Genomic DNA, 61,362 nt, shown 5'->3' with positions numbered 1-61,362 from the left:
CATTATTTTTATTTTTTTATTTTTTTAAAGGAAGTTGAGGATTTTTTTAAAATTTTTATTTATTTATTTATTTGAGAGAGAGAGAATGAGAGAGAGAGAGAGAGAGAGAGAGAGCACATGAGAGGGGGAAGGGTCAGAGGGAGAAGCAGACTCCCCGCTGAGCAGGGAGCCCGATGCGGGACTCCATCCTGAGACTCCAGGATCATGACCTGAGCCGAAAGCAGTCGCTTAACCAACTGAGCCACCCAGGCGCCCACTTACATTATTTTTAAATTGGGAATAATAAGAACCTACATTGAATGGCTATGGTGATTGGGCGCCTAGGTGGCTCAGTCAGTTAAGCATGCGAGTCTTGATTTTGGTTCAGGTCCTGACCTCAGAGTCGTGAGATCGAGCCCTGCATCCGCTCTGCTCCTCGTTGAGCATGGAGCCTGCTTAAGATTCTCTCTCTGCCCCTCCCCTGCTATCCCTCTCAAAACAAAACAAACAAAAAAGAAAGAAAGAAAGAAAAGAAAGGCAGTGGTGACAACTGAATGAGTTGACCTATGTCTATGGCAGTGGCGCCTAGTGCCTAGTAAGCCCTCAATCAGTGTTAGCTACCTTCAGCAGCATCTTCATCCTCATTTCAACTTTTCTCATCCCCAGTTCTCAGGAGAAAGTCTGATAAGGCCAGGCCAGAAGGTGCTGAGGACTAATGGTGGGTTCCTCCTAAGAGTGTTTGTGGTTTAAACCAGAGCTGAAGCTTCAAGGCACGGAAAAGCCAGAGGAGAGGTCTTCCTCTTGGGAAGGGCAGGGGAGAGGGCACTGCCCTGACCAGCTAACAGCTAACCGGCGACTGGCCCGATTACCTGCCAATGACCTGGAGCCCACTTGTGGGAATCCCATAAGTTCCCACCTTCCCCAGCCACTCGGAACTAACCACAGTCCCAGGATCTGGGAATTGCGGCCAAAGCAAGCCCCACCCCCCCTTGATGAAAATCTTGTGCTGACCTCCCCTTGGGGAGCCCCATATGGGCCACAGGAGTGACTTGCCCGGCTCCATGGCTCCAAGTCAGCCAGGCTGCCCTTCCGGTTGACCTTACTGCTCCCCAGCCTGCCAGCCCTTCCCCACCTGGCTCCCCGCTCTTCCAGTTGCCTGTTGGGTGAGCCCCAGCCAGGTGGGGCTGGCCGACTGAGATCACTGCCCCTGACGACAGCCACGCCGTCTCTGCCAATGGCTCAGTCCCTGACTTGGCAGGAATTCCCCTTCTCGAGTTGCCCATGGATGCCCAGGCTGCGCTGCACCATCCAGTGTGCACTCTCAGCCTCTCTCCTTCCAACCTGTCCTCCTCCACCCCCACTCCCCAACTCCAATTCAGTCCTCTCAAGCCTCAGAACCTGGGTCCTTCCCATATTCCGTGCAGGGCCGGCTCACTCGCCACCCCTGTGTTCAACCTGCTTTTCCACCTTGGCAGATTTCTCAGCCTGTCTTTGTCCCCTCTTTCAAGCAGTGCCTACATTCCTCTGCAAATCACCCCAGGTTCTTCAGAGACAAGGTGGCTGGTTGCTTCCCCCTCCCCTTAATCCCTTGGCCTCAACAAATTCTATTTGAACCTGTGGCTAAAACAAAATACTGCAGTGCCACAGTTTCTGTGGCCATGGCCCTTACTTTCCACCACAGACACAAGCTAGAAAAGTCACCCATTAATCAGACTTTCAGAATGAAAAGCATATTCAAAAGCCAGGAGAGAAGTTATAGTTTAAAAGAAATCCTCCCACTTGTAAAGCTGAGAAGCCCCCTAATAATCCTTTCTGTGCAAACAGCAACTGTTCCTCTGTTGATATGTTCTATAACTCCGGATTTGCCTCTATTGGGCTTACACGACAAGGCCCTAGAAAGCTCCAAATGGCAGACAGAAATCTCTATGTCCCAGGTTGTGACTGAGCATCATAAAAAGTGTTTCTTCTAAAAAGATTATTGGGTAGCTGGGGGCCTGAGTGGCTCAGGCAGTTAAGCATCTGCCTTTGGCTCAGGCCATGATCCCAGGTTACTGGGATGGAGTCCCACATCGGGCTCCTTGCTCAGCGGGAAGTCTGTTTCTCCCCCTGCTGCTCCCCCTGCTTGGGCTCACTCTCTCTGACAAATAAAATCTTTTAAAAAAAGATTGTTGGGTAGCTGCAAAAGATAAGAATTCCTTTTTTTTTTTAAGATTTTATTTATTTATTTGACAGAGAGATAGAGAGAGAACACAAGTAGGAAGAGTGGCAGGCAGAGGGAGAGGGAGAAGCAGGCTCTCCGCCGAGCAGGGAGCCACACGTGGGGCTCAATCCCAGGACCCCAGGATCATGACCTGAGCCGAAGGCAGCCGTTTAACCAACTGAGCCACCCAGGTGTCCCAAGATAAGAATTCCTTGAGATAGGTTATACCCAAGTGGTTCCTTCCCCAGATGGCCGTCTCTTGCCCAGGTCCATCTTGGGGGCTGACGGGGGGTGGGAGCAGGTGTGCCCAGGCCAAAGCACAGGCATGCAGATGGGAGGTGTAGTTGGGAGCGACTTCCCAGGTCATGACTTTCATCTGGCCCGCCACCTTCTTTGGCTGAGGCTCTTGGAAAGTCACTTGGCCCCCCACCCCACACTGCTCTCATTAAAATGGAGAGTTATACAGTTCCCCTGCAGGCCTTGGCTGGGACAGGCTCCAACACCAAAGATCCCCTACAAAACTTCAGAGGACCACCAGGTTTCACTTCTCGAAGGGCTGGACAGCAGTTCAGGGGTCTGCCTGGAGTGAGATGACAACGTGACCTAGCAGGTGCTGCAGGCCTTGAGTCAGTGCTCCCTATGTCCATCCTGGCTTTGGTGGCTGCTGGGAGGCGCTGTCCCCACCGCATGCACTGCTCGGAGTGGGCCTAGTGTTTGGGAAATAGATTCAGTGCCCTTCAGGCCAGCCCCCTTGGGTTGGTGGGAGATTTTTGAGGTGGGGGGAGGAGGAGGGACCCAATCATTTGATTCATTTGCCAAAAATAAGGAAGAAGTGGCTTCGAGCAGAGTTCAGCAAATGAGGGCAAGTCCCCTGAAGTCTAATCCTACTGGCCTCTAGCCCCTATCTTGGAGCCAGGGATCAGCTTGGAAAAGTCCCTGGGATCAGGGCCAAGGGCAGGCACTTACCCTGGGGCACCTATCAGAGGCAGCCGGGCATCCAGAGTTTTGGGGCACTGTCCAGGGGAGCCAGAGTTAACTCCTTAGCCTCTGCCATCTGCTAGGCCAATACCCATCTTGTGTGGCTGGCAGCCTCCCTGTGCTCCATAGCCCTTGTGGAGATCCCAAATGGCCCTCCAAAGGCGCCTCCCTTCATGGCCTGCAAGAAAAAACGAGTGGGCCTAAGGGGACCTTGGCCCAAGGGGCTGCTGCCAGGGGGCAGAGACTGAGATGGAGGCGCAGAGGGATGTCAACATGTAAAGGCTTTCCTGGAGGAGAGCACCAAGTGATTTCTGTGGTCCCTTGCGTGTGCTGGGGAGCAGGGAACAGGCAGCCATCAAGCTGGATGTTCCCTTCTCAGATGGAAGAGGAGGCTCAGGGGAATGGATGAGGCACCAGTCACATCGCATGGGGCGCTACCTATTATATATGTAGTGAATGGCGCCCCCTGGAGTTGTGCTCAGAGGTAGCAGTTTGGACAGACCCAGGAGAAGTGGGGATGGGATGCTTGGATGGAAGGAGAGATCAGGAAGGGCTCAGACTGGGACACCAGAGTGGTGTCTGGGGATCCTCGGGTCTGGGGATGAAGTAGAGGAGTAGGGAGAGGCTGTGAGGGGGCCCTGGAGAGCCCGGATTTCACCCACTTCGCATCCTGCCAAGGGGCGCTTCTGGGCTGAGGTTTGTATCAGGTAGAGGATTCTGCTCTTTGGGGATTGCCCCATTCCACAAGGAGGCGAGGACAAGCCAGAGACGATGTGCACCAGACAGAGACCCAATAGGAATGCAGCCTCCCCACCCTGCCATCGCAACGGGGGTCGAGGGTTTTGTTGTTGTTGTTTCATCCAGAAAAATACAACATTTAATGTCTATAAAGGTGCAGTATGAGTCATTTCACGGAATGTCTAGGCCCCTTCGTTGGCAGCAAACAAACTTTCCAGCCCTCTTTTGAGGAAGTCATCCAACTCGACTGCTGCTGCTGGTTTGTGTGTGAGAGTGTGTGTGTGGGGGGGGGGGGGTCCGTGTGTGGGATGGGTCTCTGTCGGGCCTTGCCTGCCTATGTGTGTGTCTGCGTGGGTCTCTCAGATGTAAGTGAGGGTGCACCCATGGCGGGGAGGGGGGTTGTGTGTGTGTGTGTGCGCGTGCATGCACATGCACACATGCATGTGTGTGAGCTTGACTCTTGGATGTGAGTGGCAAGTCCCCTCATGCGTGTTTGTGGAGGGCGTGCGCATGTGTGTGTTTGCAAGGCAGCATGGTATGTGAGCCTGTGCGTCTGAGGGTGTCTACGTGTACATTTTTTTCCTCATCACTGCCAAATTATCTTCCCATCTCTCCCCTCCGAAGTGAAGGACTGGCCGAGGGAAGCTAGCGATCCAAAAGGGGGGCAGCTGGGGAGGGGAGAGGGGCTGGAGGAAAACCAAAGCAATTCCACTCGTCGGTGGAAAGTGTCAGCCAAGGATGAAACTGAAACCGAGGCACCAGCACTCTGGGATCGTCCCGGGGCTTCGGTTCCTCCCACTCCCCCACCCCCTCCAGCGGGCTGTGGAGATTAGTCAGCCTGAAATTCCCATCCCCACAGCCTCCACTCGGGGTTGAGGCTGTGAGGCCGGCTAGAAATTGGCCTGTGGTTAGCACGTGACCCCATTAGCGCCCATTATCACATTAACACAAATTAGTATATCAGATCCTCTCGCAGTCACCTAGTGGGGCACAGGGCCAGGCTGGAGGGAGAGGCCACAGCTCAGGCCCTGCTCCCCAGAGGAGAAGGCAGCACGAGGGCATCAGGGGAGTGGGCAGGCTGAAGACCGCCGCTGGTCAGGCTAGGGACCGAAAGAGGGGATGGAGACATCAAGTTTGACAATATGATCCTTTTCCTAGGTCATGCTCTGGGAGGAGACACCTTGGGGAGGGGGTTAGTCAAAAGGAGGGGGTTTCCAGGAATAGCTGGGCACCGCCCTGTAGGAAGGAGGCCCGGGCTCTGAGGTCTGGGCGGGAGACAGACGGTATTTCTCCTGGCACACAGTGAAACACAGTGAAACGTTTAGGCTCCTTTGGTTTTTTTTTTTTTTTTTTTTTTTTTGCCCCTTTCCTCTTCTTTATGGAAAATCCTAAGGATAACTTTCTCAGATGGCTTTGGACGTCCTGAAAGCAGGGGAGCTGGGCTGACTGACAGAGGAGAAGAGGCACCCAGAATACTAGCACAGAGCATAGCTTTGATGTCTTGGCACAGAAATGGGAGGAGACACACTCTACCCATGTATTTCTGTGTGAAGTTGTTATCATGGGAATAGCCACTGGAGCCTCCGGAAAGGATGAGGCTGGAGCCCCCAATAACTCTTTTTTTTTTTTTTTCAGCTTAAAGGTGTCTGGCCACAGGTTATTTTTGTGCCTTGATACTCTCAATATGTTAACTAAAGAGCCACCACATAACCATGAACCAACATGGGAAGGTCAGCAGCATCATGACTTCTAGAGCTCAGGGCCTGCAAGGAGGTAGAAGACAAAGCTCTATCTACTGAGAACAAGGTTGCAAGTTTGAGCCCCAAATGGGCCTCTTAGCTTTTTTGCTTCTAAAGCTGCCAAAGACTGGATTGAGACGCGCGGAAACTACATCCTACATCCAGCCCAAAGCTGAACCCCTGCTCCTCACCTAGGCTGAGCCCTGGTTCCAGACTGCACCCCTGCTCCAGCCCCAGTCTATCCCTGTGCAGGAGATGCATTCTGGGTCTTAGGGGAGCCAAGCTAAAAAGTGGCTGTTCAGGGAAACCCACCCCCAACGCCCGAGACGCGACTCAAAGTTTCCATTCTACTGCCCGCGGGTCAAGAGCGCCATCCCCGGAGAGGAAAGACGGCCCCTAAACCACAATCCCTTTGCTGAAGGTGAGCCGCCCCAAGCTCTGCGGGGCCCGGGAGGTGGCCCAAGGGACTATTAAGAAGCACGCAGGAGCCAGCCCCACGCCGCGGCGCTAGCGCAGCAGGTCGGATCTCCGGACTCTCCCGCCTCTTGGGCTGGACCGCGGGGCCCGAGGGGCAGTGGAGGTTCTGGAGGCCCCTCCCGCCTTTCCCTCGCCTCCCCTCACCCCGCCCCGTCCTGGGCTCGCGCGCCTTCCAAGCCCGGGATCCCCGCTGGGGCTGAGCTCCACCCCCGACCCCCAGCAGTGCGCCCAGGGCGCCTCTGCAGCGCCACCTGCAGGCTGAACGCGCGCTGCGCGGCGTTTCGGGCCGAGGCGGGAACTGGCGACCAAGAGGGTGGAGGAGGAGGAGAGGAGAGGTCGGCGCCTCTGCCCGGAGCTTTCCTGGCCCGCGCGCGGCCTCCCCTCGCCACCCCAGCCCCGAGCGACCTGGCCAGCCCTGAGCTCTGTCCCGCGCCCTGGCCGGCGCAGGCGGCCGGGGGCTCCGACCTTCCACTCCTGCTGCTGCTGCACTCTGAGCGGCCTCCTGCCCCGGGCGCCTCTTCTCGGGAAGCAATGAAGTCACACTGAGCCCGCTTCGCTGACTCATGAGAATCCTCCCCCCTCCCCGGCACACCCCTTGAAACTTCCCCCTCAGTCCCTTCTTCCCTGCTCCCGCCCCCCCCCGTTCCTCCCGTCCCGACAGGCGAGCAGGGGCGGCTCCGGGAGGACTCCCGGGGAGGACTCGGTGGGGCAGCTGGGAGAGAAGTGGCGGGCGAGAGTCCCCACCGAGACCTCCGCGCTTCTGTCCCAGCCCGGCCACTGCGCGCTCTTCTGGGGCGCACAGGGAATGCCCTGAGGGAGCTGCATGGTTGCAACCTCTGGCAAAACTCCCACCAAGGTATTCTTTTGTGATTATGCACCTCACACAGTGCGGGCCTGCTGAGAGGGGGGCGGCCCGGGACCTCCTTCCCTCCTCTGGGCCTGGAGTTCACTTGGTAGCTGAGGTCTCTTTGGAACCTCCTGTTGGAATGAATGGACCCATAAGGGCTTGGCGCCACCAAAGGGACAAGTGTAGAGTGCTCTGAGCCTTGAGCTGCCCTCCACCCCTGCATTAAGTCAAGCTGATCACCTGAAAGGTCATTGTGGCCCTTCCTCCTAGGACCTGGTACTGGCCCCGTCCAGGTTGAGGTAGGAGCGACTTTGAGGCCAAGGATTCCCTGTTTGCAGCACTCCCCTCCTCCCCCCACCCCCACTGTGCCACTAGTTGGAGGACTCCCACTGGAGTGGACCAGAATCCCTCAACAGTTGCTTGGGGTATTAGTCTCAACAAGGTGGCTGAGGGCCTTGGGGCCTGGTCAGGGTAGGCTTCAAGCTGGAGGGGCTCTGCTGGCCTCCCTGAAACACCTAAAGCTCCCCTTTCCCTCTGGAGGGGCAGTGATCCTTAAGCATTCTTGTCCACCCAGCAAATCATGGTACTGGATTTTCTTTCCTTCCCTGTGTACAGTTTCCAGCCGTCTCTACGGTAAGAGCTGGGTGGTAAAGCTTGCAAGCTTCCTGGCTCTCTTGTCACCACTTCGGGGCAGCGTTCTGCCAAGGCCATAACCAGTGTGAAAATTGGCCATGGACCAAGAGCAAAGTGGGTGTACAGGCTGGTCTAGGGGCTCAGACCTTATGTGGCACGAGGGGCGGTGTTGTGAGCTCTTCTGTCAGCATCAAGTTGATGGCTGCCCTGGGTTATGGTGGCTACCCAGCCACCAGCTCTGCAGGGTGTGTTTTTTGGGGGGATTGGGAACCATTAAATTGTTGGGTAGGGGTGTATGTGCTAGGATCATGGCTAAGAACAGTCTTGCCACAAAGCTTTTCTGGGGAAATTCTGGGCTTGAAGTCAACATTTTTTAGGGGCTGAAGGATGCCACCTTTCCTGGATCCCAGTTTTCAGGCTGTCAACCTCTCCATGGAGAGCAAATAAGGCAAGGTGCAATTTCTAGGATTGTAGGGGTTCTGGTTGTAACTTGCCGGGTCAAAGAAGAATCACAAGCCATAAGCTAAAAAACAAAACCCAAAAAACCAAACCTGTAAATCTAGTTGAGCCCAAGGGACAGCAGAGGCTATGTGGGGAGACACTTGCCAAGAGCTTTGAGTCCCATTAGCGTCTGCTCTAGACCTTAGAGATGAAAGGCAACTGAGCCCATGGCAAGGTGAGTGCAGTCCCGTGCAAGCACCTGAGAGACTTTTCCCTACACAGGAGGTTAGAACTGAGGGTGGAGGGATAATCTAGTCTGTTCCCCTCAGTTTACAGATGAAGCTACGGAGACCTAGGTAAGTAGCTGCCCTGGGCCATCCAGGCTCAAACAGCAGGGCTGAGACTCACATCCAGGAGTGCTCTTTCCACTGCGCTCCACTGTTGGGAGAAAAAAAAAATGGGCAGAGAGCACTTACTGGAACCTGAGGAAGACACACAGGGAGGAGCAAAACAAGCGGGGGAGACTGCAGAGATTCTGAGAGGAAGGACGGAAAATGAAGGGGCCGAGGAAAAGTGACGAGAAGGAGGTGTATTCTCTTTGGGCAAGAACATCAGCTCCATCTTCTGTAATAAGCATCTTACACATGTTCACGTTCACTTAAGCATAGTAAACATATTCATGTTTTGTTCGTAGAGATGGACAGAGAGGATACAACCATAGGATGGAGTGCTTTGGTCAGTGAAAGAAAAGCCTCGACTAGAGAGAAGCAGAACATAAAGCACTGTGAGGAATCGCGAGGGTCCGATCTGAACTCACACAGCACACTCCCAGCGCTGGTGTTGCGCTGATGGTCCCCACTGCCCTGCCTCTGGCCGCCACTAGGTTATACGGCCATGAGGGCAGGGACTATACATTACTCATCCTCTTATCTCCAGGGCCTACTGTACCGTAGCACGCAGGAACTGTGCGGCGCATGTTTGCTAGCTGACCAATAACTCCATTTATGATTCTGAGTGTTTATAAATTCAACGCCCATGGTTGAGGCTCCTCCGGAAGCATCTCTGTGTTGCGTGGCAAGTGCCAAGGCATCGCAGTAGGTGGGAACCTGCCTGGGAAGTCGGGCACCTCTGTCCACAGACACCAGATGCGACTCCTGGGCTTTTCCCAAGGGACACAGAGACCTCCGAGGTGCCACCGGGGCGTCTTGGGGAAGGTACAAGATGAGGCAACATTCCTGAGGGCCTCTGCCTGGTAGTGGGCTTCTGGCAGATATTTTGGCTTTTTGTCTCCAAATTGCCAACGCCCACCAGCCAACGACCACCAGGACACTCCTGGGGTTGGACAAGTTAGGTTTGCTGCTCACTGCAGTGATGAGGAATGCGCATGGGGAACCACAGGGTGTGTCAGGAAGAGGGTACTAGAAAAGATTTATTAAAGGATTTGGGCCAGGCTGGGTGATTGGGGGAGAGCTGAAGGAAGCAGGGCTTTGCTTTGGATTGGATGCTATCAAGAAGCTCGAATAATCCAACCATTGGGCGCCTTATTCGGTAAGTTTTATCCTATAGGAGGGCAGAGGAGAGTGAGGCTCAAGCTGTAACTGGTAAGGCGGCAGCAATCTCTCCCATGAGACAGTATGGGGGTGGGTGGGTGTTGGTCATCTCTGTGGTTTGGGCAACGGTCATGTTTTTGTCTGTATTCACACATGATTACGAAGTGGTCTTGTTTCTGTCTGCCTCCGCCATGGTCAGAGCGGCCGTGTGCGATGCTAGCGTCTCGTGAATCTCTTTACATTCAACAGAATACCCGGGCCTGACCGTGAGCGCCAGGCCCTCTGTAGTGACACCACTGCCCCACTGACAGCCGCCCCCCCCCCCCCCCCCCGACCAGGCCAGCCTCCGGGTGTCAGGGGCTGCATTTCTCTTTCTTGAACTATCCGTTTTGAGATGAGCCCTGTTTTCCGACCAGGGCTTGGCAGTCCGGTATCTAAATATTTCGACCCTCCCTGTACTCTGACCCGGTCACACCCATCTGTAGAACCAGCCAGGCAAGGGAACGTCATCACTGGCTTGGGCTGTGTGTCTCTGTGTGTGGTTTTGTGTACATGTGTCTGTGCCCGCCAGAAATTCCCTGATAAGTTGGGAAAGAGGCCAGAGGCAGTTCTACTTCACCTCTGGGCCCAGCAGGACTTCCCCTCTGCCCAGAGAGCAAGGCACTGGGATCGGGTCCCAACAGTCTCCAGGGAAGCAAGAGTGCCCCGCGTTAGGTGGAGTCAGGGAAGGACCGAGGGGATATTGCAACAGCCAAACTTTAGAGGAGCGGGAAAGGGAAGGGGTAGTGGTGGAAGGGAGGGGAGAGTTCCTTTGTATAAATGGGTCTCTAGAGAAGCTGCTAATTTTCCTTCAAGGAAGCAGCCTGCAGTAGGTCACTCTGGATCCCCACCCCCATCCCTTTCTGCTGTAAGCTTCTTGTCTCCCAAATGGGCCCTGTTGATTAGAACAATGACAACAAATTCACATATGTTGACCTCATCCTCCACTAAGAGGTTCACTCTGACTCCTTTCCAGTCAAACGTGCTTCCTTCACTCAGGTCCATCTCTCCAGCTAAAGTGTGAGGCCATCTCCTGGGTGCCTCAGGGGTGGCCAGGCAAAGGCCAGTACCGCCATGATGTGGTGCTGAGGTGCCATGAGGTATCATTTGTAAAATGGCAAAGAAAAGTGAAATGAAGTCAAGTGGGTGGGCTCCAAACACCCAGTGTTTTGGCAGAGCCCCAACCCTTCTTTGCAGGGTGTGGCTGGCCCCGTATTGCACTGTGTGGTGGCCCAGCTGCTCCCAGGCTGGCTCTCAGGGGCCGGAACTCAGCTGGTACTGCTCCTCGTCTGTCTGGTTAGAAAAAGGTCCCTGCAATCCTTGGGGGCCTGGACAGATCAAATGCATCCTGGGTATCTGTGGCAAGTCTCGGCAGTGGGTGAAGTGATGGGGGTCTGATAACCTGGATTACAGAGAACAGAGGTTACAAGGCAGAGGGTCATTTTTGCAGTAAGCCCTGTTATCTAGCATCATCCAACCAAGCGACCAAGGACTTGTTCAGGACTCTGCCGGGGTTTGGGGGGATGGGGCACATTGTCCTCATTCTGAGAAAAAAAAAAAGTCTCTGTTCTGGGATAGTTTACTATCAATTCAGGGAGTGAATGTTAATAAAGCGGAGAATGACTTAATGAACAATCAAGTTCAAAGGTGGTAGGTGCAATTGGAGTTCAGAGATGAAATCATGCATGGGCACTAATCCAACTGGTACCGCGTTACCAAGGTGCAATTTCATTTGGGCCTTGAGAGGTGAGCAGGAGGGGGTAGGTAAAAGGGAACAGGGATGACATTCCAGATGTGGAGAGCACGAACAGAAGTTTAAAGGCATCAATAAACCAGATGTGTATGTGTACATGCGCACGTGTGTCTGTTGTGGGAAAGGAGGCTGGATGGGGGCAGAGTGGGCTGCGGTCAGGAGCTCCGGGGAATATTCGGACCTGGTATGGTTGATGACAAGGAGTCACTGTACATTCTTCAACGGGGGGGAGGGGGTGGAGCTGGGAGGACATGGACTGACGCTTTAGGAAGTGATCTAGCAGCAGTTGAGGACAGTTGCTCTGGCTGATCTCCATTCTTGGCATGTCCACAGTACTTTGTGTCTTTCTATGGACACATCTCACTAGGATACTCCTGTGTTCACGTGTCTGCTTTCCTCAAGTGGCCATGTCTCCTCCACCTGCCTATTCTGACATCTACCTGACTCACAGGAGACACTCAACGAACACTGACTAGATGAATAAATCATTTTACTTTTTTTCTTAAAGATTTTATTTATTTATTTGAGAGAGAGAATGGGAGAGAAAGCATGAGCAGGGGGAGAGGCAGAGAGAGAGGGAGAAGCAGGCTCCCCGCTGAGCAGGGAGCCCGATGCGGGACTCGATCCTGAGACTCCAGGATCATGACCTGAGCTGAAGGCAGTTGCTTAACCAACTGAGCCACCCAGGTGCCCCCACTTCATTTTACTTAACTGAATTACAATGACACTCTATACAAGGATAACAACTGTCAAAAAATTAGACTAAATTGCACATACCACTAAAAAAAGACAATTCACAATTTGATCTTTTAAAAGATGATTTGCGAACCGCTTCAGGATCTTAGAACTACCGCCATCTTTGTAAGTAGCAATGAGCACCGCAGAATCAGTCCTATTTCATACGACGTTAGGTGAGTTTTCTACATATGGATTGGGATATGCCATGCATCAGATCATATTTCACTAAACCTGTGTACATATAGTAAGAACCTGTCCTGGTGCAGCTAATTTTTTTTTTAAAGATTTTAAGTAATCTCTACACCCTACATGGGGCTTGAACTCATGACCTTGAGATCAAGAGTTGCATGCTCTTCTGACTGAGCCTGCTGGGCGCCCCAAGATTTGATTTATTTATTTAGTTAGTTTTTGTTAATTTTTTTTAAAGATTTTACTTATTTGACAAGAGACACAGCGAGAGAGGGAACACAAGCAGGGGGAGTGGGAGAGGGAGAAGCAGGCTTCCCGCCGAGCAGGGAGCCCGATGCGGGGCTCGATTCCGGGACCCTGGGATCATGACCTGAGCCAAAGGCAGACGCTTAATGACTGAGCCACCCAGGTGCCCCAAGATGATTTTTCAAAGTTAATTTGAAATATAAAAAATGAGTTGATTTATGAACCTCTGACTTCTGTTCTTGGGAAATCATCTGTAAAGTGAGGTGTGTCTATAAGCCTATTTTAGGTCAAAGGGGCGAGGGGAGAGATTTCTAGTTTGAGGGACAGTGCATGGAGGAGTTGAGATGGGAAGTGAGAGATCACGATCCCTCAGAGAGTCAGTCTCAGGTTTAGCCATGAAGCACCAGGTCTCTGAACCCTTGCTTCTTTTGCAGTAAGTGATCTTTCTGGCCCCTTGCAGGTCCAAGCCAGTTCTGAGCAGGACAACAGGAATTGTTCCGGGTAAAGCAGAATCTGTTCCGTGTGTTTCTGTGTTCACTCATTTAACAGTGGATGGGGCCAGAGAGACATTCAGAAACTGAAAGCAGTTGAGAGTGTGGAGCAGGGAATACAAGGCCGAAACAAATCACGCACTTGGTAGGAGCTCCAGTGTGCTTGCTTGCTGATATGCACAACTTTCCTCCCTTCGCCCACCCGTTCCCTTTCAAAGAGAACAGAAGTTAATTTAGAAGAATCAGGTTTTATTTAGTGATGTGAACATTAAGAATCTGCCTACATGATTGAAATATTCACAAAGGACTTTACCATTCACACTCATATGCAGAGGAAGTCTGCTGAATAAAAAATGCTCCTTTACTCATCCAAGCTGCTGTCAGGGACAGCAAAGGGCTTGCCTGTTCCACTGGGGGGCTTCAGTCCTCGTGAATGTTGAATAGTTTGGCTACTTCGTTGAGATCTTCGTGTTGCTCACCGTCTTTAATGATCTGAGGGAGAGAGGAACAATGGGTCACCGACTCGCTTCGTGTGCGCCAGGCCGGTCTGCACAATGGGGAGGCCTGGGCCAGTCCCCACGTCGCCCTGGGAGGGAGCTGTGGGAACAGCCTTCTGTTAACCCCAAATGAGTGTGTGCCAACTCCCCGGCCACCCAGCCAAGTCCTGAGTGAAAAAGAAACGCTCCCGAGCCAAGGCTACACCTTTGTTCTGCTCAGGCACAGGCTGACCCGGGTGGACAATGCACAGCAGGGCACCCGATGAAGTCCGGGGTGCGTTTTCCCATCTTCCTCGAGGAGCGCTGACAGGTACCCACCTTCCTTGCTATTGGCATTCGGTTGAAGATGTTCCACAGCACGATCCCCACCACTACTTTGTCCCTGAGGTAGAAGATGACACCTTTGCCGTAGTCCTCCCCTTGGGCAGGGGCCTGGGGGACTACAGGATTGCTGGGAGGAACAGCGATTTCTGAGGCCTCAGACTCTGTCTCACTCTCTGAGCGGATACCAGTCCCTGTGGCCAACCCCCAGAACAAACAAAATAAAAACAAAACAGAGTCAGTTATGAACTTAGGAAATTCTAGAAGGCAAGTATCTTCTGACACCTGCTTCAACCTGCTCCTAGAGGATTTGTTTTTGTGCCCTCTTAGTAAACACTGGCCGTCTCCAGCTCCTCTCCACTGGCAAAGCCGACCAAAGCTCTTCCTTGCCGTCTCCGGGGCACTGCGTCAGTCTGACCTGGAACTTCCTTCCCTTACCATTTCACTTTAAATGTATGCTATAGATTCTTTCCCAGTATCTGGATTTCTTCAAACTGCAGAAGACTAGCTCTTGTCCTCTGAGAAACATTCGAGAGCCGCACAGTCCAGTACAGTAGCCACTAGCCACAAACAGCAATTCTAGTTCCGTTATTAAAAGGTAATGAAAATTTTATCTATTTTAACCAAAATTAAATCAAATGTAAAATTCAGTTCCTCATTTGCACTAGCCACATTTCAAGTGCTAAACAGCCACACGCGGCTAGGGGCTATGTAGTGGACAGAGCAGGAACAGAACACTGCCCCTGGAGCAGAAAGGTCCACTGGACAGTGCTGCTAGAGAGGTCCTCTGGCCAAAGCAGGAGAGGGCACTTCCATACGGACAAACCGCAGTGCAGGGGGTTCCTCCTGGGGAGGGGGCATGCTGTCCTCTGAGAACAGTCAGGCTCCGAACAATACTGCCCAGGGTACAGAGTAGTGCTCTGGAGTTTCTTAGTCCCCGGGGCCCTCTCCTGGATCCACTTCTCCGGAGAGGGCCGGATGAAGGAGCGGGGGTATGTTACCCACTTGGATTACACAGGAAAAGGACCTACATGTCCATGTAATGTCTTGTTCTCTCCTTTAAAGAGCAACCTGTTCTTGAAACGCCTCTGACAAGAGGACACGGAGGTTAAATAACTTCAGCTAGGGTCATGGGAGGGAGAGAGAACAGGTCTAAGAGTTAATGAAAGAGTCGTGTGTGGGAGAGAAGTTCATTCCGTGAGAGGTGCCTCCCGTCCAAAGAAAACCTGGCAGTAAGATGTGACAAATGGAATTACAGGCAGCTCAAGAATTACTCGGTCCAGTTCTTCACGGCCCAGGGTCCGTGGAGGATTGCAGGTCCTACACTAAGGTTCTTGGGATTAGTAGGAGGCTAATAATAATAATGATAATAAAAAATAAAAATCTTAAAAGTTCAGGTTTTCTTCAGCACGCAGGGCTTCCTAGTCCCTAGCGGCAAACTAAACCAGAGTTGCTGAGCCAGCCGGGGCCCGGAGGAGAGGACGAACACCCACATCTGAGTCTACGCTCTGACCAGGTTACCTGATTTTGCCAGCTCTCAGCCCAAGAAAGAGTAAGGACTTCGGGTTGGGTTTATTTTAAAGCACAACATGAAGAAAGGCTTTCACTGACAGTTCCCTCTGGCCAATACAGAAACCCCTTGTTCAGGAGAATCTGGACCACTGCTTCTCAACACTCTTCTCAGAGAAGTAGTTGGGCTTCCTTACCTGACTGCTCTGTGGCAGATTTTGGGTTGTCTTGTGCAGTTGCTTTTGCAAACACACCGACTGTGGGCAAACTACTGTCCACAAGACCAATAGCTTCATAGCCAACATCGGGGCCCAAATCACTCCTAAGGAAGGAGAGACAAGAGGGTGTTCTGTCAAGGGGACTGCAAAGAATGACACGGTGGTATATTTTTTATTTTTTCTAAGACACCACACTTTGATTCATGCCAACCAAAGAACCTGGTATGTGCAACAAGGGAAAACGCCAAACTGATCGGTCTGCTTGCCAGGGCATCTGGGGACAATCGTGAGAAAGCACTGTTATCCCAAAGCAGCTTTTATTTTCCTTAAGAAGCCATTATACATATCACATATCCATACACTGATCTACACTTTCTGAAATTTATCCATGCTTTTATCCCTTGGGGAGTGATGGGTTCATCAACTTTACTATTCACTACCTTCCTTTAACTCAACCTAAAACTGCCCTGCTGGCGCTGTAAAGGGTGCTCCATATTTACAGAATTCAGAATCTGAGATCCCTTACAGCTTCATCAATGGATGGTATCTCCTCTGAGCCTTCATTTGTTCAAGGCTGGAATGCCTCCATCCACTTGATCATTTTATTTTAACTGTTCTTCTTGGGATGGTTTTGTAATCACGTGAGGCTACTACTCATGGTTTTGTTTCTGGTGCTCTACCTTTTTCCATCATTTAATTAAATAAGTGATTAAGTAAGTAAAATTTGAGGATAGTTGACACACCGTGTTACATTCATCTCAGGCATACAGCTCAGTGATTTGATGAGTTTACACACTGCTGTACTCACCACAAGCATAGCTACCATCTGTCCCCTTATGCTATTTGAGTGTCATGGACTAAATTCCTTATGCTCTGCTTTTTATTCCTGTGTTGTCATTTCTTGACCACAGAAGCTCACTGGACTGGTATATTCAGGGAATGGTCTACAGTGACTTCTCGGATACTGGTCCTGAGACCTAACTGATGATTATCTACCTATGGACTCTTTTGTTCCTAACCGCATTATCTTACAGGTGTTGACCCCGAAACCCATCTGTTATGTTTCTGCTGCCCGCTCACAAAACTGTGTGTGATTGTCTTGAAATGTATTCTCACCAGCTGAGAAGTTCCCCAATAGAAACTGCTTAGAGGCTTCTGAAACCTTGAAGTTTTTTATGCATCCCATCTTTCAAAGCAATAAGAGGAGAGTGTGCCAAATAAGGCCAATCCCAGTACTCAGGAATGTCCCTTGCTAACTTTTTGCTATTCAGAGAACTGTCTATAGATGCCTGACTTTGAACTGCTGATCTTAATTAAGGGTTACATATGAGTGGGCTGCTTTTTTTTTTTCCTCTTAAAGTAATCCCTGCACCCAACATGGGGCTCAAACTCATGACCCTGAGATCAAGGGCTGCATGTTTCACGGACTGAGCCAGCCGGGTGCCCCTGGGCTGCCTTTCTGTCGGTACGTTGGGCTCATTAGGGTTAGCACCGAAGAACAAATGAAAATATGCTGCCATCTCTAGCTAAGAGTACACGTTTGTACCGCCTCCTGCAGCTCAAACTCTGAGCTATTTTACCAGAAGTGCTGATGCCATCTCCACGCATTCACCTAGTCTGACTTATGCCAGGTGGGGCCTTTTACCAGAAGGCTGCTTGGGTGTAGAATGCATGGAAACAAGACAGATTTTTTCTCCCCTCTGTATGAAGCTAATTGGCCCACACGGAAACCAAACTGTAACTCTGGTCGCATTAATTCTGTGTTCTAACCAGTTGAGTCCGCAAGGTACAAAACTATTACCAGAACATTGACTGATGCCAGTATGGCTTAGCAGCTCCAGTCATATTTTCTCCGGCCAATCTTCCGCTCACAACAGCGTGATCATGGTGCTCTACCCTCCTCCTACCCAACTTTATATCGTAGAAGCATGCAGCATCTCCTGCCTTTGGAAACAAGTACATTATATGAGCACATGATAAAAAAAAAAAAAATGACAGAACATACATTTTGAGGGCTCAAAAAAAACCCTTGTGCCGTTAACTAATTAGTGTTTTCCATTTATGGGCCAGAATCGCACCTACACTTAACTAAAAAAAGTTGAGATTCCATTTTTAAAAAACTATTCTATGCTAACCCCCCAAAACAAAAAACTATTTCTATGCTTCCACAATGCGAACTGAAATCTTCTATACTGCAGCTCACACCTATTTCTTCTCTCATTCTGCTCTTAGCAGAGACCGAATATTTAATAACTGTGATTTGCAAAATATTCTTTCCTATGCATGGAAACCAGTTTTTAGGTATGAGACCGCCTCTCACCTAGAAATCTTTTCCAAGATAGGATTTTCTTTTTTTTAAAAGATTTTATTCACTTATTCATGAGAGACACAGAGAGAGGCAGAGGGAGAAGCAGACTCTCCCGCGAGGGAGCCCGAAGTGGGACTCGATCCCAGGACCCTGGGATCACGACCAGAGTGGAAGGCAGATGCTCAACTGACTGAGGCACTCAGGCACCCCAAGATAAGGTTTTCTTTTGGTCATTCAGTATCTATTCGTTCATTCACCAAATATTTATGGAAAACTTATTTCTGTACAAAGCATTATACTGTCTGGGTGGCTGTGACAAACCTGACCCCCACTTTGCCCACAAAGAGCATATAACCTACCTGAGGAAGATGCAGCATCATCCCTCACTAGAATGCAATGCAAACCAGCAGGGTGCCATGTGACAGGTACAGAGTAAGTGAGCTCAGTGTTTCAAGCAGAGAGAGAGCCTCCGGCTGGAGGTGAACAAGGCCAACATCACTAAGGACGTGGCACGTGAGTGCTCTAACCCTTTGTGGCTATTCAGACTCCCCCAAGGCAACCTAAAAATCTAACGTGAGCAATGGTGAAAAAAACTATGAAATCCACCTGGTGGACAATTATACAGTCTTTAGAATCTGAAGCAATGTGGAAAATACATTAGAATGGTAAGTAAAAAAAGAGAACACGAATGTTTATTGTAGTACACTCACCATGACCATCTACAACAAAGGGAAAAAAACCTATGCAGAAGAAAATGAAGGGAAGGAAATACACCAAAATATCGGTGGTTGCTGTAGGTGATTTCCCCCCTTTCTCTTTTTTTCCTTCCCCCTTTCTCATTCTTTTTTTTTTTTTAAAGATTTTATTTATTTATTTGACAGAGAGAGACACAGCGAGAGAGGGAACACAAGCAGGAGGAGTGGGAGAGGGAGAAGCAGGCTCCCTGCGGAGCAGGGAGCCCGATGCGGGGCTCGATCCCAGGACCCTGGGACCATGACCTGAGCCGAAGGCAGACGCTTAACGACTGAGCCACCCAGGCACGTCCCCCTTTCTCATTCTTATCTGTCTTCCATATTGAGTGCATATTGCTTTTTTAAAGATTTATTTATTTTAGAGAGGTGGGGAGGGGCAGAAGGAGAGGGAGAGTGAGAATCCCAAGCACACTCCCCACTGAGCATGGAGCCCCATATGGGGCTTGATCTCACAACCCCAAGATCATGACGTGAGCCAAAATCAAGAGTCGGATGCCCAGCTGACTGAGCCACCCAGGTGCCCCTACATATTGCGTTTATAACAAGTTTTAAAAAATCCAGTATACTCTAGGCGCACCTGGGTGGCTCAGTCAGTTAAGCGTCCAATGTGTGATTTCAGCTCAGGTCATGATCTCTGGGTCCTGGGATCGAGCCCTGAGTCGGGCTGTGCGCTCAGCAGCGGGGACTCTGCTTGGGACTCTCTCCCTCCCTCTGCCCCTCCCCCTGCTCATGCTCGCTCTAAAATAAATAAATAAATCTCTAAAAAAATGCAGTACACTTTATCTTTAAAAAAAAAAAGCTTTAAGGGAAAAACACCCTTCTTAGTTGCAGAGTCCATAATCAAACACAATACACTTGTAATGATCTAACAATGGGGAAATTACCTCATGGTTCCTACATACTATAGTCTTGTTTGTGTCATAACATTTTTTAAAACAGCTAAAAATAGTGCTCAAAGATAACGAAAACAGAGTAATTTTCCCTTCTAGGGAATGTTATAAAACTGCCTCATCCTCCATTCCCTGGGCTCACTTTCGGGCAAAGGGAACAGCGGATCCATCTGAAAGCTGGGCACATGCCCATCAGGGCAATGCCGATGGCAGCTGCCAACCATAGAACGGGAAGAACTCTATTTCGGTAGGCGCACACACTGTTCATTTCCTTTTCCACTAGCTTGTGGCATGCAGCCATACCTGATCTTGTAAATCAAGTAGTGGAGTTTCTGTTCTTCACCCTCGGCCTCCAAACATTCTGACTCTATCTAGGCAAGGTGCTGACGAGCTTTCGCACACTGCCAGGCAGACTTGCTCACAGGCTGGGGACAAGGAACCATGCCCACTTGTGCTGTTGCACACTTACCACCCAGATGTTGGAGCGGGCTTGGAGCTCTGCATTTACCCGGAAGCCACCAAAATCAGAGTCTATCTCTAGTCCACCCGTCTTGGCCAACTCAACATTGGGCTCCAGGCCCACAGCTGCCACTATGTGGTCAGTTTCTACCTGAGGAAAAAAAAAAGAAATAATTCAGCCAGAGGCAACTGGGTGGTTCAGTCGTTAAGCATCTGCCTTCGGCTCAGGTCATGATCTCAGGGTCCTGGGATCCAGCCATGCATCGGGCTCCCTGCTCAGCGGGAAGGCTGCTTCTCCCTCTCCCACTCCCCCTGCTTGTGTTCCCTCTCTCGCTGTGTCTTTCTCTGTCAAATAAGCAAAATCTTTTGAAAAAAAAAAAAAAGAGTAATTCAGCCGGTTACCACAGTTTCCATGTATGTCTACGGACATAGCAACTGTACTTTATTTTACTACGAAGTGGAGCTTTACAAAAAAAAAAAAAACAAAAATACAAAACAAAAAAACCCCCAACTCACTGATTAACTCACATAACTCTGGTAAACAGATTTAAAGGTCTACTTTATAAACTTCCTCCAACACAAATCTACCCCACATTGTCGGAACAGAAATCTGCCACCCTTGTAAGGTCTCAAAAATCTGTGATACAGACGGGAGGGGGGAAGTGGTTCACAGGTGTCTACTCTGGCTCTCATCATTCTTATTTTAATGGAGAGAATAGTTCATTCAGAAAATTATGACAGTGTTAATGGTGGCTGCCACGAAAACTATCCACTGTTATCAAACGAAGGAGTAAGAATGAGGAAAGGGGAGGGGAGAGCTGGAAGGTCTTGGCAGCCCATCTTCCCCTCCTTACCTTCCGGCCATCTTTCAACTTGATGAGTAACTTGCCACCACTGACTCCAACTGATTGCACAATCGCATTGGGAAGCACCTTAACCCCCTCTGTGAAGGCAAACAAGACCTGAGGCTGAGCGTGCGAGCGTCCCACCTTCATGACGAGTAGGGAAGATGACTAAAGGCACCCCCCATCATAAAACCAGTAATCATCAGCACGTAGGCAGCCTTGGGGAACTGCAAGAACCCACACCCACAGTTCATTTTTGGTACTTCCGGGAATTTGGTGCGTCAGATTCAGATCGCCTATAGGAACTTGGCTGAGTGGAGAATGGTAGAACTATTTCATCTGCCAGGTGATATGGCTTATGTCAAGGGGGTTCCCAAAGAAGCCAACTTTGCGTTAGGCCTCATTCAAAGGAAAGAGCGGCAGCATATGGAAAGTCTCTCTACCTCGTCTGACTTTTTCCATGGTCCAGTTGCTGAGGTATTCAGGGAGGATCTTTCCCATATTTCCTTTCTCAGGGAAGAGCTGAATCACTTCTGTACCCAAAGCTCGAGCTGGGAAGAAGAAACACAGTAGGTAGAGCAGGAGGCAAAAGCCAATCCTGGGAAGACAGGAAGAGAAGTGAAGGAGCAGCAGGTTGCCATTCGTGACACACAGGGCAATGCTGCGACCTAGGCCAGAGCTCCTATTTGTGGGGCACTGACAAGGCAAATATAACAGGTGCCAGAACTGCTGTCCCTGGATTCAACTACACACCACACTAAGTGCATTACACCCAGGAATCCGCTCAGGCTCACGCCTGTGCCTTGTGGCCTCTGAAGAGGAAGCACCCTCGTGAGAAGATGCCCCGATTTCACACAGCCGAAAACTGACATTAAGGAAAATGGCTGTCACGAAACATTCAAACTGGAACACACAGAGCTGTCGAACTGGGAAGCATGGTGCGTATGAAGAAATTCTGACTTTTACAGGGAATAGAAGTTCAAATATACATACAACTCTGTAGTCTACATTGCCCTTACCATCTTAATAACTCACTTTCCTTACTATTTTATTTCTTTTTTAAAAGACTTTTTTTAAAAAGATTTATCAGGGGGCATCTGGGTGGCTCAGTAGGTTAAGTGTCTGCCTTCGGCTTGGGTCATGATCCCGGGCTCCTGGGATCAAGCCCCGTGTCAGATCCCTTGCTCAGTGGGAAGTCTGCTTCTCTCTCTCCCTCCGTGTGTGCGCACGCATGCTCTCTCTCTCAAATAAATAACATCTTTAAAAAAATAAAAATAAAAAAATAAAAGATTTATCAGATGCTTAACCGAATGAGCCATCCAGGCACCCCTAAAGGTTTTATTTTTAAGTAATCTCTATACCCAATGTGGGCCTCGAACTCACAACCCTGAGATCAAGAGTCATACACTTGGGGCACCTGGGTGGCTCAGTTGGTTAAGCAACTGCCTCTGGCTCAGGTCATGATCCTGGAGTCCCGGGATCGAGTCCCGCATCGGGCTCCCTGCTCGGCAGGGAGTCTGCTTCTCCCTCTGACCCTCCCCCCTCTCATGTGCTCTCTCTCATTCTCTCTCTTTCAAATAAATAAATAAAATCTTAAAAAAAAAAAGAGTCATACGCTCTACCAACTGAGCCAGCCAGGCATCCCCTTAATACTTTATTTCTGAGGAGTCCTGGCTTAGAGGCTAGAGGAAGGGAAAGAAAGCATTTCTGCTCAGTTGCTCAGATGACAGCTTTTTGGTCACTAAGGGATTCCTCACGAGAACTAAGCTCAGTGCTTAGCTTTTCACCATATAAATCTTTTTTTTTTTTTAAGTGAACTCTACCCCCAGTGTGGGGCCTGAACTCACATCCCCAAGATCAAGAGTTGCATGCACTACTGACTAAGGCAGCCAGGCACCCCTTACCACATAAATCTTAATCAAACTCTTTCTACTGATCCTGGCAAATGCATCCCTGGAATTTGTGAGAGCCCCAAAAAGCATGGGATATAAAACCAGAGAAAGAAAAATTGAGGTCACTGCTCAGTACTCACCCTTTCTGCCAAGAGCGCAGGCCAGTTCACTCCCAAGGAAGCCCCCACCGATTATCGTAATTGACTTGACTTCCCGGGAGATCTTTTCTAAGGCTCTGAAGTCTCCAATCTGCAGGATCACACCAGTTTAGTGCACTCATTTCCCAAAGGGGCATAGGATAATACCAAGAAATATTTTCGGCTAAATCTTTGACATGTAATTTGCACATAAAATCTTCTCCTTGTAAGAAGTGGCTCAATTATAGCCTCTGTTACTGATGTAAATTTCTCGCCCTTGGAACATTCCTTCTAGCATCAGTGGTTCTCAACTGGGGGCAGTTTCACCCCCTCTCCCTCAGCGGACATTTGGTAATTTCTGGAGCCATTTTTGGTTGCCACAACTGGGGGTGAGGAAGTGCTCCTTGCAGCTAGCAGGTAGAGGCCGGGGATGCTGCTAAATATCCTATATGCACAGGCCAGCCCCTCACGACGAACAGTCATCCAGCCCAAAATGTCAATGGTGCCAAAGGCTGATAAACCTTATTTGATCAAGAATTTAAAGGATGGGGGCGCCTGGGTGGCTCAGTCGTTAAGCGTCTGCCTTCGGCTCAGGTCATGATCCCAGCGTCCTGGGATCAAGCCCCACATCGGGCTCCTTGCTCTGAGGGAAGCCTGCTTCTCCCTCTCCCACTCCCCCTGTTTGTGTTCCCTCTCTCACTGTGTCTCTCTGTCAAATAAATAAATAAAATCTTTAAAAAAAAAAGAATTTAAAGGATGATAGCCATCTTCTCAAATACCCGTAAGAGTGGCTGGAAAATTTCAGCAGGTGTCCCGAGTAAAGCACAGTGTTAAGAAGCAAAGCGCCCCCCCCTTCCTTTTTCACTTAGGTACTCGGGTTTTCTCTTCAAAGTCTCTGCAGTAACATTTGCAATGGAAAATGCCAAGAGGCTATAAGGAGTTCCAATGACTCAAAGGCATCAGGAACAAAACAAGTATGGAAGAGCAATTGGGAGGAACTATAGTAAGCAATAAAAAACACTAGATGTATTTTTCGCCTAGGAGCTGAAAACCCTCGAGTGAGGTATTTGAGGTGCAGAGAGAGGAAGTGACTTGCTCAAGGCCAGATAACAAGTCTATAGAAGAGCCATAAATAGAACTCCCATCTCCCAATTCCTGGGTAGTTACTTGGGGACCACATGATTATGCTACCTCTTCAAAAACCAAAAACAATGAAAGCACTAAAGCAGACAATTACCTTTCTGAAAAGCGTTGTTCTACTCTTCACCTCTGCTCCAGCCCTATCAATGGCAGACAGACTTCTTGGAGTGCCTCCTGGAAACAGGAGGAGGAAAACCCTTTAGCCCAACAAGCGAGGAGCTAGCCCAACAAGCAGGGAGCTAGCCCAACAAGCGGGGAGCTAGCCCAAACGCTCCCCCCGCCAAAGGTGGTGCTGTGGCAAGCGAGGTTCTGCTGGTGCCACCTCAGCCTCCACAAGGCCCAGAGGCTTTGTTTCCCTTCACCTGGCCTCCCAGCAGGCTTCTGTCATTTCCTTGGAGAAGCCATTTGTGAATCTCTACAAAGGGCCCGCCCTCCCTGGAGATGGCCACAAGGCCTCGCTTTTTCCTTCCCCGGTCCCTTCTAGGGGCATCGCCAGAAAGCATGCTATGTTTGTTTAAGCGACCGCTTCAGTCTCCTCTCTCGATTTCTGATCGGAAGTGGCAATGAAGCTGTGAGGCTGTATCACTTCTGGGGCACAGGGCAGAGAGCAGAGGGCAGGGGCTAAACGGGGGGAGGGGAAAAAAGGCCATCCTCTTCAATACCCATCTGTGCCCTTACCCAAAGGAGCAGCAGGGGTACTCCAGAAGGGCTGCTGATCAGATGCCTGTAGTTAGCTGGGCTTTGCACCAAGAGAGGCCACCCACTTCAGGGAGACTGGGTTTTGGTTTTCTTAAGATTAAGTAGTGCCTTCTATACTAAAACTTGAATGAGCTGTACCAGGGAAATCTGTCTGGAGAAATACTCACCTGTTGCAATCAAGCACTTTTCATAGGTTATCTGAGAGCCATCGTTAAGTTTCACCACGTTGCCTCTCACGTCGAGCTGCACTACCTGGGACACACACAGAAAGACAGAGAGATGAGTTAGTTTAAAACGCTTTGGTATCGAGACGTAATTCACGTAACATTATACTTACCATGTTAAAATGTACAATTCGTGGTTTTTAGTATATTCACAAGGTTGTGCAACCATCACCACTATAATTATAGATCATTTCCATTACCCCAAAAAGGAACCCTGTACCTTTCAGCCATCAGCCCAGTGAGAAGAATTCGTTCTTGACCCAGGGTGATCCTCAAGAAACCATTTCTAAGTAATCACTGGCACCGCAGTTTCTGGTACCCAGCCTCTTCAAGTGGTCATACTTTCTTAAGCAGCCAACATTAAAACAAATCCCCACAGTCCCCAAAGTCCCTGCCCAATTTGTGGAAATGGAGAACAGAGACGGACTTTTCTGCTTGGCTTTCTTGGAAACCTTATTTCCTGGTTCACACCGCTCCTACATCCTCAACATTTTTACAAGCTGTTTTGTCTAACTTCTACCCTTCGCTAGAACTCAGCTCTCCCGCCAAGCATAGCTCACACGTAGAGACCTCTCATTCACGCACACTCCTCCCCCATCACACCCAGGGGTGGGGGTACTGGTTGCTGCTGCTGCTTCCAGATTCGTGGGCCCTCACGCCCTTCTGAGAAGCACCCACCTACATCCTACCAGTCACTGTTATGCAGCCACCTCCCGGTCACTCCTCGTTCACTGAAGACCTAGGAAGTTGGCTCATCCTTTTCCTCCTGAGCCACATCCAGAATCCTCTCTCTGAAAGCTCTACTTCTACCTTGAATATCCCATTTTTTGGTCACAGTTTGCCATTCTTCCAGCTTTCTTTCCAGTCCTGTTGTCACCTATACTCGCTTTTTATTTTCTCTGCTTACCCAGTGGGCCGTTCCATTCCCGCTAATCTGGGCCCATGCTAGATCACCCAAACTGTTCTCCTGCTACCACCTCTAATTTCCTTGCACCCTCCTCTTTCTTATGGTGAAGAGCTTGAGATCTGGAGTCAGAGAGACTAGAGATCCAGTCTCTGCTCCCCTCTCTACTAGCTGCGAGGCCATTCGTTCAAGACATACTTATTAAGCACCTACCATGTCAGGGACTGCGTTAAGGATTGGGGACATGATGGTGAGAAAAACAGATACCTTCCCTGTCTCCAGAGTCTAGTAGCCAAGGCAGACAATTTAACATATACAATCAAGAGTGAGAAATGCTCTGATAAGGGCAGTACAGGTAGCCCTAGGGACATGTGATAGGGGCCCTCCATTGAGCCTTCTGGAGGCAACGACATAAACTGTGATTGGATAGGTGAGTAGTTTCTTTAGCCTTTGGTTTGTCCTTGGGTAAGCTCTCTCTTCAATCCAACCCCACTAGCTCAACCGTCACACTGCTCACTCTCAGATAACCAACCACCTGGTCCCCTAGTTTATTGCAAGAACAAGTGAAGCCATTAGATGTGATCCTCCTCGGCTTCCCACCTCCCAACCCCCACCTCCGTCCTTCCAGCTTCTGGGATGAGGTGTCCTTTCTGTGCTGTTCCTGTGCCTAAGCCCCATTCCCTTCCTTTCTCGCCCAGAACCATCTCCTGGTAGTTACCACTCATTCCTCCCCTTCCCTGCTGACATCTGAGGCCTTCAGCCCGTTAACATACGTCGGTCTGTCCCATCCTCAGAGCCCCACCTCTGACTCTACGTCCTCCTCGAGCTCCTACCAATTGCCGTCTCCCTTTTCTCATTTAAGCTTTTTGAAGAAGTACTTGATCTTCTTTTCTGACTTCACGATGACATCTGAGCCACTAAGTCTATATGGCTCATTTTACAGTTTTCTTCTGGCCAGACTCCTTTGCTGCAAGGAGGATGTGATCGTTCTTCTTGAAACTCTCTCCAACTTCGCTCAGCCCCTGTCCCGGGCTCTCTTCCTTTAATTTCTTTCCTAGTTCCTGTGATCTCTTCTTCAGTCTGCCTCCTAAAAGTTGGGTTCTCCAGGGTTCCATCCTTGCCCCACTCCCCTCTGACTGCAAAGTTCTCCACAGGCGGCCTCACCCACTCTCATGGTTTCAACTCTTACACATACGTGGATGATTCCTGAATCTCTATCCGCGCCCAGACCCCCCCACTGAGCGTCACAGTCACATATCCATCTGCCCACAGGCCATCTCCACAAATATATTCCGTTTCGCAGGGAACAATCCAAAACTAAATGTTCTTTCCCCCTTAAGCTAGGTCTTCCTCTTGTAGCATCTCTCTTACCCGGGGCTACACCACCACCTACTACACCAGCTGGAAATCAGAAAGGCATCTTTGCCTCCTCCCTCTCCCTCATGGCCCACCTTCAATCTATCCCCAAGCGCCATCGAGGCTGCCTTCTAAGCATGTCTCCAGTCTTGTCTCCCACTGTCACCTCTCTATCAGAAGCTATACAACAGTGTTATTAAGAGCTTGGGCTCTGGAGTCAGAATTCTGGAGTCAGACAGATATGGGCTCAAATTCTGTCTTCACCACTTATTCGCTATTTGATCTTAGGCCAGTTAGTTGACTTTTTTTTTTTTTTTTTTTAAGTAGGCTCCATGCCCAATGTGGGGCCTGAACTCACGACCCTGAGATCACAACCTGGGCTGAGGTCAAGAGTTGGACACTTAACTAACTGAGCCACCCAGGTGCCCCACAGTTGACCTCTTTTTAATCTCACTTTCTTTCTCTATAAAATGACAATAATAATAATACCTAGCTGGTAAGATTCTCATGAGAACATGAGATAATACCTGTAAAGCACTTCAGAACTGGGCTTACCGCCACCGCTACTACTACCCCATCACCACGGCCGTCACGGCTGCCACTGCCCTAGTTTGCTGCAGTGTCTTCAAAATGGTCTACCTCTAGTCTTGTCCCCCAAATCCATCCTCTTCAGAGCCAACACAGGGATTACTTAAAATTCAATCTGTTCTATATCCTTGTCTAAAATGTAAGAGCCCCCCAGTGCCCACGGGGAAAAGCTCAAGTTCTTCTATACAGCAGAGCTCTCCATGGTCAGCACCCTGTGTAACATCTCGCTCTCATCTCTTGCCATTCTTTAGCTTATGCTTTCTGCTCTGTCAGTAGCCAGCTACTTGTTTCCCTGTACCACAGCTGCTTTTTCATAACCCGTACCTTTGCTTATTCTGTTTTCTACTTGAATTCCCTTCACTGACCACGAATCTGGTGAATTCTTCTTCATTCCATAAAATTTCCCATTCTATAAGACCTCCTCCTCCAGGAAGCCTTCCCTGAAATCCCAGTAGTTCCCACAATACACTGTGCCTATCTTTCTTACTCCACATCTGTGTGTTATGATTATCTGTTCACGTTTTTGCTTAAATACTGTTAAGCCCTAGAAGGCAGAGCCTGTGTGTTATTTACACACAGAGGATACTTAATACCTAACGTCTCATTACCAGCTTTTTTTTTTTTAAAGATTTTATTTATTTATTTGACAGAGAGAGACACAGCGAGAGAGGGAACACAAGCGGGGGGAGTGGGAGAGGGAGAAGCAGCCTTCCCACGGAGCAGGGAGCCCGATGTGGGGCTTGATCCCAGGACCCTGGGATCACGACCTGAGCCGAAGGCAGCCACTTAACCGATTGAGCCACCCAGGCGCCCCTCATTACCAGCTTATCCATAAACCTATATCCACCTCCTCTGCCTATGTCTCCTTATAGAAGAAGTGGGCTTATGCCTAGCAAAGGTCAATTCTCCACTTGTGCTCTGGATCCCATCTACTCTGGACTTTGCTCCTTCTGATAACCCTTCCCTCTCCACTGGAACATTGCCATTAGTTTACAAATACACTCTAACACCTCCCATTAACAAAAATGAAATATAACATAGCAAAACAAAACCCTCCCTGGACCCCACAAATGCCCTCCAATGACTGCTCCCATTACTCAGGTACTCACCTTTGTAAAGTCTAACGATATTTCCCATGCTGACGTAATGCCTAAATTATTTTACTATCCTGAATAATATACCGCTGTCAATCTCTTGTCATCAATAAATCCCGAAGAAATGTTAGTGTGGAAAATAGGAAGACAAAGGAAGGGCAGAGGAGCAAATCTGGAGAAGGATCAGATTCAGGGTCACTGTCCCCAATGGTTTGACTTCCCTGGGGAAGTTTAGTCGACATGCTTCTCTAGGCTTTGAGATTAGCGCTTCCCCCAAGAAGAAACACTGTGCAGTGAAGACTGGCAAGAGCAAGCCTAAAATGACTCGATCCTTCTTTGATGAACTACAGTGGCAGGACAGACGTAAATGGCAGTGTGAATACAAGTCACCATACTTGTGGCGCACATGGAACTTGACAAGGGAAGCGGCCTACTAGCTCACCTTCTTCCCAGTGAGGACAGCCACACCACCATTCTCAATGTGAGGCAGGTCCTGAGCAGAGACATAGAAAGAGGGTGGCTGGAAATATATGCTGTATAGAGAAGAGGGAGAAAGTGTTATAAGCACCTGGAACTGCCATCAACTTCCCCCAGAGCTTTAGTAAAACTGTTTCAATCATGAAAACTCTCAGGAACATTTTCCAGAGTAAGTTTCCAAGTCCAATAAATCTTGGTAGTAGCTTATTTACACAGTGGTATTTTAGACTAGGGTTCTCACCTGGGGGCAATTTGGCAATGCCTAGAGGCATTTCTGGCTGTAACAGCTTAGGGGGAAGGAGGCTTCTGGTATCTAGTGGGTAGAGGCCAAGGATGCTATTAAACATCCCACAACGCACAGAACAGCCCCCACAACAAAGAATTATCCAGCCCTAAATGCCAATAGTACCAACACTGCTCTGGATTTAGGTTCATATTTAGAACAAGAAAGGGCGCCTGGGTGGCTCAGTTGGTTGAGCGTCTGACTGCTGATTTCGGCTCAGGTCATGATCTCAAGAGTGATGAGATCAAGCCCCGTGTTGGGCTCTGTGCTCAGCAGGGAGTCTGCTTGAGATTCTTTCTCTCCCTCTCCCTCTGCCCCTCCACCCACTGCACACACTCTCTCTCTCAAATAAATAAATCTTCAAAAAAAAACAACAAAAAACCCCCCAAATTAGAACAAGACCACCACCCAGGGAGCTGGTATTCACACATCCACCTGAATGAGCTGTCCAGAGTGGTGCCAGTCAATGGACAGCGAGGTCTAGCACCTGAGAGGACTTTGCCGCATTAGCTATGAGGTATTAATGAAGGGATGGCTAACATAATTGACGGTATGCATCCTGCTTGAGAATAGAACATGATAATGGGAGTGAGGGAGGTGGGTAGATCTGTAAAACTTAGTCCAGTATCAAAGGGATCACTAGTGAGAAAAAAACTAGAACCCAAAAACATGGTACTGGAATCAAGAGACCCATGGAGTCCCATAGAAGGAGAAGGCTTCTGGACCTGTCTTTCCAAGTCTTTCATGCAAACATCTTAATAATGAGGTTCTTCCTTACAGTGTTTCCACTCTATTCCCGCAATTCTGCACACCTGCTAGGGTGTCAAGGAAAACTCCAGAGAACAGTGTTTTCTCTTTTGCTTTTATGGGAGACACCTCGGCAAGTGTAATGTAAGGAAGTGACAACACAGGCCGAGATGATCTTCACGGCAGAAGTCTAACAGCAAGGTCCCGGAAATAGGTGCATTAGTCCTTCAGAGGCCAACATTACAGCTTTACTTGTTGGCAGATTGGGTAACAGAATCCAGGACTCTTGCCACGGGAACCCGTTGCCTCTACACTATGCCAAGTGTGCACCACAGCAGACTCCACACAGTCTGTGCAAACTCCTGACCAATGCCCTGTGCTTAGCTCAAGTTGCCAGTCAGGCCCACTTTACAGATGTGAACGCACCTTCTCTCTTTTCCGTTCCACTGTCTGAATCGCAGCGTCTTTGTGACATTTGGATCATCTGAAAACCACAGTTCTTTTGAAAGAGGAGGTCGCATGTATGGCAGCTCAGGATCTTCAGACACAATCAGTACCTTCAGATAGAAAATGATAGTTATCCCAGCCAAGTCATTTAAGAGGCAGATGTCAAAGTGCGGACACTGGCTAAGTACTTGCAGACTCTACCCTCCGTGCCAAGTGGAAGAGTGTGTGCCTTACCCTGGCCCCAGGATCCCGAGCCCGGATGGATCTGGCTGCAGCAAAAGCAGCGGTGCCTCCCCCGATGAGCAGGAATGGGACGTGACTTGGTACCCTGACTTGAGGAACTGGTTCTCCTTCTGGAGCTGTAAGCAACACACCAGACAGGGTCAATTTTCTTAAAATCTCAGATGACTCCTTGCCACTATTTAAAGTTTATTTATTTATTTTTTAGTAATCTCTACACCTGACATGAGGCTTGAACTCATGACTCTGACCGAGATCAAGAGTCGCAGGCTCCTCCAACTGAGCCAGCCAGCCAGCCACCTCTCCTTGCCACTATTAAAAAAAAAAAAATCACCTTGTACTTGTTTCAATCCTTTACATAAAGCTAGCAAACACTGTACCTACGTTAATCTTGACAAACTTCACAGCAGCCTGATGAACAAGAAAAGCAAGTACTTTTTCATTTCATAAGTGAAAAATACCCCCCAAAGAGGCAAATGATTTGGCCAACGTCATTCATTCATTACATCTGTCAGAACCAGAACCTAGCTTAAATAGTCTAGCTATTTCTAAAATACATCGGAAAGTATATATTAGAAAGCTTCTGCTCTTCCCACTAACTTCCTAATGATCAACAGGAAAATACCAAGTTCATTTTCACCTTTTGTTAGCAGTAAAAGGGGAAAACCCAGCAGGTCAATTGGGGATTATTATACAATGTTCAAGAAAAAGGAGGTGTTTTGAAGACAGCAATGTAAATCGCCCACCCAGAGTCGTAGGGCTTATTAAGGGATTAAAACACTTCATTCTGAAAAATCAAGCCAGTCTTGGGGATGGAAGTGACAGCTAGTGCTATATGCTTTAGGAAAACAAATATATCTTTAACAACTTGAAAACTCCAAAGACTCTAAAGGGGAACAAAACAAACCAAAAGAATTTCCTCATTGGAAAAAAAAGGCCTTCATGTCTTTTCCAACAATTATCCTCATCAAGCTTGCCTTTTGAATTTAAAGCTTGCTTTTTTATTTTTTATTTATTTTTATTTTTTAAATTTTATTTTATTATGTTAATTACCATACATTACATCATTTGTTTTTGATGTAGTGTTCCATGTTTCACTGTTTGCGTATAACACCCAGTGCTCCATTCAATACATGCCCTCTTTAATACCCATCAACAGGCTAATAAAGCTTACCTTTTAAAGAGTCTAATATATTAAAAAAAAACAGCCACTCAAAATCCTCATTAATGACTATTCTCAAACCCAAATTCCAGTCAAATACCTTAACAAATTGCTCCCAGGTCTGGAGTAATTCCACAGTTTCTGGAAGCTTACTGTCTCACAGCATTGTCACATCTGTAAGACATCTGCAAAGCATAGCACCCAAACTGTTTTTAACTTGCCCTTCATATACTGAGTCTCAAATAATACTCACCAGGTGACGTGGCCCTTTTCTGTTTCTCTTCTGGTGTCAGCCCTAACCCTGACATTCTTTCATCATATCTTTTTTGATCATCTTTTATAGTCTTGTAGGCCTGCAGATCCAAACATGGAGAAAATTTCATCATAAAGCTAGTTCATGCCGTAAGTAGTATCATTATCTTTCAATTAAATGAGAAACTTTTGTCTACATGAAGTAAGTTCTATGTTAAAATCACTAAGGCAAAATTATTTTCTCAAAAAAATATCGGGTATGTACACACTTGGTCTAAAAATAACATAGGTACACCGATGAAAAGGTTCCAGTTTCAAATTTCCTTAGACTCTATGTAAAGAATTTTCCTTATATTTAAGTCTGAAGGTACAGCTAAAGAAAAAAAGGAAACCATTTTTTTAATTTTTTAATTTAATTTTTTTTATTTTTTAAAAGTAATCTCTATGTCCAACGTGGGGCTCAAACTCACGACCCTGAGATCAAGAGTCACATGTTTTACGACTGAGCCAGCTAGGCGCCCTGAATTACACTGATTTTAATTTTTACAAGCTTTTATAAAGAAATAAAACAAATGTGTATTCATGAATACCTGAATGACTTTCCTCTCCTCTTAAGCCGTCTTTACCATCCTTTTTTTAAATCTTTTTTTTAAAGAAAATCATTTTATACTAGACGAATAAAGGGCTAAACTTTATTAATTTTTAAAGGTTTTATTTATTTAAGAGAGAGAGAGAGAGAGCACAAGTGGGGGGAATGGCAGAGGGAGAGGGAGAAGCAGACTCCCTGCTGAGTGGGGAGCCCGATGTGGGGCTCAGTCCCAGGACCCTGAGATCATGACCTGCACTGAAGTCAGAGGCTTATAATTTCATAAGTGAAAAATACCCAGGGTTAAATTTTATAAAAGGTGTTTTGGACCATGCTTAGCTGTGGATACTAGCTGTGAAATGAAGCTATACAGTTCTGGGTAGGAAGCTGGGACATTACGTTTTCTTGGTAGACGTCCCAAGTTTTGCTGGGTACTCGGCTAATGCCCCGAAACATGACTGCCTGTATCCTAGTCTTACAGAGTAACTCATCTTTCCCTCAATAGTCTATCCTGCTTTTGACACTTAGATATTTACCAAGGGTTAAACACCTTGCTTAATCACCTATTTCAAATCTACTATCTTCTCTAGCTGTTCAATTTGAAGAAGTGTCCGTTAGCATTATGACTAGTTTTTTTTTTTTTTTTTAACGTACAGCACTGGAATTTATTGGAGATTTAAAAAAAATAGGCAAGAATGACTTGTTTTACTTTTGCTCTTTTGTACCCCAAAGGATCAACAAGACGAAAATTTAAGTAACTGATGTTAACTGAAATTCCAGGTCGTTAATTAATTGGAGGAGAAAGTAAGGACAATCAGAAGTATCATAAAACATGTTTGAAGAATATTTTTTTTGGAAGATTTCATTTATTATTTATTTGAGGGAGAGAGAGCGCACACAAACACAAGCAGGGGGAGAGGCAGAGGGAAAAGCAGGCACCCCGCGGAGCAGGCAGCCTGACGTGGGGCTCAATCCCAGGACCCTGGGATCATGACCTGAGCTGAAGGCAGATGCTTAACGGACTGAGCCACCCAGGCACCCCTGAAGAATATTTCTATGAGCCCTTTTCAGGGCAGCCCATTAGGCAGTGGGCTGTAAGGAGGAACCTGGACCCTGGACTTAACATTTAACAGCCTGGAAATATCTAACATATGGTATGAATGGGTTAGAAAATTAAGGACGGTATGTTAAAAGTGAATGGCTCTTCCTTGAATTCACCACTAAATTCATCACATTAATAAAATGAATTCAACTGACATCAATTTCAGGAAGAAAATTTTTACCTTGCCATCAGATACTATACACGAATCCAGTATTTACCCACACCTAAAAAAAAAAATTTAAGAAAGGGAATTTTACATAAAAAGATGGCTTAAAGCTGGTCAACATGAGTGAACAGAGAAATAAAGTGGGGTCATGTTTGGACGGAGAGAGATAGCCAAAGATAGCCTAGACCCAATGGCTTCACACTTGAGGGGTAGAGTAGACCAAGAAAAATCTTTTTTTTTTTTTTTAATATGGTACCATTAATGGCACTCTTTGACCTTATCTCTTGGTGCTCTTCTTGACCACATTAGCCTATTTACTGTTCTTTTTTTTTTAAGATTTTATTTATTTGACAGAGAGAGAGACACAGCGAGGGAGGGAACACAAGCAGGGGGAGTGGGAGAGGGAGAAGCAGGCCTCCCGCCGAGCAGGGAGCCCGATGCGGGGCTCGATCCCAGGACCCTGGGATCATGACCCGAGCCGAAGGCAGACGCTTAACGACTGAGCCACCCAGGCACCCGACCAAGAAAAATCTTGAGGTTTAGTGGGGAAAGGACAAAAATGAGGGTTGTCATATATTTATATACATATATATTTACGTATCTAGTTTTTAAGTAAATATTCTGATATAAAAATGTTTGCAGACATACTAAATAAAAATTTACTTTTCCCCCAAGTGTTGCTGTATTCCCAGTTTGCACAGATTTCCAATTAGTGACATGAATATGTGTCGGGTTAAGAAAAACTACAAATCTGTGAAAAATATCACTGGAGACAACTTTTCTAAACAGATTAATATGGCAGTGTTTATTTGTCTTGAAGAAATTTGAAAGGAAAAAGGTCATTTTATGAGGCAATATAATTTTACCAGTTGAACAACCAGTTGAACAAGTTGGGCAAGGGGCCCCAATACTAAATCTCATTAAATAGTCTAAAGGCTACTTAGGCTCTGCTGACAAATAACAGGACTGAGATCAGATCTGTCTACAGTCCTAGAGAAAGTCACTAGCAAGACGAGGAGGAATGCCCACATCCACACCAATCAGAGGAGTTCCTATTTGCAATCTAAGCCAAAAAAGTGCTGTTCAGATCAGTGCTTTTCAAATTGAGGTTGCAACCCATTAGTGGGCGGTAAAATCAATTTAGTAAGGTTATAATCAGCATTAAAAAAACAAATCTAAGAGAATAAAACTATCAGAGTATGTCACACCTACTAAGTATTATTTTGAATTTTGAGTTTTATGTATTTATAGTTATATAACAGGTTGTCACATAAAATGTAATTTTCTGTGAACTGTGGTGAGAAATGTAAAAACCACTGGTTTAAAGTACAGACCTCAAGGGCACCTGGGTGGCTCAGTGGGTTAAGTGTCTGCCTTCGGCTCAGGTCATGATCCCAGGGTCCTGGGATCAAGTCCTGTGTCCTACTTCCTGCTCAGTGGGGAGTCTGGTTCTCCCTCTCCCCCTCCCCCTTGCTCGTGCCCTCTCTCTCTGTCTCCCTCTCTCTTTCAAATAAGTAAATAATAATCTAGGGGCTCAGTTGGTTAAGCAGCTGCCTTTGGCTCAGGTCGTGACCCCAGGCTCCTGGGATCAAGCCCCTTGTTGGGCTCCCTGCTCAGTGGGGAGTCTGTTTGTCCCTCTCCCTCTGCTTCTACCCCCGCTTGTGCTCTCTCTCACTTACTCTCTCTCTTTCAAATAAATAAATAAAATCTTTAAAAAAAAATCCAGGGGCGCCTGGGTGGCTCAGTCGTTAAGCATCTGCCTTCGGCTCAGGTCATGATCCCAGGGTGCTGGGATCGAGCCCCATATCAGGCTCCCTGCTTGGCAGGAAGCCTGCTTCTCCCTCTCCCACTCCCCCTGCTTGTGTTCCTGCTCTTGCTATCTCTCTGTGAAATAAATAAATAAAACCTAAAAAAAAATAAATAAAGTACAGACCCGGAGCAAACATTTCAGATGTTTCCCTTGTTCTTAGTTCTGCTCTCTTAGTTTTGCGGCGGGGGGGGGGGGGTGCTGCGCAGTAAAGAGCTCCCAACTCAGTAGTCGCTAAAATAGTATTTGTACTCAAATTAGGAACACTTCCTCATGTGAGAGAGAAAAGTTATGAAGGAACTTTTGGGAGGTGATAAAGGTTAAATAAGGGGGGGGCTTAATCTGATAGGGCTGGTGCCCTTGTAAGAATGAGACTCCAGAGCTCATGCTCACTCTCTCTCTCTCTCTTCCTCGTGTGAGGACATAGGAGAAGGTGGTCAAGCCAGGGAGAGAGCTCTTACCAGAACCTGACCATGCTGACACCCTGATCTTGGACTTCTAGCGTCCAGACTGTGAGAAAATACATTTCTGTTGTTTAAGCCACCCAGTCTGTGCTATTTTGTTATGGCAGTCAGAGCAGACTAACAAACACTAAATAACTTCTAGCCACATCTCATAAAATCTGAACTCTGATTTTTAAGTTCTTGTGAGATTAAGACCAATTTCAGAGGATAAAAACCTAAGCTACCTCAGATCACATTTTAAATGACTTAAAACCCAATATAAAACTTTACAGAATAGTTCAATAGCAGTTGTAGGTAGACAAAAGCTTATCATTTAACCTGAAACCACTATAATCTAGTAGCTTTACTATTACCAGTGTTGGATAAACACAGAGGGCAATGAGGCATTTAAGTGAATGGCTTGAGAGGAACTTGTGCTTCGGAGATATTTCCAAGGAGAAAGAAAGCAACAGTGACTTGTGGCCCTGTCTTGTGGCCTGGCATCAAGAGATCTGCCTGGCCAGCTCTGTGAAGGCCATCCAACTCTGGTACAGCAACATAAACCAGAGGTTTAATAGGTTTCAGCTGTTACAAACATATCAGATGCAAACACTTTACATCTATTTTTGAATGAATGAGGTGGCACTGATGGCAAAAGTCGAGAGCTAGGAAATGGAAGAGGTAAGGCTCAGAGGGTAGTATCTAATCATGAATGAGAGGCGTTCACAAAGCAGTCTACACGAATGTGTTAGCTTGTACCACTTCAGCCACTAGTTTGACCAAATTAGAGATTACAAAAGGGACACTGCCAAATGAATTTACTTTGAAATAGAGGCTGGGGGTGGGTGGGGAGAATATTGTAATTCTGTGGCTTTTTGGACCTCCTCAGAAGCATTCAATAAAATGCCTTTTCGCAATAAAAGTAGGGTTGATTGTCTCCGACAAAACACAAAGATGGCATTTTACCTAAAATGATCCAAAACGGATGGCATTCAAGTTACTTTTACTTGCTTATTTGACGTTCACTCTTTGAGACTGTTAGGTATGCAGCACTAAAGCACAATATAATTTAGCATCCTAAAAAGAATTATGACCTTGGTAAAAGTTTCGAAGGAAGGGTTAATGATGAGGATTTAAAAATAATCATTCAATGTATGGCTTCACACATATCTGGTAGGACTTCAACAGTTTGAAAGATGAGGTTTGAGGGCTCCCTGGTGACTGACAATGTCCCTTTAATAAATACCAAGAAAGCACATGCTGTGAATATTTCGTTGTATTCTAATGGATCAAGTTTTCATTAGTGCCATGGTCTCACCCACCCTACCCCGAAATATATTTTAGTGTAAGCATCTTACATAATAAACTCCTGCCCCAGTGACTGTTGCTCCTACAATTAAGAAGTATACTAGGCTGCTGCCATCTTTCCCAGAAGCACCTGCAGACGCTAGTGATCTAGAAGGGGATCCTAGGTGATGACACTGCACAACTGTAGGTAAAGATAAGGCCAAGAAAGAAACAAAAGGAAATAGAAAAAGCACTAAGTATTAATGAAGAAACATTCAACACAAAGGCAGGGAAGCATTTTTGGTTACCCTGTGCTACAAAAGAAAAAAGTGCTGCTCCAGGACTGGAGGAGGCTGTGTACTTCCTCAGAGTCGGTTAGTGGACAGAGCTCACCTACTTCTTACTCTGGGTTCATTCATACCTGGCGAAAACTGTCTCTGCGCATTTGGGAGTCAGGTCAGGGAATGACAATCTAGGTAACTTCAAGTCATTTGCATCTCCCTGTTTTATAACCTAGTGACCAAGGAACAAAGATAATTTCACTGTCTTACCAATGTGGAAAGAACTAAAATTATAATGGCATCCAACCATTTGCTCTTGGGGAGTGAAACAGCTTCCTTCAATCAAGGGTGTTACTAGGTGTTATCTAAGTTGGTTCACTCAACCTTACATGATCCAACTTTAGACTGATCTGCTTAGTCACAGCAAACCCCGCCAAGTTAAAAAAAAAAAAAAAAAAAGCACCACAGAGTAATTCCTCTGTGACCAACTAAGCTGATCAGAGTTCATTTAAGGAGCTATAACTATGTTAATTTTACATAGCATTTACAACTGTATTTCTCACCTCACACAAATTCCATTCTAAAATTGGATACTAGGCCAACTTCTATAATTTAGTCTTTGGGTGAGATTCAGGGATAGCTTTCCTTTTAGGAACACTTAATATTTTGGATTGAAAGCTGTTATTGTTGTTTAATGTCTATCCCAAGCTGAGGAAAAAATAAAGTATTTGACAAATGGGGCAAAATCAAATATTGTGCTAAGGAGCTGCAATGAATTCTCACCTATTCACAGATTAGTGTGTCATATCCAAGAGAAAAGGTACAATTTGGCGGATTAGTCAAATCTAAGAAAACACAGTGGCTTTCAAGTAATGAGTAAAAAGACAAGTGAAAAGAACAAAGCTAATCGACAGGAGATTAAATTTCAGTCATTCCCAAATTGGCTCTCACAGGATTATTAGACAGTAGGCACTTTAAAGAAGGCTTTTTGGAAATTTTTTCAAAAGGAGAAAGGGGAATTAGTTGCAAAAGTTTTAAAGCAGAGTAGTACTCAGTCTACTAATGGGAGCTGTTTGGCAGCTTCTTTACACAAGCTGCTTTTCTACTTACATATGCACCAGCTCCTATTGTTGATAAGCCCACAATAAGGACTAACACAGAATTATCGATTTTGCCCCCTGATGCACCAGAGCTAGCCATTTGTCTTGTCATCTGGAGATCTAGAGGAACATGCCATCGCTGGAACAAGTTGCCTAAGGAACACAATTTATTAAGACACACACACATACAAAAATAAAATAGTTAATACATGTTTATGACTAGAGATCATTGCATTGTACAAGTAAAGACTTACTGCCCCTTGGGGTGCATGATGTTCACTTTAAAATGACCAAGAAAAAAAAATAATCAAAACTGTACAAATAGGGCGCCTGGGTGGCTCAGTTGGTTAAGCGACTGCCTTCGGCTCAGGTCATGATCCTGGAGTCCCGGGATCGAGTCCCGCATCGGGCTCCCTGCTCGGCAGGGAGTCTGCCTCTCCCTCTGACCCTCTTCCCTCTCGTGCTATCTCTCATTCTCTCTCTCTCAAATAAATAAAATCTTTTAAAAAAAACTGTACAAATATTGCAGATATCAGAATCCACACACTTAAATTGTTGCGAGTTTTTAATAAGAGTATAATTCAATGCTGCCCAGGGGGAGGAAATTACAGCTTCCCAGAAAAGATAATGAAAAACAAATGGGCACTTCATCAAAAACACTTCTCTCTTCACATCCTCACTGTAAACAAAGTAAACACAGAGAGATGGCTGAATAGATACAAAAAGTTAAATACAGACTACCTGGGGGCATTATAACCACCACCTAAAGGGTAATTTAAATGGCTGGCTCAAACCTTGCACAAAATAATAAAACCCTGCAACACAGTCCTTGAAGACAGAAATGTTAAAGCACAAAATAAAATTTTAAGTTGATTTATCTTTTCCAAAGAACTAAAGAATTTCAGTCTATAAAATATTTTTTAATGACGAAACTTAAAATATCAACTACTTGGCTCTTAGTCCTCCAAAATAATACAAATATTATGTTGATGTAAATCTCTGTACATCCATGTAATGATCTGACGATTAGAACAAGTCTCAACACACGGAAATGAAGGAAGGTCTCAGTACTACCTTCTCTGCTCATGTTGACTACTGACCTAGAGCAGGGGTTTGCAAACTCTTCTGTAAAGGACCAGATAGTAAATATTTTCAGCTTTTCAGGCCATATCGTCTCTGCTGATGTTGCACAAAAGCAGCCACAGACAACGTATGAATGAATGGGCACGACCGTTTTTCTTTCTTTTTTTTTTTTTTTAAAGCTTTTATTTATTTATTTGACAGAGAGAGACACAGCGAGAGAGGGAACTCAAGCAGGGGGAGCGGGGGAGGGAGAAGCAGGCTTCCCGCGGAGCAGGGAGCCCGATGCGGGGCTTGATCCCAGGACCCTGGGATCATGACCTGAGCCAAAGGCAGATGCTTAATGACTGAGCCACCCAGGAGTCCCATGGCCGTTTTCTAATAAAACTTTATGGGCACTAAAATGTGAAGTTTAAATAATTTTCATGTGTCACAAAATAGTTATTTTTAATTTTTTTCATCCATTTAAAAAAATGTAAAAACCAATCTTAGCTCAAGGGCATGCATACAAAAGCATGTGGGTTTGGCCTGTGGGCTGCAATTTGCCAATCCTGATCTAGGGCAGTGGTTCTAAAACTTGAACGTGCATCAGAATCCTCTGGAGTGTTTGTTAGAACACAGATGGCCAGACCCACCCCCAGAGTTTCTGAGTTAGGAGATCTAGAATGGGGGCCCAAGAATTTGCATTCTTAACAGGCTCCCTGGTGATGCTTATGCTGCTTTGAGAACCAACGGTCTAGAGGCAGATTCCTGGTCTGACCAGGCTTTAAAAGATTAACAGAATGGGCACTGGTAACAGCATTTCATATTAGAAATATGGAGCTTTCCCCCTTGCTTTCACAACTTCAGGGCACAGAAGAGTAAAAACAGGTCCAAACCAGGTCTGCAGTCTCTTACCTGAAATCCTCGGGAACACGGATATTCCAGAACTCAGAACTGTATGGTTTTAAGTATATAGTGTTTATACCATACAGTAAATATATTACCCAGCACAGTAAAAGGCAGCAATCCACAGTCACACACATTGTTTCCATGAAAAATTTCAAAGTGGGATGAACAAAAGGTTAATAAGCAGCCTCTCTCTCCAGTTTAGGTCAGGTGTCAGTGGCAGATGAGTTATAAAGACCTGATTTTTAGTCCTATTTTCATTTCTGAATTACAGATAAGAGACGATAAACCTACACCCTTAGAAGTGAAAATGTATTTTTCTTTACTATTTTTATTTATTACCTGCTTTAGAATCCTTTATCACCACATGAAAAAAAAATGGTTTATATTTGGAAATAACAAATCATGAAAATGAAAATGTGCAAGGGTTGGGAAGCTTATCTTGATCTGGGCAAGCTTTTGATTTTTAGAAACCCATAAAATGATCAAGCACCAGAAGTAGAGACTGACAGCTCTCAGAGCTTAGTAAATGTAACTGGATAGAAAAAATTCCACGTGGTTTAGTTCAGCGAATTTAGTTGTGTCCCCCACCTCCACCCCAAGTTTATTTACTGAAAATAAGTAGTTTAAAAAAATTCATTTATTGTCCCTCTAGAAGATCCTAAATCCAGATGCAACAACTTCGTTTTAATGTAATACTAATGTGTTTATTCTGTTTTTGCTTGCTTTTCACAGATAAAACTAAGAGTGTAGATTTGGGAAAGTTCAGCAGTTTTTGCCTTGATTTGCCAAAAAGAAAAAAAAAGACATTTAAAAGTAAATTAACTTTTTAAAAAGTAAATTAACATTTGAACTACTGTCTGAAAAGAAATGTAATATACTATTATTATCAACAAACCAAATTTTTACATACCTACCAAGTGACTTTAGTTTTGTAAGAGGTGGTAAGTGTTGTATGGATGTTTCTATCCCGCCCCCAGCCCCAGTTTTCTTTTACCCATAAAATTACTCCCACACCTTTCCCCCATAGCTTCAAGATTTTAGGAAACTTCATACCATGGCTAAACATGCCTTTTCACTTGTCTTGCTAAGGTGAGAAGACAACTTACTCCTTGACTTCTCATTACAGCAGTCTGTTTTAGATTCTCCTTTAGATTTTCCACAATCAGACCACACAGAGAGGTAGCACTTCCTTCCTCACACTTGGGATTCAATTTTTTTTTCAATTTGATACATTTATATTACGATTTCCACTGTAGCAATAATTAGCACCTCTATCACATAATTATCATTTTTTTTAAAGATTTTATTATTTATTTGACAGAGGGAGACACAGCAAGAGAGGGAACACAAGCAGGGGGAGGACAGAGGAGGGGCAGAGGGAGAGGGAGAAGCCGACTCCCCACTGAGCAGGGAGCCCGATGTGGGGCTCGATCCTAGGACCCAGGGATCATGACCTGAGCCGAAGGCAGACGCTTAGTGACTGAACCACCCAGGCGCCCCATTATCATTTCTTTTTAGTGGCTGGAATAATTAAGATCTAGTCTCTTAGGAAGTCTGATTAGGATAAAGTATTGTTGTCTATATTCACTATATTGTTCAAGGACTCGATTCTTGAATTGTTGTTACAATTGTATTTAGTGCCTAACACATAGTAGGTGTTTGCTCGATAAATATTTGTTGGACTAATTAATGAAGGAAGGAAACAGAAATTCCTTCCAATTCTATGATAAGGACTGAACATTTGAAGAATTCTTTGCGAAGAAGTTTAACCAGATCTCATTTATTTCAGGTTGCTTAATAATAAATCAGTAACTTCAAATACTACAGACTAGCATTAGAATAGTGCCTAAACCAGCAACTTCATTTCTGTAGATTTCATAATCTCCCGTTTTTTCATACTCCCAGAAAGCCTTTTCCAGAAATACATCCACACAACTGAGGCTCCTAGGATTCTCAAATAGTTAAGAGGTCCATATGCTCTTGAGTCTTGTTTTCTGAATGTCAAACTGACTTTTCTGACATGGATAAAACACAAGACAGGACCAGCCTACATGATCTGTCCACTGTAACTAGGTATCTCTTTATAAGGAATGCAACAACTATTTCCCTTTATCAGCTCCCCAACTTTTCTTTAGCATAACCCTTGCTGTTATTTTAGACGAATCATAGTAGTAATAACTAGAGTGCAGTGAGAAAGGAACCAGAGGAAAAATGATTTAGATGACAAAAAAGCAATCTCACTCTGTTCTACAAAGTTAAGTCCTTCACAGTACTAGGGTTCAGCCACTGAGAATTTACCATGTGCCACAGACTATGCAAAGCACTGAGGACACAAAAATAGGACATAATCCCTGGTCTCAGGTAGTGTGTAGTATAGGAGGGGACAACGGCTGTCACTATTCTGAGTATCAGAAAATGGGCTTAATACAAATCACAGGAGACTCAAGGTTGCTCAGTCTGTTTAAGCCTTAAAACAGTATTTTCCAAACTTGCCTGATCATAAGAATTACATCAAGAGCCTGTTAAAATAAAAATTCCCAGGGCTCTCTCCAGGACATTCTCATTCAGTAGGTTTGGGGTCAGCTCTCCATTTGATTTACTGGACTAGGTAACTTTTGGAAACATGATCTAGAGAAATGTTACAATATGCAGCAACTCCTTTAAAATGTTAGGAAATGTCTAGAAAATACAACTTACTAACTGGATGCAGAAAAGGCTGACTTGCTACAGATTTTCTTCTGGAAAGCTTTGCCTCAGCAGAAAAAGTGGGGAAGGGCTCATCTTCTAGGCTTCGGAAAAAAAATGTCATTTGGCAGTTCCCAGGAAGTCTGGATCCTTGCCCACAAGGACTCCAGTTTCCTTTTTAAGGAGGTAAGAAGGATTCTGAATAGAGAAAAATGTTCAAACATTTGACCCTCAGGTCGGGGGTCGGTGATCAGTTTGATCACATGGGCAGCACAATGTCTGGTAACCAAATAAAATACTACAGAATAGAAAATATCTATTACCTAACCTATCTGCTACTCAGTGCCAAATGCAGACATAAAGTAGTCACTATTAATTGCCTTCAATCATTTCTGGAAAGAGGCAGAGCATCCAAATAAAGTAAGTAAACAAATAACAGCAATTAGGTTTTAAGGCAAAAGGCAGCATATAATGAAAATGAACCTGACAATGGTGACAGATGTGGATGAGATCATTTCAAGGTGGGTGTCAAGTTTGCTAACATCCTGACAAAGAACTGGAGGTGGGAGGAGAAAGGGGAAAGAGGAGGGGAAATGGCATATAAACCAAGAGCGCCTCTCTCCTATCTATGCAAAAACATAGGGCAGTTGCTGCGATGTGAAAAAGAAATCAGATTATAAGCAATTAGTAATCAAGCTACAAAACAGGGTTAATTCCTAAAATGACAGAATCATTTCTTTTTGAAATTGTAACCCCACCCCGCCCATTTCTAAAGGCATATGATGTACTGTGGTGCTTGGCCAAAGGACAAAGATTAAGTGTATGCAAAGAGATGGACGGGTATGTCAAGAAGTCAGAATACATTCTACAGCAGACTGCCTCCAAACAAAATCATGCAATGGAAAAAACCATTTTGAGTCTGTATCTTTCAGTAGTTCTAACATCACCAACCATCTTCAAATATCTAATAAATCAATTTGACTTTAAAAATCCATACTTATTTAAATGAGAACTTTTGGTTAGACTTCAGAGTGCTGGTAAAAGTTGTGAGTTGTAAGCAAAATAAGTACACAAAGTTTGAAAGGCTAGTATGGATGAAAATCTTCAGCTTACCTAAGCTTCTGTGTAAATTTCTGTACAGCTTACATAGAGCACTATCATTTCAATGCATAAAACCCATACAGATGACACCATAGACGGGATATTAATTTAAAAGCTAAGGCAGAGGTTTTTCAAGTTCCAAGAGCAATTTGTTTTAGGATATGTCCTCAGATACACAAATTAGGAAACGTTTTCTTGAGGCATAGCAACTGGGAAAACTGTTCAAATGCACATTTGCAAACACTCTAAGGGAAATATTTTCCACATTATATTTTTAAAGCACCCAGAAGGTGGTTCCACATTGGAAAGGCCTCAAGGATAACTTCTGACATTGCAAATGTGAATGTCCCCATGTGGTCATTCAAAAATAGATTAAAAAACCCCAAAACCCAGCACCTCCTACAGGTGGATAATTCATTATCCTCATTAAGTTGTGCAGTTTGAAAATAAGCAAGCTCAAGACATGCTCAGCTAAGTTCATGGATATCTCAGGCACAGTAGGCTAAAGGGGAATCGGATGCATTCTTAACCTTTTGAGGTCAAAATTTAGGAAGCATGTGGAGTTGTGACAAGTGGATTAGGGGCCTAGAGATGGCAAAGTATCCTTTGCTCTACCTATTAATTAGATACGTGACCTTGGGCAAATAATTTCACCTCTCTGTGTCTCCATTTATTATCTATAAAGTGAGTGGGTTGAACTTTACCACAAAATCCCTTCCAGCTCTAAAATCTGATGAAACAACTTCACGGAGAGCAAATACAATGCGCTCTGCAAACTGTTTCTTTGAAGCATTAAAGACCACCAAGAATTACACGGACCAGACATTTCAAATTAATTCTGGGCCGACTCTCCTGTGTCTGGCGCACAACCGACTGACTCCTTACTTGAACTGCACTGTTTCTCTTTCACTGGGCACTCGAATCTACCGGTCTCATCTGGGGTTTGGAAAGTAGAACAGGTAATATCCTCATTTACAGAAGGAACTAAGGCATCGGACTTAATGCCGTGTTTCAAGTCTCACAATGGGTAAATGACAAAGTCTACTTGACCTCATTGCTCTAAAAAGGCAGTGGTGCTCTAGAAAGGGGTGGCCGGGAGGTAGTATTGGACAATACCAAACAGCCAGCTGTTCTGTTATCCCTGAACAGCAAACCCTCCCAGGAAAAGGCCTCAAGCAGACTACTGAGTTCAAATCCCTTGAAGGTCAGGTCGGCACGGCTTGCGAAACTCATGGTTTGGATCCCGCCAATTCAAAATTCACGCGGCTGTGAGTGGGTTAAGTTTTTCCCAGGGAGGAGGCAGGGGGAGGACTACAGGCACAGGGAGCCTATGGAACCCAGGCCCTTGGTCTGCGAGGTCAGGGTTGCCTGGGATGGGTCAGTCACCTGGGAGCCGGTTCCGCTGCCTCGGGCCTCGGACGCACACTGTCCGCACCAAGGGCGCCAGCTTCTGCTTGAAAGCACCTGCTGCCAGGCTTCCACACCGGAACATTTCGGCAACCGCTACTCTGTACCTCCTCCTTTCCTTTCTTCTCACTGACCCACCGACAGGTCAAACACTGTGGGCCCCGGCCGGTTCCCCCCCAGCTCCCCTCACACGCACTCTACGCAGGCTCCTCCTTTCAGCTCCGGGAGGGCATTGGACAGTTAAGCTGGCCTGCTAGAGCAGGGGAAGGGGAAGCGCGGCTGGATGCCTACTGCGCAGGCGTAATGCTCAGCGCCGCATTGCGATTGGCTCGTACGGCGAGAGATTTGCGCATGCGCCTGGCTGCCACACTGTTGCAAAGACCGCGGCAGCGGGTGTTTGCAAGTTTCCACGGGTTGGTGGCAATGCTTTCCGCTGAGCGAGTTTCCAAAGGAGGGAGCCGTGGGGCCTCTTTGCCTGGCGGTTGTGGCCGGTGCTGCCGCTGTGTCGATGGCGGGAACAGATAACAGCACCTCACAAAGCGTGAGCACCGTAGCACCGCATTTTGTTCTCTTGTTTTAGGCTACTACTCGGTACTAAGCCTTCCGGATTCTCTGGCTGTATTCCACTTCCAATCTTTCCATAAGGTCCGAGCCAGAGCACCTGGCTTACTAGATTCGGAATGGACTTCCGTCTTTTACAAATTGCTGGCACTTTCCCACCCAGCCCGTTTTTCTAGGAGAAGTAATCATTCCGTGCTCTCCTTCCCCATATCGTTTTTATATTGTGCAATTCTATTCCTAGGTGCTGTACCAGGTGCTGCGGATAATCTCCTACTATTATGGCTTCTGTGCTTGAGAGCAAGGATGCTGGCAAAAAGAGTTTGTGCTTTGCAGAGAAATGCTACGCAGGACTTTTCGAGTTGTGGGAGGAGTAGGGTGAGGGGCTGAGTGTAAATAGGTGTTTTGACTCTCCCAAATGTGAACTGAGTTGGAAATAAATTTTTTGACTGTTTGCAAAACATAAACATAGGTCTTTTTCAAAGTTTGGGGTTACGTATTCATTTAACAAGTATGTAATGAGTACTTGCCACTTGGACTATATTATGAAAGGGGCTCTGGAGCATGTGGAAAGTATAGGAAGTGGTCACTAGTTGGGGAGATGACACATACTATCATTTAAATAATATGGAATGTCTCCTTCAGTGCCAGAGCAAGAGAAAAGTGAATAGGATGGAGTAGCTAAGGAAAGACTTCATGCAAGTGTTACTTGAGCTTTGTCTGGAGGGATGTATAGTAAAATTCAAATAGACAGTGGAGGAGGAGGAATGACATTTCAGATGGTGAATACACTGGGACCAAAGGTAATATTTTTAGTGGTTGAGCACCCCTTGACTTTGGATCCAGTCTTGCCCAGGTTGAATCCTGGCTCTACCACTTGGGCAGGTCACTTAACTGTGCCTCACTGTCCTCATTTACCAATCTCAAGGGTTGTTGTTATGAAGATTAAATGAGCTAATATTTGTCAAGTATCTTAGAGGAAGCACCATGCTGTTTAAAAAGGCTTAGAGGTGTAAAACAAAGAAACAAACCCCAGCACATTTCTGGGGGACAGTGACAGAGAATATGTACTAGGAAGTAGATAAGGACAGGTTAATATTCTGGGGCCAGAGCTGACCTGGCAAAAGAATTTGGCCCTAATCTTGTAGGTGATGAAGTTTTTTTTCTAGTGGAATAGGGATAGAGAATGAAATCACAAGACCTCGTTTTAGGAAGTTTAACTCAGGAAGCAGTCTTAATTGGGTGAAAAAGGTCCAGGGTCCCCTCAATGTTCAGAAGTGCAGGCAATGGGTGACTTTTTACCTAGGGCTGCTTTGGGGGATAAATATTGAAAATATCAATTTCACAATAGGGTAAAATTATTTATATTTACTTAATATATTAAAGGCCTGACAGACATATTTCTTACTATTTCTAAAAGCCAATAACGATAATAAACATGGAATACAAAATTAATCATATCTGTTGGGGAAAGAGGCTTTGGAAAACACAGTCAAAATCATGATGATCAGGTGCCTATGAAAATGGCTGGGTATATTTGAAAGACAATCATTTAGTGATGCACAATTAACACAAAGAACAGGTGCTGTATAGCACATTTATTTTTGCAATAGATGCAATGAGGTACTTTAAAAAATCTCTAATTAAAAATTATATTTCATCATGTTTTTTTGCAAAAGCAATAAACACACAACAAACTAACTCCAAAAATATAAGTGAAAATTTCCCCAAAATCTCACCCCACAGAGGTAACAAGCACTTTTTATTAGGGCATGGTGCCCATTTTGAGATACCATATTTCCAGAAGTCAGTGTTTCTACCTTACAGCTATAATATAAACTCTCAGACTCAGTGACAAGTTTTTGCTGGAAGCACACATCTAAATAATCTCACGTGGATGTAATGTTTTTTTGTATCTCTAAGAGAGTTAGCATTGATTCTATGAGTTGGCGATGCTTCTTTTCACTCTACCTACTGGGTATGCCTAATTAATAGTTACCCCCACTTTTGTAACTACTCTTCTGTAGATAATGATCACCAGGAGCATTACAGATACAGAGGAGAATGATGCAACAAAGTATATTTAGACATCAGCCAATCAAAAAGCCAAAATACTGTACAGTGAAGATTGCTATTCACACTGTACCATAATAATTGGTATTCATAATGATGACCTTGGATTAGCCACTTAAGATTAAATCCTTCTCGAGATGGTTTTAATATAGTAAAATCTAGGGTTTTAGAAATGGGTGACTCACATATTTTGGAAAAGGGTTAGCTATAAGTATATCTGCTAACTCAGCTAAACAGCTTATTAACTAGAAGACCCCAAGTTTTCCCAGCCATTTTGAGTAACTTGGACTTTGGCTGAGCGGTCACATTCCAACTTGCTTACAGATCTATCACCGATTCACTGAATTGTTTTTCTCATAGTGGGAATGGACTCGGTCACGTTTGTCTCTTCTGCCGCTCAGCCTCACACACAAGATGGCAGCTCATGTGCACCGCTGGAATCCCTGACTTCGATGGCATTAGCAAGTAACTCATATGTCGGTGCTACTGACATATGTCAATATTGCCTTGCCTTAGCCTATGAAATGTGTGAGAGGAGGGATAAAGTCTTAAAAGCAAACAAAATGGGTGCATTTTATTGTATGTGAATTGTACCTCAGTAAAGTTGATTTCAAACAAGCAAATTGTGAACCTGCATCAACCTCAAGAGAAGGAATACAGGTCTCCAACAAGATGTGTGATGCTTAGTAAGCTTTGGGAAGCTGCCCCCTAATACCGCAAGAAAGTTCTGTTCATTTATCATCTTCCAAGCATAATCTAGGCTTCTGGCAAATTAGACCCAACCACTTTGTTCTACATTCAGTTGCAGAGGGGTGAACCCTTCTAGGGGTTTCCAATTCCTTTCAAAACTCCACCATTCTGAAAGGACTTATGATTATATGGACATTATATCATATGGGAGACACTGTGGGGCTTATGCCATGTCCCAAGATCCCTCCACCTGGGTCAGTAATGGTTAGCCCCGAAAACAAGATTCCCTTTGGCTGGCGCTGCCACCACTAGCTTCCCCCCTTCCCCTACCCCCGTTTGGCCCTCTCCGGCGGCGGGCCTTCCCTATTGGCCAGCCAAACACAACCGACTGCGACAGCCAATGGAAGCCGCTCTCCTGAACATTCAGAGGATGGGTGCTCGTGGTGTGATGAGGGGAGGTTGGCGCCTGGCACGCGCCCCCCTACATCTGGCAAGTCGGTGACAGAGACAGTAACTCCCCCTACACACGCACACCCCGTGCCCCCGGCTCCCTCCTGGCAGCTGCGCGGGCCCCCACAACCCAAGGCATGTCTTGGCAGCGCCCTCCCCGGCTCCTTGGGGCGCGCGAGTGCACCTGCTTACTCAATAAGACACAGCATCCCTTTATCCCAAGGCTTGGGAGGGGGCCCGAGGAGGCGCGGGAGGTGAAAGAGGTATCTCTGCCCCTCCCCACCCCCCTCCGAGTCGTGTCGCTCCGGGGCCAAAGTGCTCCAGAGATGCCTTAGGGTGCAGCTCTTTGTCCTCTCCAGCTGTGCTCCCTGCCCGCTGACCCCGCGCGCTCCGAGAACGTGGGGGCGGGGAGCCCGCAACCTATAAAATAAATGGGGGCAAGGAGAAAGGAAGACCTTCCCGGGGCGGCGTGTGCCGCTCTCCTCACCCCCTCCCTTCCCTCCTTAAGCTTCCTCCCTCCGGTGTGTCCCTGGGGTCCAGGCAGGGGAGGGTCTAGGCAACGGCGCGGCGGCGGCGGCGGCGGCGGCCGCCGCCGCTTGGGGAGCGCCCTAGAACCGCCCGCCCGAGTGTCCGGTCCGAGGGCGCAGGCAGAAGGAGGAGGCTCGCGGCCGGCTCACTCTCCTCCATCTCTCTCCCGTTCGCCGGCTTTTGTGTTGGTGCCTCGGAGCGGCAAGGAGGGTGCGCTGGCGGAGGAGGGGGGCCTGGGGAGAGAGGCACCCCCTTCACGCGCGCGCGCACACGTTGCCGGCGCACGCACACACGCGCGGACATACACTCACAGACACGCACACATACACACGCACAAAGCTCGCTCGCCTCGAGCGCACTAACGTGGCCGTTTTCTTTGTGTGGAGCCCTCGAGGGGGGTTGGGGCCCGGGTCCGGTCCGGGGGAGATGGCGCAGCCCATCCTGGGCCATGGGAGCCTGCAGCCCGCCTCGGCCGCTGGCCTGGCGTCCTTGGAGCTCGACTCGTCGCTGGACCAGTACGTGCAGATTCGCATCTTCAAAATCATCGTGATTGGGGACTCCAACGTGGGCAAGACCTGCCTGACCTTCCGCTTCTGCGGGGGGACCTTCCCGGACAAGACTGAGGCCACCATTGGTGTGGACTTCAGGGAGAAGACCGTGGAAATCGAGGGCGAGAAGATCAAGGTGATCCAGACGGTCAGGTCCGGGAAGGGAGGGATCTGGGAGGGGGCCTCGCCCGAGGCATCGCTCCAGTGGTTGTAAACGTCCAGCGCGTGGCCGTGTGGCCGCTTGCCGAGCCCAAGACCCTCGGCACCTCCTCATTCCCTTTCGCTTCTCTCAGTGGCCTGGTTCCCACCTCACCCGTTTTGTTTTGCTTTTTAGGGCTGGCGGGAGTGGTTACACTCCTGCCCTTTGCCCCTGCCTTGACATCTGCCACAGGAAAAGCCTGTCTGATCCCATCCTTGATCCTGAGCCAGGAGCAGTGGCACCTGTGGGCAGAGGGAGGCATCTCTTGGTCCTGGTCTGTGGGATAGATCCCAAAGCACTTTACACATCCTGGGGTCTCTTCTACCTCCTGGGTGTGAATGGGCTGCAAGAACCCACTTGGGCTTAGTTAGCCCTGAGGCATTCGAGAGGGGGAAAAGATGGAAATCCAGAGTGAATGAAAAAGAGCTTTATTTTAAATTATGGCTTATGGTTAAGCTTAGGGCTGAGGTGGAATAGGGGTGAAGTGGGGGTGGTTCTGGCACAAAGCTGTGAGCCCTTTTAAAGCAATTGAGACAGGGTCACACACCAGCCCTGCATATAAGAGACAAACTTGTTCTCTTGGAGCAGTCTCTCTCCAATGGTCTCTTCTTTATTTGTCTTCGATACCTAATGAATGAACTGCTTCATTACTCATTCTGTTTGTATTGTCTTCAGCAGGCCTTTGTAAAAATGCAGAGCAACTTATCTGGAGGCCAAGGAAAAGTGTCTTGCTCCTCCCCCCTCATCAGTTTTTTTTTTTTTTTATCAAATAGGCTAAGCACAGATATTCTTGTCTGACCGTTTATGCTCACTTTAGTTCACAAAAGGTAGAAACCTGATAGGACAGAAATAGTTCAGTGGGCAGAAATATTTCTATGTGCAGAAGGAGGACGTGACAAGGGCAGCTTCATGCGTCAGGGGAGCACGGGGGCCGGATGAGGGGCAGGAACGCGCCTCAAAGGGCGCTGGGCACTAAAGGCCAACCCCTGGGCCCACAGCTGGGCTTTGCTCAAGGCTATGGTCTGACCCTGTCCGGTGAAGGTCAGCCTCCCCGCTGCTGGTCAAAGAGCCCAAATGACCCCAAGGCCCCTCTTCTGGGTGATGTGGAGAGAAGGGCTGAGTAGTGGAGAAAGATGAAACACTCTGAACTGTGCACAACTCTGGATTCCTTGATTATTAAAATGAAGGTGTTTTATTTTATTATTATTATTATTATTATTATTATTTCTTGGATGAATGTGTTAAAATGGCTTCAGAGACTGGGCCAAGGCACTAGATGTCAGGAAGATGGGCAGCTCAGTCCTGGTAACAAGTGAGTCCCAGGGTCAGGAAGATAGGGCACTGTTTTGAAATAGTGACCTTTTTGTCCCTTGCATTTTGAGGGGAATTGCTACATTTCCTTTTTAAGTTAAAAGTAGCTATCCGTCTCTATCCTTTTCTAGGGCTCTTACCTTGAGGTTTACTTGGTTTGGACTTTCTCTGGTGTGTCTAACTTCTTTCATGCAAGGTTGTAAGATTCTGGAATTTCTAAAACATGCCTTTTTTTAATGCAAAGTGAGAATATACTTACAGATGTGCTCTTCAACCCTCAAAGGCCTTAACGCTTAATGCTATTGCTTGCTTAAAATCAAGTGTCCCATTGAGCCAAAGAGTTCTCTGGATTTAAAAGAGGGGAAATAAGTCCACCTGAAATTCCTATGGAGGCAAAAGGAGCGTTTGAGAGTTTGGGGGAGGAGGGAGGAAGCCAGAAAGTGGGAAATGGGAGAGAAAAACAAGTGCAAGAGGGTCACTGCCCACTGGCCTTGGGGAAATTTTTAGAAGACTCCTTCCCTTCTAACACCCCAGTACTTAGCAAAACTGGGTTTTACAGTCTTTGCCAAAGATTCCAGACTTTTTCCCAGAGGGCAGAGCCTGTGACAGTGTGACTCACCAGAAACAGAGCTCAGCACAACACCATGTGCCGATAAGTGCTTAATACAGGCTTTTTTGGGAAGATGATATTTTCGAGAGGGCAGAGCCTTGTGACACCGCTCCCCGAGGGGCCCTCTGAGTGCAGATTCTGAAGGAGCTCAGGGTGCGGGGCGGGGGCGGCGAGAGGGTGACTCTGCCTCTTGTGAAGCCGCTGCAGCTCCGGGGCCCAAGGCAGCGGGCAAGAGCGGCGTGTCTGTGGGAAGGCGGCTGCAGGGCAGCTAGCACCTGATCTAGAGGGGAGGAGATTTTGCCCAACACTCCCGCGGGCTGGGAGTTTTTCAGGGAACAAATGCCAAACCCCTGCGAGGAGGTGACTGCTGAAGGCTTCTCCCTTTGGGGGAAGCGGCCCTAGACCACAGCCAGCGATAGGAGTGCCAGCCCCCACAGGGCCAGGGTGGAGAGGTCTGGGCAAGCTCTTCCCCGGGCCCGGAATAGGGTGTGGCCTCTGCTGGGCTGCCTCCCCGGGTCCCCTGCAGGGGGATGGGGGACTGAGTTATCGGATTGGGGGCTACTCTTAATTACCAGGGCCATCTCTAGGGCTTCGAGGCCCCATTTGGTGTCTCCAATCCATGTAGCCCCGCCCCCTCCCCATCACAACATTTATAATCCAGTGTTTCCTGGTTAACATGAACATCCAGGAAAGCTTCCAATGAGTAGACAACAGCAACAACAATAATAATACTAACTGCTATTTATTGATTAAACCAAGAGCCCGGGCTAGGTGCTTTGCATGCACTATCTAATTTGATCTTCACAGCTGCCCTATGCAAATCAGACTGTTATTATCAGTCCTATTTTATAGATACGGAGACCAAAGGTAGGTTAAATAACTTGCCTAAAGGCGCTTGGATCTGAGCCTCCCTTCTTTGACCCTTGAGCCCAAGCACTCCTCTGTCTCAGTACCCTGCCTTCCCTGGGACAGGGTCTGGATTTCCACGTGGATTCAGAGCCCCTGCTCTTTCCCGCGGCTCTCTGCTCTGTGGGGGCAATCTCTGGCCCTGGGCAGTGTGCTCAGGGGTGGGTAGCAGGCGGGGCAGCCAGCCTTGTGGGCTCTTCTAGGCCAGGGGCCCCGGGTTATAGCCCTGAACTCAGGAGCCTTCAAGATGTCTCCTTCAACTGCACCCCAGACACTGAGTTGAGTGCCTGGGTTTTACTTTTTGCACCTTGACTGTCTCCCTTTGGATGTGGAGAATCAGAGAATGTTCAGAGATAGAAGAGACCTTAAAGAATCTCTAACCCAATGTCCTCATTTAACAGATAGGAAACCGAGGCTTCGAGAGGGAAAGTGACTTGCCCAAGATCACATAGGGACAGGCTTACCGCTCAGGTCTCCCCATTCCCTGGCCGGTGCTCTTCCCTGGCAATTTGGGCTAGTCCCATGGTGTGCCCAACCCATGCAGTTACTTATGACAGGGACACGAGGGGCATCATACAGGAAAGATGACAAGTCTTCCTGACATCAGCCTTTAATGACAGGATGTGTCCATCTCCTACAGGTTAGGTCAATCATATTGAGCTTGCCTCAGCCCCAAAGCACTGGAAAATGCCAGATAGAAGTGGGGGGGGGAGGTGGAATGGGGGAGGTAAGAGAGGGGAGGCTCAGAACTAATTTTTGAGCCATTCTTTGTAAATTCTCATGGAATTTACCCCTGCTCCTGTCTAGTTTGGTTCGCCCCCGACAACTGGGCACCCCCTCTGCCCCAGCCGTCCGGACCAGGGGCGAACTGCAGGTCAGCCATGGCCATGGGCAGGTGCTGCCCAGGACTGTGGACTGTCTTCCTCTGCTGAGCACTTGGACCAACACCTTCCCGTGTTACATTACTGAGTGGATGGAGGCTGAGCTAAGTGTTCCCTCAGAAGCTGCCTGCAGTCAGAATGACATCATGTCTTCCTTAGGGCTTCTGAGCTTCCATCTTCTGCCAGTTCGCTTAATGGCTAATTATCTCTCAGTGTGTGTTTCTCTGTCGGCCTTGCTGCCTCTCTTTCTGCGCGTGAGTTTCTCTTTGTCTCTGTCCTCCTTTGCCATTCTCTGTGTCAGCCTCTTGTGTGAATGGGTGTGTATCTTAGACGCAGATGGGACAGTCCAGCTAGTTGAAAAAAGATTTGTTTTAGACTTTTCCCATCATCCACTCGGGCATCCTCCAAAGGTTACAGATGTATTTGTCTCCCTTTTTCCACTTCTACCCTACCCCACTGGCCTCCAACAAAAGGACATTCATCTATAGAAAGATGCCAGATATGTTCCCCAGGGAAAAGAAATACCCATGTCAGCTAAGAGCACGTGCAGGGGTGGGGGATTGCTGAAACTTGCTCAGGCAGCGGTAGCCCCGGGAAAATGGTTTAAAAAAACTAGATTTATCTTTGGCAGCTCCCCACACTCTGCCCCTCGACCCTCCTCCACCAGGACAGGACCCCCTGTCCCTTTGGGCCTGCCCCCAGCCACCCATGGCATGTTGCTGGCTCTACTCTCTTCTCCCCCTCCCCAGTGACTGCCTTAGCTTTGGCTCTCGCCCATCATCAAGAAGCCAAGCTTTCCGGGCTTTCCAGGAGGAGAACCAGTGGATCCAAGGACCAGTGCTACCAGGACAGCCGATGGGCCTTCTGAGACCATGGCAACAACTAGCACCCAGGTCTCTCAATTCCAAGGCTACTGCTGGGCATTTCCCACAGCACCTGCTCAATTAGTTGTCGGGCCAGACTTGATGGTGGAGGTCTCGGGCCAGGGAGGAAGGGAGAGTGTGCATTAGGCACTGTGTCATGTACTTATAAGGAACGCTAATCTTTACAGCATCCCCACAAGACTGCTGAGGTTATCCTCAGTTTGCAGGGGAGGACACTGAAGATAGAGTAAGTAGCTTGCCTAAGGACACCTGACTAGTAATAGCACATGATTGTGCTGAGGTTTGTACCCAAGCTGGTTTGCCTCCTCTATGCCCCCACTAGCCCTTGGAGAGAACAGAGGATCTGGGGAGCATGTACGTGGCTAAGGGGCAGTCAGCACCCCTGGCTACTGTGTGGATGCAGGGCCCACAGGAAAGGAAGAATGGATGAGAGGAGTACCAGCTGGAAAGCGGAAGGAGATGCTTTCACTGTCTGGCAGGGAGCGCGGGTTTGGGAGGATGCTAAGAACAGGGACACCAATCCCCCAAACAAAATGAGGTCATTTGTGTGCAGTGAACCGACTGCTGTGCTCTCCCTTTGTGATGGCTCTGAGGCCACACCATCCATTCTGATTTTCTGCTGTGAGCAGCCTGTTTCCTGGCTCACTGCTGGCCATAGAGAGGGGTGCAAAAAACTTTAGGGTGGGGTTTATAAGGAGCTAGAACAGAGCAGTGCTACAGTTTAAATTCTGAGCCTCCAAACAAAAGCTTCAGGGCTCCCCATGGCATTGGAAAGGCAAAGGAGGTCTACAGCAGAAAGGGTCTTCCCCCACAGCTCCGGCAGTTTGGATGGTGTATACAATTCCGAAGCCAAAGAAAAGCCAAACAGCCAACCTACTCAGCCCCAAACACCTCACACACTCCCACCCGTGTTCCTGCTAGTGGCAGGTATTTTTAGAGTTCTGAGCTCATGGTGTTAAAGCATCTGCCACATGCCTGAGGGCTGGTAGGGATTCAGCCTTGCTCAGAGGCAGGAGTTAGGACTACTGGAGGGTGGGGGTGGGGATCAGGAGCCAAGTGGTAATGATATTCTTGCGCTATACCCGCTCTCTTCCCACTGACCTCCATCCCTTTCCTCGCCCGCTCTCCCTTCCTCCCTGCTCAGAGCACTGGCGAGGTGGAAGAAATGAAATCTTTTCTGTCTCTGCTTTCTGACGCAAATCAGTGTTCAAGGACTTACGTTTTTCTGCGTAACCAAAGTCGAATGTTCTCTCTGAAATCGCCTTGGCAGATATGTAGGATGCCAGACTGCTTGTAGTTTTGGTGGCTCAGGCCAGTACTGCTTTTTGATGATGATGGATGATGATGATGATGGCGGTGGCAACCATGGTGACAAGTGATCTGATGCAGAAAAAGAACTGCTTACAAGTTTGGCTGGAGAAATGCCAAGAGCACTGAGGAAATAACTAGAGAACAAATAATATATTCTAAGTGGTGTGGTACAGGGGCGCCTGGGTGGCGCAGTCAGTTAAGGGTCTGCCTTTGGCTCAGGTCATGATCTTGGGGTCCTGGGATCGAGCCCCGTGTCAGGCTCCCTGCTCAGCCAGAAGCCTGCTTCTCCCTTTCCCCCTGCCCCTACCCTCTGCTCATGCTCTCTCTCCTCCCCTCAAATAAATAAATAACATCTTTAAAAAAATAAATGGTGTGGTACAGGCTCAAAGTGCAATAGAAAGTTTTAAGAAAAGAGAATTTAAGAGAAGTTGGAGAAAAATGGAGTTTTAGGAAGAAGGCAGACGTGAGCTGAGCCTTGAAGGCTTCACCAGTTCTGCTGGGGAAGGATGGACTAGCAGGAGGGAACAACCCGGGTGTAGCCGAGCAGTCTGAAACCAGGCTGGGTGGAGTGGAGACTCCTAGAATCAAAAAGACTCTGCTGTAGTCCAGCAATGAGGAGAGGAGGGTCTGGCCTAGGGACATGAAAATCAAAATAGAAGAAGGGGTGAATCTGACAATCGTGCCAAAGGAATGTGGCAGTCATGTCCCTAGAGGAGATGAAGGGGAGCCTGGACAATGAAAATTGATGTTTAGAATGATGAGGACTCTGGGGCCCTGTAAGATCTTCACTCAGCAAAGAGATTCAATTATATTTACCAGATACTCACTGACTGCTAACTCCAAATAAAGGCTATACTTGGTTTTAAGAGCTGTAGTAGTCAATTAGTGACCATAATCCAATCTTCTTTGATAACTGAGAATTGTATAGGGCCTTGGGACCATCATTCTGATTACGAATTTCTCTTCTCCAAGACTTTGGATGTATAAAGGGAAGTAGATGGGGCTGAATGTATGTTGACTCCAGGGTATCCCTTGGGAGTTGCGTCTTTGTATATGTTACTGATATCAGCATTTTTCCTTCATAATTTGGCCTTTATCCCAAAAGCTAAGATGCAGAAGAAAAATCCAGTGAGCTAAATTGCCTTTTACATACCAAAGAAGTGAACTTAAGCTAAAAGGTGAGACTTTTAACACTAACTTTGTTTTCTTTAAAAAGTCATGCAAATAATGCAAGACAAAGTGATATATGTTTATAGTAGAAAATTTGGAAAATACAAAAAAGAAAGAAAATAAATACCATCTGTAGCCCACGGCCCATAAATAACCATTAATCTCCTGGTACATACACTTCCAGTCTTTCCTAGGCATATATCTATGTTTAATATTTTTCTGAGAAATTGGGACCATAGTATACGAAAAATTTTGTATCCTGCTTTTTTACTTCCTGATACTTTATGAGAATTTCCTCTTTGAAAACATTATTTTTAATGTATGCATAATAGTCCATTGTATAGATATGTACATACATTTTAGCTATTCTCTTACTGAGATTTTAGGTTATTTCCTGTTTTTAAAAGTATAAATAATACTGCAATTAAGACCTTTGTACAGAATTTTGACCACATCTCTATTTTATATAGCTTTCTGGAAGTGAGATTATAGACTTGAAGAATTTTGAATATTTTTAAGGTTCTTAATAATGCCAAATTGCCCTCCAGAAAAGTTCACCAATTTACATTCATTTTTCAACTAAAAGCCTTAAGATTTTTTTAAAAAAGGATTTATTTATTTATTTGACCGAGAGAGAGAGAGAGAGAGAGAGAGAGAGAGAGAGAGAGAGTACAAGCAGGAGGACCGGCAGGCAGAGGGAGAAGCAGGCTTCCCGCTGAGCAGGGAGCCCGATGCGGGGCTGGATCCCAGGACCCTCGGATCAGGACCTGAGCCGAAGGCAGACGCTTAACCAACTGAGCCACCGAGGCACCCCCAAGATTTTTTGACTCAAGATTTTCAACTAAAAATTTTAAGAAAAATTTTACGTCCCTGAGAGAAACCTCTCTCTATACTTTGATAAATCCACTCTGCCAGTCTGTGTCAGGGCTTCTCACCACATTTTTGTTTTTTGAAGATTTTAATTTTAATTTTATTTTTTTAAAGATTTTATTTATTTGACAGCGAGAGAGACACAGCGAGAGAGGGAACACAAGCAGGGGGAGTGGGAGAGGGAGAAGCAGGCTTCCCGCGGAGCAGGGAGCCCGATGCGGAGCTTGATCCCAGGACCCTGGGATCACGACCCGCGCCAAAAGCAGACGCTTAACAACTGAGCCACCCAGGCGCCCCTGTTTTTTGAAGATTTTAAAATTTATTTATTTATTTATTTATTTGTCAGAGAGAGAGAGAGAATGAATGAGCGCACAAGCAGGGAGAGCGGCAGGCAGAGGGGAAGCAGGCTCCTCGCTGAGCAGGGAGCCCAGTGCGGGACTGGATCCCAGGATCCTGGGATCCTGACCTGAGCTGAAGGCAGACGCTTACCTGACTGAGCCACCCAGGCGTCCCTCTCACCACGTTTTTTTCATAAGATCACAGAATCAAGTTTTCTCCTATGCATTCTTGTTTCCTTTTCTGACTCCACATATGGGTTTTGTATCTTCCAGGTTCAGGTGTGGGACACAGCAGGTCAGGAACGCTTCCGCAAAAGCATGGTCGAGCATTACTACCGCAATGTGCATGCAGTGGTCTTCGTCTATGACGTCACCAAGATGACATCCTTCACCAACCTCAAGATGTGGATCCAAGAATGCAATGGGCATGCCGTGCCCCCACTAGTCCCCAAAGTGCTTGTGGGCAACAAGTGTGACTTGAGGGAACAGATCCAGGTGCCCTCCAACTTAGCCCTGAAATTTGCCGATGCCCACAACATGCTCTTGTTTGAGACTTCAGCCAAGGACCCCAAAGAGAGCCAGAACGTGGAGTCAATTTTCATGTGCCTGGCTTGCCGATTAAAGGCTCAGAAATCCCTGCTCTATCGTGATGCTGAGAGGCAGCAGGGGAAGGTGCAGAAACTGGAGTTCCCACAGGAAGCTAACAGTAAAACTTCCTGTCCCTGTTGAAACCAAATGGTGTAAATACAAGATCCATTATTACTGGAGTTTTTTCTTTCCCTTTTTTTTCCGTGCCTGCATAACGCTGACACTTGCTTGTTTCCATAAAAATTGATATTAAAATAAAATTTGTATAGATTATCACATGCCTTTATGTCTTGCTTTCCTCCAAGAAGACATTTCTGATTGTGCTGAGTAGAAGAGCAGCCTGCCCTCCTAGAGCAGTACACTTTGCCAAGGCACACTCCCTACCAGCCTTCTATGCCACCTGAATCATTCGAGTCACTTCTTCAGGACTAATTCTTTCTGTTACTCAGTGTCATCAGTGGGCAGAAACACCCAAATGGGGTGGGATACAGGCCAGACATGTTTTTCTAGGGTGCTAATGAAGGTGGAGGATAGAGAAGTCTTGAAAGGAAATGTTGACTCACAAATATTTCCTAGGTTCCCTGGATTTCGAGAGTAGGTGGCTCTCTCCTTATTTCCCAAAGCTTAAAAATAAAAAGTATAGGGGCGCCTGGGTGGCTCAGTCATTGAGCGTCTGCCTTCGGCTCGGGTCGTGGTCCTGGGGTCCTGGGATCGAGCCCCACATCGGGCTCCCTGCTCAGCGGGAAGCCTGCTTCTCCCTCTCCCACTCCCCCTGCTTGTGTTCCTGCTCTCACTGTGTCTCTCTCTGTCGAATAAATAAATAAAATCTTTAAAAAAATAAATAAATAAAAAGTACAGGTCTCCCAAGGGGCTCAGTTGGCTTCCAAAGTAGTTAAATCCTGCTTCCCATGTTTTACCTTAGAGTCTCTGACACCCACAGTGGTACTTTTTGAAGAGGGTAAGGCTCAAGCCAACAATCCGTTATGCCCCCAGATCCTTGCTGGGTGCTATGGAGGAAACACAGCAAGAGGA

At 46.9% G+C, this 61,362-nt stretch overlaps 2 protein-coding genes across 4 annotated transcripts; one reads left to right on the top strand and one right to left on the bottom strand.

Moving 5' to 3' along the window:
• Positions 1 to 13,270: 13,270 nt before the first annotated feature.
• AIFM1 (apoptosis inducing factor mitochondria associated 1) lies at positions 13,271 to 46,663 on the bottom strand. 2 transcript variants are annotated; one of them, XM_027607872.2, is made up of 16 exons: positions 46,395 to 46,661; positions 39,262 to 39,404; positions 32,481 to 32,580; positions 31,060 to 31,184; positions 30,805 to 30,935; positions 29,314 to 29,404; positions 24,873 to 24,957; positions 24,104 to 24,180; positions 22,870 to 22,978; positions 21,281 to 21,388; positions 20,847 to 20,935; positions 20,003 to 20,143; positions 17,385 to 17,527; positions 15,563 to 15,687; positions 13,854 to 14,050; positions 13,271 to 13,530 (listed from the first exon to the last, which is right to left on the bottom strand). In XM_027607872.2, the coding sequence occupies exons 1-16, from the start codon at positions 46,498 to 46,500 to the stop codon at positions 13,459 to 13,461; spliced, it is 1,842 nt and encodes a 613-aa protein (XP_027463673.1). In that variant the 5' UTR covers positions 46,501 to 46,661; the 3' UTR covers positions 13,271 to 13,458. The 2 variants fall into 2 exon arrangements, with proteins under 2 accessions (XP_027463673.1, XP_027463675.1); XM_027607874.2 differs by lacking the exon at positions 20,003 to 20,143 and having other exon boundaries at positions 46,395 to 46,663.
• A 3,619-nt stretch (positions 46,664 to 50,282) lies between these two features.
• Positions 50,283 to 60,603, top strand: RAB33A (RAB33A, member RAS oncogene family). Of its 2 annotated transcripts, none has more exons than XM_027608360.2 (2): positions 50,283 to 51,410; positions 60,016 to 60,603. In XM_027608360.2, exons 1-2 carry the CDS (start codon positions 51,141 to 51,143, stop codon positions 60,469 to 60,471), a joined length of 726 nt encoding a protein of 241 aa, XP_027464161.1. In that variant the 5' UTR covers positions 50,283 to 51,140; the 3' UTR covers positions 60,472 to 60,603. The 2 variants fall into 2 exon arrangements, with proteins under 2 accessions (XP_027464161.1, XP_027464162.1); XM_027608361.2 differs by having other exon boundaries at positions 50,616 to 51,398.
• Positions 60,604 to 61,362: the final 759 nt, after the last annotated feature.

Source organism: Zalophus californianus, chromosome X (genome assembly GCF_009762305.2).
Source record: "Zalophus californianus isolate mZalCal1 chromosome X, mZalCal1.pri.v2, whole genome shotgun sequence".
NCBI classification, from domain to species: domain Eukaryota; kingdom Metazoa; phylum Chordata; class Mammalia; order Carnivora; family Otariidae; genus Zalophus; species Zalophus californianus.
Note: the sequence above shows the minus strand (reverse complement) of the source record. Positions and strands in the feature narration are given on the sequence as shown.

What these genes read in the sequence shown, in the direction of transcription:
- AIFM1 (XM_027607872.2), bottom strand. Translation starts at nt 46,500, where the DNA reads ATGTTCCGGTGTGGAAGCCTGGCAGCAGGTGCTTTCAAGCAGAAGCTG. An exon ending in GCAGCGGAACCGGCTCCCAG is followed by an intron (nt 39,405 to 46,394) that starts GTGACTGACCCA and finishes TGTGTTCCTTAG; the next exon opens with GCAACTTGTTCCAGCGATGG. An exon ending in CTGTCCTCACTGGGAAGAAG is followed by an intron (nt 24,958 to 29,313) that starts GTGAGCTAGTAG and finishes TGTGTGTCCCAG; the next exon opens with GTAGTGCAGCTCGACGTGAG.
- RAB33A (XM_027608360.2), top strand. Translation starts at nt 51,141, where the DNA reads ATGGCGCAGCCCATCCTGGGCCATGGGAGCCTGCAGCCCGCCTCGGCC. An exon ending in AGATCAAGGTGATCCAGACG is followed by an intron (nt 51,411 to 60,015) that starts GTCAGGTCCGGG and finishes TGTATCTTCCAG; the next exon opens with GTTCAGGTGTGGGACACAGC.